This window comes from Magnolia sinica, chromosome 10, assembly GCF_029962835.1.
Source record: "Magnolia sinica isolate HGM2019 chromosome 10, MsV1, whole genome shotgun sequence".
Classification (NCBI taxonomy): Eukaryota; Viridiplantae; Streptophyta; class Magnoliopsida; order Magnoliales; family Magnoliaceae; genus Magnolia; species Magnolia sinica.
Window position 1 is genome coordinate 14022716 of NC_080582.1, and position 72089 is coordinate 14094804.

At 39.7% G+C, this 72089-nt stretch overlaps 3 protein-coding genes and 2 long non-coding RNA genes across 8 annotated transcripts; all 5 read right to left on the minus strand.

Moving 5' to 3' along the window:
• Positions 1 to 12144: 12144 nt before the first annotated feature.
• On the minus strand, positions 12145 to 26755 carry LOC131257363 (uncharacterized). 4 transcript variants are annotated; one of them, XR_009177338.1, is made up of 7 exons: positions 26606 to 26755; positions 13439 to 13585; positions 13203 to 13340; positions 13006 to 13053; positions 12721 to 12867; positions 12462 to 12622; positions 12148 to 12341 (listed from the first exon to the last, which is right to left on the minus strand). XR_009177338.1 is itself a non-coding variant. In XM_058258255.1 (6 exons), the coding sequence occupies exons 3-6, from the start codon at positions 13233 to 13235 to the stop codon at positions 12228 to 12230; spliced, it is 342 nt and encodes a 113-aa protein (XP_058114238.1). In that variant the 5' UTR covers positions 13236 to 13340; positions 13439 to 13585; positions 26613 to 26746; the 3' UTR covers positions 12145 to 12227. The 4 variants fall into 4 exon arrangements, 1 of the variants encoding a protein (XP_058114238.1); XR_009177337.1 differs by having other exon boundaries at positions 26613 to 26745; XM_058258255.1 differs by lacking the exon at positions 12462 to 12622 and having other exon boundaries at positions 12145 to 12341; positions 26613 to 26746.
• A 7846-nt stretch (positions 26756 to 34601) lies between these two features.
• On the minus strand, positions 34602 to 36070 carry LOC131257364 (uncharacterized). Its single transcript, XR_009177340.1, has 6 exons — positions 36020 to 36070; positions 35822 to 35893; positions 35656 to 35727; positions 35071 to 35142; positions 34840 to 34905; positions 34602 to 34723 (listed from the first exon to the last, which is right to left on the minus strand). It is a non-coding gene; the product is annotated as an uncharacterized LOC131257364 (long non-coding RNA).
• A 951-nt stretch (positions 36071 to 37021) lies between these two features.
• LOC131257365 (uncharacterized) lies at positions 37022 to 37564 on the minus strand. The gene is made up of 3 exons (XR_009177341.1): positions 37428 to 37564; positions 37243 to 37314; positions 37022 to 37159 (listed from the first exon to the last, which is right to left on the minus strand). It is a non-coding gene; the product is annotated as an uncharacterized LOC131257365 (long non-coding RNA).
• A 6089-nt stretch (positions 37565 to 43653) lies between these two features.
• LOC131217364 (uncharacterized) lies at positions 43654 to 44660 on the minus strand. Its single transcript, XM_058212279.1, has 3 exons — positions 44565 to 44660; positions 44036 to 44453; positions 43654 to 43901 (listed from the first exon to the last, which is right to left on the minus strand). Exons 1-3 carry the CDS (start codon positions 44658 to 44660, stop codon positions 43654 to 43656), a joined length of 762 nt encoding a protein of 253 aa, XP_058068262.1.
• A 1378-nt stretch (positions 44661 to 46038) lies between these two features.
• LOC131257367 (uncharacterized) lies at positions 46039 to 47911 on the minus strand. Its single transcript, XM_058258256.1, has 3 exons — positions 47853 to 47911; positions 47155 to 47763; positions 46039 to 47045 (listed from the first exon to the last, which is right to left on the minus strand). The coding sequence occupies exons 1-3, from the start codon at positions 47874 to 47876 to the stop codon at positions 46995 to 46997; spliced, it is 684 nt and encodes a 227-aa protein (XP_058114239.1). The 5' UTR covers positions 47877 to 47911; the 3' UTR covers positions 46039 to 46994.
• Between the last annotated feature and the right edge of the window lie 24178 nt (positions 47912 to 72089).

A 72089-nucleotide genomic window follows, 5' to 3' on the forward strand; every position in this document is an offset into this window, starting at 1 on the left:
ATGTATTCTCAAATCCCTAAACCTAAACCTACACCTAATCCTAATCTCAACTCCCTAATCTAAACCTAAAACTAAACTTAAAAAACAAAACCTAAACCTGATCCCGAACCTGAACCTGATTTCCTAAACCTAAACCTTAACCTATTCTCAATTCCCTAAACCTATAGCTTATAACCTAAACATAAACCTTAACCTAAACCTATAACCTATAGCCTTAACCTAAACCTGTAACCTATAACCTAAATATAAACCTAAAACGTAAATATATTCTCAAATCCCTAAACTTAAACCTACACCTAATCCTAATCTCAACTCCCTAACCTAAACCTAAACCTAAACTTGAAAACTAAAACCTAAACCTGATCCCGAACCCGAACCCGATTTCCTAAACGTAAACCTTATACTATTCTCAATTCTCTAAACCTATTGCTTATAACCTAAACCGAAACCTAAACCTATACCTAAACCTAAACCTATAACCTATAACCTAAACATAAACCTAAAACCTAAAAATGTATTCTCAAATCCCTAAACCTAAACCTACACCTAATCCTAATCTAAACTCCCTAACCTAAACCTAAACCTAAACTTGATAACCCAAACCTAAACCCGATCCCGAACCCGAATCCGATTTTCTAAACCTAAACCTTAACCTATTCTCAATTCCCTAAACCCATTGCTTATAACCTAAACCTATACCTTAACCTAAATCTATAACCTATAACCTAAACATAAACCTAAAACCTAAATGTATTCTCAACTCCCTAACCTAAACCTAAACCTAAACTTAAAAACTCAAACCTAAACGTGATCCCGAACCCGAAACCGATTTCCTAAACCTAAACCTTAACCTATTCTCAATTTCCTAAACCTATAGCTTATAACCTAAACCTAAACCTAAACCTAAACATAAAACCTAAATGTATTCTCGAATCCTTAAACCTAAACCTACACCTAATCCTAATCTCAACTCCCTAACCTAAACCTAAACCTAAACTTGAAAACTCAAACCTAAACCCGATCCCAAACCCGAACCCGATTTCTTAAACCTAAACCTTAACATATTCTCAATTCCTTAAACCTATAGCTTAAAACCTAAACTTAAACCTAAACCTTAACCTAAACCTTAACCTAAACCTATAACCTATAACATAAACTTAAACCTAAACCTAAACCTGTAACCTATAACATAAACCTAAACCCAAAACCTTAATGTATTCTCAAATCCTTAAACCTAAATCTAAACCTTAACCTAAACCTATAACCTATAGCCTTAACCTAAACCTGTAACCTATAACCTAAATATAAACCTAAAACCTAAATGTATTCTCAAATCCCTAAACCTAAACCTACACGTAATCCTAATCTCAATTCCCTAATCTAAACCTAAACCTAAACTTGAAAACAAAAACCTAAACCTGATCCCGAACCCGAACCTGATTTCCTAAACCTAAACCTTAACCTATTCTCAATTCCCTAAACCTATAGCTTATAACCTAAACTTAAACCTAAACATAAACCTTAACCGAAACCTATGACCTATAGCCTTAACCTAAACCTGTAACCTATAACCTAAATATAAACCTAAAACCTAAATGTATTCTTAAATCCTTAAACTTAAACCTACACCTAATCTTAATCTCAACTCCCTAACCTAAACCTAAACCTAAACTTGAAAACTAAATCCTAAAACCGATCCCGAACCCGAACCCGATTTCCTAAACCTAAACCTTAACCTAAACCTATAACCTATAGCATAAACCTAAACCTAGACCTAAACCTGTAACCTATAACCTAAACCTAAAACCTAAATGTATTCTCAAATCCTTAAACCTAAACCTAAACCTTAACCTAAACCTATAACCTATAGCCTTAACCTAAACCTATAACCTATAACCTAAACCTAAACCTAAAACCTAAATGTATTCTCAAATCCCTAAACCTAAACCTATACCTAATCCTAATCTCAACTCCCTAACCTAAACCTAAACCTAAACTTGAAAATTCAAACCTAAACCCGATCCTGAATCCGAACCCGATTTCCTAAACGTAAACCTTATACTATTCTCAATTCCCTAAACCTATTGCTTATAACCTAAACCAAAACCTAAACTTATACCTAAACCTAAACCTATAACCTATAACCTAAACATAAACCTAAAACCTAAAAATGTATTCTCAAATCCCTAAACCTAAACCTACACCTAATCCTAATCTAAACTCCCTAACCTAAACCTAAACCTAAACTTGATAACCTAAACCTAAACCCGATCCCGAACCCGAATCCGATTTTCTAAACCTAAACCTTAACCTATTCTCAATTCCCTAAACCTATTGCTTATAACCTAAATCGAAACCTAAACCTATACCTAAACCTAAACTTGAACCTATACCTATAACCTATAACCTAAACCTAAACCTAAAACCTAAATGTATTCTCAAATCCTTAAACCCAAACCTACACCTAATCCTAATCTCAACTCCCTAACCTAAACTTGAAAACTCAAACCTAAACCCGATCTCGAACCCAAAACCGATTTCCTAAACCTAAACATTAATGTATTCTCAAATCTCTAAACTTAAACCTACACCTAATCCTAATCTCAACTCACTAACCTAAATCTAAACCTAAACATGAAAACCAAAACTAAACCCTATCCTGAACCCGAACCCGATTTCCTAAACCTAAACCTTAACCTATTCTCAATTCCCTAAACCTATTACTTATAACCTAAACCTATACCTTAACCTAAACCTAAAACCTAAATGTATTCTCAAATTCCTAAACCTAAACCTACACCTAATCCTAATCTCAACTCCCTAACCTAAACCTAAACCCGATCCCGAACCTATTGGAAGGGTTGAATGTACCATGCATGTGATAGAATAGAAGATATTTGTCCGGTAAACCAAGTATTTTAGTCTAAGTCCGTCTCTGTTGAGAGACAGAGAAGCATGCCCACCTGTCCACCTTTGCACATGTGTTATGGGCCTAAACTCTAAATGGTCGATGGGATGCAACACTCCATGATAACTCTTAGGGACCAATTTTCATCTTGATCCAAAACTTTGGTGGGCCATAGCAAAGAGAAATGCAAATTAAGGGAAGAAATTATTTTCTTTGGCCATGGCCACCAAAGTTTTGGATCAAGGTAAAAGTTAGGCCGTAAGAGGTTTCATAGGGTGCTGAATTACATGGACCATTCAGATTTTGGGATGACAATCACATGTGATGAATTGGGCTATATATATAGTTTAGCTAGCAAATAACTTCTATTTTATCATGTGCATGTGATATCCAACCCTTCTAATACTTATATATGGTGTTGAATTTTTTTTTTTTCAGGTGAAAGACAAAAAGAAAATTGTTGCTGATTTTTTTTCTTTTTTAATTTATGATGTTAAACTTATATGTATTTATGTGTGGATGAATGCAATGTGGATAAGATTGCTTGTGTTTGGATGGATGTAGTTTATGTTTGGATGAATGTAGTTTATGTTGGATTTACGTAGTTTGGGTATAGATGGATGTAGTATTTGTTTGGATGAATGTAGTTTATGCTGGATTTACATAGTTTAGGTTTAGATGGATGTGAATGTGAATATGATGAAATATATTATATAACAGGTGTATATCAGGAAGAATATGATGATGTAACAGGTGTATATTGACCCTCTTATAAGGGACGGTCCATGACAGTCCTTTTTAAGGACGGTCCGTGGCCGTCCTTTAAAGGCCCATAAGAGACGGACCATGACAGTCCTTTTTAAGGATGGTCCATGACCGTCCTTTTAAAGGACGGTCTATGGCCGTCCTTTTAAAGGACGGTCTTTGAAGGCCCATAAGAGACGGACCATGACAGTCCTTTTTAAGGACGGTCCATGACCGTCCTTTTAAAGGACGGTCTATCGCTGTCCTTTGAAGGCTCATTACAGACGGTCTACGACAGTCTTTTTTAAGGATGGTCCATGACCGTCCTGTAAACAGTCTTTTTTAAGGACTGTCCATGACCGTCTTGTAAAGGCTCGTAAGAGACTGTCCAAGACCGTCCTTTTTAAGGACGGTTTACGACCGTCCTTTTTTAGGACGGTCCATGACCGTCCTTTTTTTGTCAATAAAAATGACAGTTTTCAACCGTCCTTTAAGTAATACGACACGTCAAAATTTGACGGCCCTTGCAACGGTCCATGACCGTCCTTTTTGGTCATTTGAGACGGTTTTGGACCGTCCTTTTTTCACAGTTTTGGCGTAGTGATTCTTCATGCATGTGTAACCCACCTGAAGATTGGACCGAACATGCAATTTTTAGGTTACAAAGATTAATTATCACTGACGCACACCTGATGAACGGTCCAATTTGGTTCACGCATGCCATGTCATCACGTGCAAAGCACTTGTGTTTGAACGAGACGATCTCAGATATATTTTATTGCGTTTTTTATTGAATTCTGATAGTTGGGTAGTTTTCATTTTAACCGTCCACCAAATGTCTGCCAGTGGTCCAATTAAAAAGTTGAATCAATGTAAAGAAATTTTAATTTGAATTACTTGCGTGCCATGTGAACATTAATGCGTGCGTATCAGATCTCTCACACTGCCAGAGTATCATGGTTTCTCTCTTATAATTTCCGTTCACCGAACGCTGTATGTAATTTCTACCATATGATAATTACCGCACATTAGAGCTGTGTTGAACCTGCTCCTAATTGTTATGTAGAATTCAAACGCTTCATATGTTGAAACTGTTTATGGGTACCGTACATCCGAAGAATCATAGCCATAAAAATCTTAGGTGAGACACAACGCAGGGAGCAATGTAAAACCATCACCACAGCATGCACATTCATTTTAAGCATACAAACGCACAGTCTGCCCACCGTGAGATTGTCTTATCAGCTTTTATAAGGCCTTAAAATGCAACTCGAATTACAATCTAGGCATTATCATGCTCAGGTCATAAAGGACCTCGTAAACACTTCCACTGCAAGAAATCTCACTTTTAGCGACGAAAATTTTCATCGCTAAAAGTCAAATTTTCGTAGCTAAAAACTTTTAGCGATGAAAGTTTTCGTTGCTAAATTCGTCACTAAAAGACCGAAGTCGAAGCGAAGAATTCGAATCGTCGCTAAATGCAAGCTTTTTAACGACAAAAATTTTCGTCGCTAAAAAAACTGTACAAGACTTTTAGCAGCGAAAATTTTCACTACTAAAAAAATTATTCTACTTTTAGCGACGAAAATTTTCGTCGCTAAAAAATTGTGCAAGACTTTTAGCAGCGAAAATTTTCGTAGCTAAAAATAAATTACAAAACTTTTAGCTACAAAAATTTTCGTCGCTAAAAGTCTCTTTTTAAAAAATTATTTTAGCTCAAAATTCCACACAAAATTCCTAATATACACCTGTTAACAATATATTTCATCATATTCATCCTGATATACACCTGTTATATAATATATTTCATCATATTCACATTCACATCCATCTAAACCCAAACAAGAAAATCCATCCAAACATAAAAGTACATTCATCCAAACACAAACAATCTTATCCGCATCACACTTATTCACGCATAAATACATATAAGTTTAACATAATAAACAAATATACAAAAAATCATTGTCTTCTTCCTATTTCGACAACTTCCTTACCACCTACTTTCTAGTCAAGTTCCATAGCCATGCACACTTGTTTCCTTGTCCTTGCATCTTAACATCATCGCCATCTTTCTCTTTTATCTACACCACCCAACATTTGGAAGGATCATACATGTATTCACTGAAGAAGATATGCTCAAAGATTGCAGGGTCATCCAGAGATGGAAGATCATACTTCTTTCTAGCTTCACACTTCCCTTCTATCATCTCCACTGGCACACTGAGTGTTTCTGTACTGTAATACACCCGCCAATTGAACTGAAAATCATGTGACATCATTTCTACTAGTCATTGGAAACATGCATATGATTTGTGACTCCATAACATGTCTGTGGGTTCTCTATGAACTCTAATCACAGAGTGATACCCAAAAACCTGACACACTTGGTGGTTAAACTACAACTCAATGCCAACATGGACTGGCACATCAGCCACTTTTGTTGTAACAGGAATTGTTTGATAATCATGATGAAGAAGAATACTTTCCGACAAAGAGCTACCAGTTAACAGCCAAGAAACTTACCTCCATCGTGACGTGGCAAGCCAAAAGTTGATAAGGCATGTACTTATAGCCACTGAAAAAGAAAAAATGAAAAACTGAGTTGTGGCTTTTGGGTTTTCTCAATGACATCATATCTTTTATTCAAGTCACAATACAAAATAAAATTCAAATCTTTCAAGGCCTGATTGAGTTTCATCGACTTAATGCAAAGATAATCTACAAGCTCAAAACAGAGCTAATCACAGGTTCACCAGGCTAGAAATAATCCATTGATCTAAATGCATCTTTTACGCTGCATTTTGAAACACACCTGAGTTGGATTGCAATTGTTCAGTTCAATTAGGTGGCAATGATTGAACTGTATCGACGGTTAGTGTTATTCATAATGGAGTACAAATTGCAATTACATTCCTTTCTAGTTGAACTTGGAGTAATGATCACACAATACAAATACTATGATAGTTTCAAATTGGTCATTTCAGCTTCACTGAAATGATTATTGTATTTCTAGATGATAGCTTCACTGAAAAATGGTCTTTGTGAAAGCTCAGGAGCATTGGACTATTAGATCTCCTTCAGCCTTCTGTGTCCAATGCACCTCACAACTTTCTGTAACCAGCTGTGGTCCTTCATTATGGTGTAGAGAACACACAAAATAGTCACTTAAATACATCCAAACAAATCATAGTAGCACTTATCTAACATTCAAAATTTTCAAAACTGAATTGGAAAAAAGAGAATCAAAGTAAACTAAATCAGATTTGAAAGTTGGTCAAATCATAAATAGGCGGATTATGGACGGAGACATTGTTTTCATTAATAGGCCACCTAGTACTCATAAACATTCATTACAAGCATTTTCTATCCATGTGGATGACGACCATACTGTTAAGATCAATCCCCTTATTTGTGCTCCCCTAGGTGCAGATTTTGATGGGGATTGTGTTCATATATTTTATCCAGTCTCTAGCAGCAAAGGCAGAAGTTTTGGAGCTGTTTAGTGTTGAAAAGCAAATCCGTAGTTCTCATAGTGGTAGTCTGAATTTACAACCGGTGCATGATTCTTTATTGTCACTTAAACTCATGTTTAGGACTTTTTTCTTGAACAAAGCGACTACACAACAGTTGGCTATGTGTGTTTCACCAGTTTACTGGAACCTGCTTTGCTTAAGGCTCACCATACAGGTCCTCTGTGGACTGTTTTGCAAATGGTATAGAGTGTTTTACCTGCGTTTTTTGACTGCTTTGGGGAGAGGCATTTTATCAGTAAAAGTGAAATGGTGAGGATTGATTTCAATAGAGATTTACTGCAGTCATCATTCACAGAAATTGTTACTTCTGTTCTTGACAAGAAGAGAACAGAAGAGGCTGTTAAGTTCTTTAATATGTTGCAGCCATTGCCGAAGGACATTCTCTTTTTAGAAGGATATAGTGTTGGCCTGAATGATTTTGACATTCCCAAGGCTGTTACTGAAGATATAAAGAAGAAGATTCAGGACATATCACCTTTGCTGCTTCACTTGAGATCAAATTACAATGAACTTGTAGAGTTGTTAGTGGAAAGCTACCTGAAAACTATAAAACTGCCAATCGTGACTCGTATTCTAAAGTTATCTGCTTTGGGTAATTTGATAGATTCTAAAAATGATTCAGCTATCAGTAAGGTTGTTCAACAACTTGGCTTTTTGGGGCTTCAACTTTATGACCGAGGGAAGTTTTATTCAAGGCGTTTGGTTGAGGATATGAGTTTCCACTTCCAAAATAAGTATTCTGTTAATGGTGATATGAGTTTCCACTTCCAAAATAAGTATTCTGTTAATGGTGATATGAGTTTCCACTTCCAAAATAAGTATTCTATTAATGGTGTTGACTATCCTTCTAAGGCATTTGGGTTAGTTAAGAGCTCCTTTTTTCAAGGTCCGACCCCCTATGAAGAGTTGGTCCATTCCATATCATCCAGGGAAGTGTTGATCCGTTCTTCTAGAGGACTTACTGAACCAGGAACTTTGTTTAAAAATCTAATGGCCACACTTAGAGATGTCGTTATCTGTTATGATGGGACAATGAGAAACCTCTGCAACAATTCTATAATTCAATTTGAGTATGGACAGGTGGACAAAAATAGTCCTGGCAGGTCTCTTGCTGGTGAACCAGTTGGTGTATTAGCTGCTACTGCAGTATCAAATCCTGCATATAAAGCAGTTCTTGATTCTTCTCAGAGCAACAACTCTTCTTGGGAATCGATGAAGGAAATACTTTTGTGCAAAGTTAACTTCAAGAATGATATTATAGATCGGAGATTTATTCTATATTTGAATGAGTGCTTCTATGGGAAAATGCATTGCAAGGAGAATGCAGCATATTTAGTTCAGAATCGTTTGAAAAAAGTCACTTTAAAGGATGTTGCTTTTGACTTCTCCATTGAATACCAAAGGCATTGACAAATACCTGAAAGTTCAGAAGCGGATACAGGCCTTGTTGGCCACATTCACCTTGATAAGATGCGCTTGAAAGTACTCGAGCGGAGCATGGATGAGATCCTGCACTCTTGTCAAAAGGTTATAAATTGCTTTGGGAGAAAGAAGCACGCTCTTTCACCTTTTTTAAGAAGATTTATTTGTCTTCCTGCGAATGTTGCACACTTCAGCAATCACTACCAAAAAACTAGGAAAAGGCTACGGATAAAAACCGTAGCTAAATGCCTATGGCTACGGTTATAGTCCGTAGCACGACCGTAGCCATTAGTGCCATAGCCATAGGTCATTAAGCTATGGCTACAGTTTTAATCTGTAGCCATAAATACAATAGCTACGGATTAAAGCCGTAGCAATACTTTCTGTGGCTCTAAAGTATATACCACTACGGATTATATCTGTAGCTAAACGTAGAGCAAGAACCGTAGCAATAGGCTAAAATTAGAAACAGCTACAGTTTCCAAATAAAGAGCTACGGTTAATAGCCGTAGCAACTGCCTATTTTTTAAAAAAAATAATTAAAGAAAATATAATAATGGCATCTCTTACCATTGTAGTACATAACCTGATAGATCAACTCATATAAAAGCTAATATAGATAAATACTTCATGGCTAAATCATTTATTTATTCAATCAAATACAATCATTCATTCATTCAATTAAATACAATCATTCATTTTAATCCTTTGACAAAAGTACAATACCAACATAATAGTTATATGTCTATTTAAAGTTCTCATTGATAGCAAAATCCAATGCCTTCTCACAGCCAAATAGCTTCTCAACAATCGCAAGCGACAACTCCATGGATGTGCCTCTACTGGTTATCAATTTTCCATCAACTAACACTCTATTCTCAGCTTCGCTTTGATCCGAAAACTTACTGCACATGGTTGACCACCTCACGAACTACGCATTACTTTCATACTGCAAAACCAAACTTCATCAACATACAGCAAGTGTGCAACAGTTATGCTAAAATGCAAAATGTCAAAGACAATTCATATGTCAACAATATATACCTTCAAGCTGCTCAACATTTTCACAGTAGTAGGATTAAAATATAGCTGCATAGAAGGAAATTTAGGTAATTAGATAGCAGGCAAAAAAGAAAAAGAAATAGGTAAGAAGCAGGACTAGGAGCCAGAGTCCAATGCACAGTATACTCCGGTAGGTAGCGATGTTTTTCTTTCACCCTGACTGGGAATTAGAAAGCAGGTGGTTCTAAATTTACCTGATTGGGAACTAGAGAGCTAGGTTGGACATTCCTGATCAGATGGTAATTCCCTTGCAGGGACAATCGGTAACTCACATTTCACAACCTGCAGCAGAAACTATAATTAACAAAGATAAAATTGGAGCAGTTAAAATAATTCTACAACAAGATTCATGCATTCTTGTTTCTAAATGAGACTCTGTTCCTAGATATCCAACCATCTATTAGTGGTGGATGGGAATCATGTACACAACCAAGTTTCAACTTGGGTCACATATACGATAGGTGGCTAAGATGTTCCAAACTAAGAGATTTTCATATGCCAAACATGCTGTAGTTGATGGTTTTCTGTCCATTTTCCTATGCCAAACATGCTTTAGTTAGTGGTTTTCTGTCCATTTTCCTACCACAAGCATGGCTCGCCGGATGATTGAGTCGGCTCATGTGGCATGGGTATACACATGCTGTGATTCACATTTTTTTCCCCTCACAAATTGCTTTAGCAATAATATGAAAAGTTCTAAAAAGAGCTTGAAAGGTGTTTAAATGTCAGGGTGCATTTGGAAGCTTCGCTTTTGGAATAGAGAATGGGCAATGGGCAAACCCAATTGCAATTTGGGACAGCAATAGAGCATAAAAGAAATCTGACTTAACATAGTTTGCATTTTCCTATGCCAACCCAAACCAAGTGAGATAATAATGTTTTAGAATTACAAACCCATTCTTTTCTCATTTGTGATTTGAGCCGAACCCATTTTACTGACAAAAGTGGAAACTTCCGAACACATCCTTAGTTCTTAAATTTTTGTTTCTTTTTTATTCCAGATCAAACACAAAAAGGTACCTTATAAACGAGCCCAAATCCTCCCTCTCCCAACTTATTTGCCAGACTGAAGTCCTCTGTTGCAGCCCTTAGTTCAGAATAACTGAAATTGTTTGCTTTGGCAGCCATGATTAGACACTCTGCAAATTCAAATGCAAAGGAAGATTTGGATCATATTATCTACTTAATCAATGCATGCATGCACAATCTCTATTTTTGAACATGGGCTTCACTAAAATCAAAATTGTATGGCTGTGTTTGCATGCACAACCAATTGAATTGTGAGCATTCAGTTTAGTCCTGATGAAATAACCAGACCATAACGACAATCAGTTACTCTCCTTTCAAGTCCAACCTCAAAATTAATGTATCGCAATTTCAATAATATTCCATTAATATGAATATTTTATAATTTTTCCATTTCCAGTCCACTGAACTAATTATTGCAATATGATTCAATTGTGCGTCCAAGCACATCCTAAGGGTGTGTTTGGATGTACCCTAAATCACAATCACAATGGATATTTTGGCAAACCAGATGTTCATCAATTCCGTTGAGTGTTCGAGACAATAGAGAAAATGGAAACTCCAGTATAGAGAGTAGCAATTGTCCACTTTTTCTGCCCCAAGTCAATATTTAGGATGTTTCAGGTCATGTTTGAAATGTTGCGGATATCGACCTAGGTGGAATGGAATCCTGCCCTCCTGGACATCTGAATATGGCCTAAGAAAGCCAATTAACCACAAGAAGTTTTTTTGGAACAAAATTGTAATTTCTCCTGTTTGAGACGGAAGACTATATTCCGCCAATTGAGTTACAAGTGTCTGAGTTGGAGTTTCAATGCATATCGATGAGGTTGTGTTTGGATGCTCAGTTGAATTGAAACGTAATAATCCATTTCAATAAAACAGAAAGTGACCAAGTATGGTTAGTGTCAAGATTGCAATTGCAACAATTTCAAGTTGGTATACATGGAATTGCAATTACAGCATCACCCCCAACTTTGGTCATTCCTCTGCAATGATTTGAATGAATTGCGATCCACTTCAATTGAGCATCCAAATGCACCCTAATTCAGCAATATTGGCATTACCTTCATCTTCATCAATACCCCTTCTCCTGCATCTCCAGAAAAAAATTGCGAAAATGGATATAAAGCTCAGAGCGCCAACACCAACTACAATCCCAATGATCAAATCAGTCTTGCTTTTCTTTCCCCAACCTGGCGGACTTGTAACAATCGGTATGAAATCTAAATAAAAAAAAGAAAAAAAAAAAAGAAAAGGGATATGTATATTCATCTGTTAGGGATATGAATCCTACAATTCTATGATTTGAATCCTATGATTTAGATTCAAATCCAGATTTATAATTGTTCTCTTTTGTTTTCAGAAACTAGGATTCCTAGCAGCTATACTACATGAAAAATGTTTGCTATAAAATATGCACTAATGATTTGGCAACATGCACTTACAAAATAGTATAGCTTGGTTTGTTATGTAAATATGAAAATAAGAGAATTTCTCAATGTTAGGTAGAGAAAAATAATGACAACTCAAGATAACTTGAGATACTCATCAATGTCAGCCTTAATCTGCTTTGCTTTCAGAGCACCATCAACCTCAAAGAGAATGCTCGGTGATTGGCTGATTTCAGCCAGCAAATCAATCTGCATTCAGGAGAGAAGAAAGATGCTAGCTTAATAGAGAACTATTAAATATTGATTAGGAAGTTCAAACAAAATCGTGATGCAGCCAACTTCAAGTTGGGAGTAGAAGGATTGGGCAACCTCATGTTTTATGGGAATGCACTTTGAATAACATTCCGCATTTGAATGCAACTGGGTGGAATCACATCACAGAAGCTGAAATGATAATCACAAAGGAACTCCGGAAAATCCTGAGGCAGTACCAAGAGCACCCTTAGAGTGCCTTTGTACAGAAAGTGAACCTACCCACAAGTAAAAAAAAAAAAAAAAACTGATGATACCACAGTTGTGTAAGATGAGGAGAAAGAAGATAATGATGACATTCATGAGTAACACATACCTGAAAGTTGGAACTATCAAGGATAGGGTCAGGGGAACCAAGGTCCAAAAGCCAGTTCAGAAACAATCTGAAATATGCCTTTCGGCTGAAAGCAGCTTTCTTCTCTTCTGCATCCTTTTGGATAACTCTCACAATCACTGACAAAATCTGCCACATGTCATAATGAGAACACTGTAAGTAACTATAATGGAAGCAGAAGTATAAATTTTATTTTTATTTTAAAACAAAAAAAAAAAAAAACAAAACAAAACAAAAAATTTTCCTTGTGCATGTGTTTTAATTAACCTTGGGCAAGAGAAACACTTTACTTGATCCCTGGTCCACCGTACAATACTAACAACAACAAAGATAAATGAAGTTACAAATCATCGAATTAATTAAAGCAAACACCTGCTGAGGTTAATGTAACTAGCAACATTTGTTACAACTGAAAGAAATTTCTCATAACCACAAAAAAGAAAAAAAGAAAAAAAGATCGCTACCTTAATAACTAAAACCACAAGCTTTGCATACATATCAATAACAGCAAATGAGAGATGTTGGACTTGTTGTGGCGTTTATAGGGACAATGAGCTTGGATTAATCATGTCAGTTGCCAAACAATTTGCTACAGAAATTTCCTGAAATTATAGGTAGAAAGAGAAGGAAAACTCTTAACAACTGTGAGGGTCTGGAGGATTCTCATGGAAACATAATACAAACCACGGAAAAAGTTTACCATGAGGATTCGGAAAAAGCGATCCGTGAGATCATCCCCTTTAAGCAACCCACTTTGTAGTAACTGTGAGATATAATGGGTATAAGCGACATCAGTATTGCCAGGAAGTTCACAAATCCGACACCACTCAACAAACAGACGAGAAACCTGCAGTTTATTCATAGAAAATGGAAAGCACATAGAAAAATCAAGATCAGACTCAAAGAAAAATAAAAAAGCACATAGAAAATGGAACAAGCAATGTTAAATAAGACAAACAAACAAGCACCTGCACATCAGGAAGGATTTTCATTCACGATTCAACAAACATAAAATTCATTTCATTTCCTTTTTATGACTTCATATGTTCGTTTTTGGGTTTTCTATGCTACTCTGTAACGACCTTGGATTTTCTTATGATAATCTTTCCTTAAGTAGTTGTTTTTGGGGTAATTAGCGCTTTACTCGATTGCTTGTGAAATTCGCATCAATCACTTTAAATTGTATCTGCATGGCTCTAAACGTGTAGATTAGTGAGCGCTACGTTACTCTGAAATCTGGGATCCATCGCTAAATCCAGTTGTTCTGGGGAATTTTTGGAAGATCTGGATCGGATCTGGACCGCGCGTCGAAAGTCCGATGGCGATGATCTTAGGCTGTTGCGGTCACCGAGTTGGGCTTGATCTTCACCTCGAAAATCAAGTCGATCTGATGTTCTGGGTCGATTTGATTGAGCTCGGAGTGAAGAGTGTGAGAACGGTTGGAATTTATTAAGCTTTTATTGAAATCTGAGTCGTGTCGCTTACGCGACGATTTTAAGCATTCTGACCGTTGGATTCTGACCCAATTTCACCCTCTGATCAGGATAGTTGGCCCAGGCATATCCTAGTGCTTGTGGACCTGATCGAGATTCCGTGACCGTTGAATTGAGTGTGGTCCGCCACGGCTGATCTGAAGAGCCGGTCGGTATGAAAACTCAGCTTGACCTAGATCCATGGTCAGTGAGCTTAAGTCCGACCTTTCGTGGTTATAGGCCCACCAGAAGTGCTTCGTTGGATCGAGAAAGGCGTGCTTTGGTTATAACCTAAGTATACCTTGACCCTGGGGTTATTTCCATCATTTTAAGGCCTATATATAGTCCTTAAACCCTAGCTCTCATTTCCATACGAATTTTCTCTAACCCTAGCTTGGAAAGAGAGTGGAAAAGAGAGAGTTAGTGAGAGAGATTGGTTGGTGAATCATCTTGATTTCTTCCTCGTTCTTCTTCACCTTTGAACCTTTACTTTGAATCGTTCCTCTGACGATTCTGAGTTCTTTTGGGGTAAGTTAACCTAACCCTAACCTGTGTTAGAGCTTAGATTAGACTTGGTGTTGTTGTATCTCATTTCCATCTTTGTTTTAGGGTTTTCTAGCGCCGTTGACAAAGACTACTCATCTAAATCAGTTCGGTGGTTCTTTCTTCGCTTAAGGTGCGGACTTTGAGTGTATAGGTTATGGTTTTCAAGGCTTTCAATCCCAGTCAGTGATTTATTCTTGTTATGGATGAGATTTCACATGTCAAACGTTGTGTTTACATTGCTTTCCTGATATGCATGTGCTATGTTGAGATTTGTATATTCTATGTGTATTTATAAAGTACCGTATACGTATAAAATATGCACTTATGTTTGCCATGATTAATTGTCATGTATGTATGCTAGATGCATGTATGTCAACTCCTTGATAAAAGGAAGCATGTATTTCAACATACGTCATGTATGTTGTCCCATGTATGCTAAGTGTTTGTAGAAATGCATGAATGATCTAAAGTGTAACTGATTACACTAAATGCGGGCGTTGAGAAGTGATTCTCAATACTCCTATGGATGCGCATGTTTTCCTTTATGCAGTTACCTTTCAAGTTATTTAAATTCAAGCATTTCCTATGCTTACACTTATGTTAAGTTGATATTCTTCAGATGTGTATGTACCATGATTTGAGTTGTTGATCCATTACTGTTTTACATTCCATATGAGCATCTGTTGTAGTGTAAGGTGTTTGGGACTATGCCTTAGTCCAGGAAATCGGTAATTGACCCTATGTGCGTGGTTGAGATTGCTTTCGCCACGTCGGACGTATTAGACGAACCCGAGTCGTATTAGAGTTGTCGGCAGTGGTTTGGCCACGCGGAGTGTTTGCGCACTCTATGTCGCTCAATTCGACGTGCGCTCATGCTAGTCGAGTTCGTCAAGTAACCCGATTGTCCGATGTATGTTAACCATGTATGGACGCTACTGCTTGAATCTAGGGTACCGAACTTACCAGTGAAATCCTATTAACTATGGTACTTGATCCGCTAAGACTCATGAGCCGGACATGGTGGTATGGGACACCGTGGTCGAGCTGTCGGCCTACGCTGGGGTGACGAGCCTCCCCGTAGTGACCAGTGAGCAACTTAACTCGTGAGCCGATTATGGTGGTATGGGACACTATATTCGTGCTGTCGGCCTACATTGATTGGTGACGAGCCCTTTGTAGTGACCTCGAGCATACCTGGATACCGCAAGGAGGTGACGAGCCGATCTGTGGTAGTAAGGGCATGAAAGGCGTGCATTGATTGGTGACGAGCCCTTTGCTACGACCTCAACTATATGATCGTATGAGATATCTAGGATTGACGACCCTAGTATGGATCACTGTTTGGATGGTGATATGAGGAAGGTATCTTAGCTTCCCAATCCTGTTGTGTGAAATGGACTAATAACAACTTGGTAATCATATCCATGCACCGCATTTGCATGTGCTTTGTAGATGTGGTGCACTTTGAGGCGATGTCATGCGTAACGTAAGATGAAGACGCTGAGGGTGTACGCGTGAGGGCACGCATCATATTGCATTCATGCTTGCATTAACAAGAGTACTTAGGATTTATTTACTTATCCTGCTTTATCATTACTGTTTGATTGAACTGATAACATGTTAACCGGCCTTATTGTTCCACCGAGTTGATCACTCACTCCCACGTTTCGGGCGGTGTTACACACCCACCGGACTCTCTTAGGCCCCGATGTTGCAGATGTGGATGCGACGTCGAGGCAGAGCGGGCTGGATGACGACGAGGCCGCCTTCTCCTATATGCACTGACGGGTTCTAGTGAGCCTCTGTCTGATGCGCGGGATCTTCTGGGATTATTTTTGGGAACTGAAATGATGTAATTTGATACTTATAATTTTGTTAAATAACACTTTTACACGATCTGGTTGTATATGTAATTCAGGGATTTACACTTGTACACATTTTACTATAAGTCTTCCGCTTGCTTTATTCACTTGTCCCTGAATCATATCTGTGTTTTGGCTTAATCTATTCCATGTTTTATGCACTAATACAGTCAACATACATTCATCATTAAATATGTTGCATAAGTGATGTTTTGGAACTCGGGAGCTGGGTTATGCTCGACCCCCGAATTTTAGGGCGTTACAAGTTGGTATCAGAGCATGATCTGGATTAAACCAGACCTGGGTTATGGTCACACACCACACGTTGTCGCCACTATAGTGTATTTGGGTGTGGGTCTATCATCGCTTTGTGTTTATGCTCCGTAGTTTCCACCGGCGAAAGTTTTCTGAAAACCTTCACCGAGATCGAGTCTGTACTCCTACCTGATCACACACAGCGACCCGAAACCTTTTCTAGACCCTCTATTAATGAGTGTAGACGGTCTATCTTCCCTTTTTTCATCTTTAAACCTTCCAGAAATTACTATTTGAATCAGATTTCTGTCAGAATGACCCGATAGGCTTCAATCTACGTAAGGGGCCAATCGGGGCATTTTCTATGGGGCCCAGGGGGAGAACCACACTTTTTGGGCCAAAGGGGACCAGGAGGGCCTTGCCAAATCGGCGAGGCATCGCCGATATGTCCAGAGACCGGCGATGCCATCGCCGGTCGCCGGGCCAGGCAGGCCGGACCGACGCGGGCCGATCGTTCATGGGGCTTGTGTGGCCCACCCCTCCACGATTTTCCTTTTAAAACCCTTCCTTTTACCTATTTCCTTCACAAAACCCACCCCCAAGCTTTCCTTTTCTTCCAAAACCTCTCCAAACTCTCTCAAATCTCTCCCAAATCTTCATCTTCCTCCCATTTTCGTGCAAACCCATCACCCCATTCTCAAATCTTCCATTCCATTACTGATTTCTTCTTTTTCCCTTCTCATTTGAGCCCTTTCATTCCCTATTTGGCTAATAGTTGTGTGGAAGCTTCACCATCTTCCTATTTCTCTCTTTCTCTCATTTCTCATGACCCTCTTTGAGATTGTGACGGCCATCTTTTCCATTTCTTCCCTTCTTTCCTTGATGGGGAAGAAGAGAGCGCCCGTGGATGAAGCCGGGCCGAGCCGCCCAACCCGTGCACGGAGGCCGAGAGGTGCCGCCGCTAGCACATCCGCCACGCGCGAGTTCCAGATGAAGCGGGACCTCGATCCTCGAGCTCCTGTTAGTAGGACCTTGTTGGCAGAATTGTCACATGGAGTCTATGAAGGGCGTAGAGTCCTTTTTGAGGCTCATGTTGATCCGCGGCTCTTTGGTGAGTTCTTTTTATTGGAGCGCCTTGAAGGGGCTGGTTGGGGTCTCTTGTTTGAAGGTGAGTATCGCGCGAATGCTAGCACTGTTCGGGCCTTCTATACCAACATTCTGGAGCCTTCGCTGGATCCTCTACAGTTCAAGATTCCCTATGGTAGCGGTCGAGTTGGAATTGTCAATGTTGCTTTAATATCCCGACTCTTGAAGGTGCCACTTGGAGAAGTGCATGCCAACGAGAAGAATGTGGACAGTGTGCGCGAGAAGGATCGTAGCACCCAATTCTTGTGTGGTCGTCTGGTCAAATGGTAGCCGAATAGGAGTCTTCTGGCTTCCTTCATGACGGACGACTTCCGTTTGCTTCACCACATCTTTACATTCAATTTGTATCCAAGGTGGAGCAACCGCAGCGAGTGTACGCGCCTGATGGTGGATTTTTTGTATCAGGTGGGGCAGGATGCGAAGTTGTGTGTGCCGACGTACGTCCTGCGTCAGATTATTCTCATCGCTCGTTCGAGTAGAAGGACCGAGTCGCTTCCCTTTGGCCGCCTTATTTGCAAGATCGCACATGAGTTCGGCTATAGGCTTGGATCTGAGAAGCCGGTCCCTGTTCGCCATATCAATTTGAGGACTCTTAAGCTAATGGAGGTTGGTTCTGGTCGGCTTGCCTCAGAGGGTGAGGCTGGGTCTGAGAGTGGTGATGATGAGAGTTATGCTGAAGGCGGTGCGGAGTCTGGGGAAGAAGCAGAGCAAGACGAGGAAGAGATTGAGGCACAGGATTCGAGTGATAGCTCTCCTCCTGTGGTGCCAGAGTAGGGCGCAGAGCAGACTGCCAGAGATGCCTGTCTTATACGGCTTGAAGAAGGGCAAGCTGCTTTACGCCAGGAGATGGTTGATCTTCGAGGCTTTGTTAAGCATAAGCTTAAGAAGATGTCTCGGACTCTGAAGTCTTTCCTGTGTTGCTTGCAGGATAAGGGTGCTCCGCCTCCATCTCCTAATTCTGACGAGTAGCATCTTCGTGGCCGTCTTTGCTTTGTTGTGTTTTTCTTTGTGTGTGGCCGTTGTTGGCTTGTAGTTGGAGTTGTTGTAGTTGTTGTAGTTGTTTGTGGTGGTTGTAGTTGCTGTGGTTGTTGAAGTGTTAGGTGTTGTTGTTTTCATGCTTTCCTAGTCGTGATGCATGTATTGCTGCACTACTTGTATTGCGACGATTTTGATTAATGGAATGCATGTTGTTTGCCTTTGGAGTTGTGCTGTGTTGTTGTTGTGTGGATGGATTATGTGACTTAGAATCTGACAGGTTGCATCCTTTGATTGAATGTAGGGATGCCTCCTAAGGGTTCGAAGACTTCGGCCCGTCTCTCTCTGATTGAGTCGCTTGCTGGGGTTCCTCCCTTGAGCGATAGCCAGTCAGATCCACAGGCGGGTCCATCTCGGGCCGGTGTTGGGTCGACACCGATGGCTCCTCCAGTCACACCCTCAGTTCCTGAGCCGAGCCATGCACCTTCTTCTGCTTCACCTGTTGATAGGTTTGAGCAGATGATGTTGTTGATGCAGCAGCAGCAGTTTCAGCAGCAGCAGCACTAGTAGCAGCAGGAGTTCCTCTCTTCCATGGCTGGCATCTTTGCTCAGTCAGTGGGGGCGACTCCACCTGTTTCACCTATGCCTCCATCTGGGAGCGCCAGTGCCAGTGGCACTTTTGAGCGATTCCAGTGCTTGCGACCTCCTACCTTTGCGGGTTCTCATAGACCCGAGGAGGCCAAGTATTGGATTGCCCGCATCTCTAAGATTCTGAGACCGTTGCACTGCTCTGAGGTTGAGCAGGTCGAGCTTGCCTCCTTTATGTTTGAGAAGGAGGCCAGTCTGTGGTGGGACAGTGTGCTTCGCACTCTCGAGGAAGGTTTTGAGTGGTCGTGGCAGGCATTTGAGGCACGCTTCCACGAGAAGTATTTCCCGGTTACGTACCGACATGAGAAGGAGAGTGAGTTCCTTCGCCTCCGCCAAGGAGAGCTGTCGGTGACGGAGTATGAGAACCGGTTTCGAGTTGGGGTGGTATGTTCCTTTGATCCTGGGTGATCACCGATGAGGATGCGGCGTTTATCTGAGGGTTGAGGACTGAGATCCGATCGAAGATTTACTGTGCCAGCATTTCTTCATATGCGGAGCTAGTGAGCATGTCCTTGCGAGCAGAGCAGGATGGAGATAGAGCGTCCCGCATGCGAGCACCGATGGCTCCTAGGCCGCGACCGAATTTCCAGGCTACACCTTTCCTCGGCAAGAGGCCGCGTGTTGATTCTCCTCCGAGGCGTTCAGCGCCGCCCGCTCAGCAGATGAGAGCTGATCTGAGATGTTCTTATTGTGGGAAGGTTGGGCACTTGGACCGTTTCTGCTTTTCCCGTATGCGAGCAGGTGGTTTTACTCCACCGCAGAGGGTTAGCCGTCCGATGCCTCAGGTTATTTCTCCTCCTCCTCTTCGATCAGCGCCAGCTCATCCATCCTTCGCACTGCAGCTTCTGGTTTCGAGCCACCTCAGCGGCCCATGGTTCCTCCGCCGAATCGTCAGCAGCAGGCTCGTGTTTATGCGCTTTCAACTGAAGCGCCTATGTCTGACTTGGTGCCGAGGTCCTTTGAGGTGACAGCGCATATTGAAGGTATTCCCGTTTCTGTGTTAGTGGATACAGGGTCCACTAATTCTCTTATTTCTTATGCCGCAGTTAGGTGTTTGGGTTTGAGATCTGTTCCTATGCAAGGAGTGACGCTTACTACCGCTACGGGGATGTCCTCTGCTTTGGGCAAGCGTTGTATAGATTGTTTGGTCGATCTGGGAAGTGGATCGATCCGTGTTGATTTGCTAGTCGCACCGCTTTATCACTACGATGTTATTATGGGTATGGATTGGCTCACGAGGATGCGAGCTGAGATTGATTGTGAAGCGAGATCAGTGACGATCCATGGACCTGAGGGCGAGATTGTTACTTTCCCAATTCAGGTCAGTTATCCTCTTCGTATTGATTTTTATCCTTCTCTGTTAGAGAGTTCGGCCGAATCGGCGTTGGTTAGTACGCCGGTAGTTCAGGAGTTTGAAGATGTGTTTGAGTCAATTCCTGGATTACCTCCTCAGCGTGAAATTGATTTTGCTATCGATCTTATGCCTGGTCCGGCGCCCATTTCTTTACCCACCTATCGGATGCCTCCGAGTGAAATGGAGGAGTTGAGGAAGCAGATAGATGGTTTGCTAGAATTGGGTTTTATTCGGCCTAGTGTGTCTCCTTGGGGAGCACCTGTTCTGTTTGTGAAGAAGAAGGATGGTTCCTTGCGATTGTGTATTGATTATCGCAGGTTGAATTTGGTAACTGTGAAGAATAAGTACCCTTTGCCCAGGATTGATGATCTGTTTGATCAGTTGAAGGGGGCGCGGTACTTCTCGAAGGTTGATCTGCAGTCAGGGTATCATCAGTTGCGCGTCAAGGATGGGCAGACGGAGCGCGTGAATCAAGTCCTGGAGGATATGTTGCGAGCTTGTGTTTTGGATTTCAAAGACAGTTGGGATGATTGTCTTCAGTATGCAGAGTTCGCGTATAATAATAGTTTCCAAGCGAGTATCGGCATGGCTCCCTATGAGGCGTTGTATGGTCGCCCGTGCAGAGCACCACATTGTTGGGCAGAAATTGGTGAGCGTAGTTTGCTTGGCCCGGAGTTGGTGCAGGTGACTTCAGAGAAGGTTGACATCATTCGACGTCGACTTTTGACAGCGCAGAGCAGGCAGAAGAGTTATGCTGATACGAGGCATCGACCGCTTGAGTTTGTAGTGGGAGACCATGTTTTTCTGAAGGTCTCTCCTATGAAGGGAGTTCTGCGGTTCGGTAAGAAGGGGAAGCTGACGCCGAGATTTATTGGTCCATTTCAAGTTCTGGATCGAGTGGGAGCGGTAGCTTACCGCCTTGCTTTGCCCACACCTCTTGCGGGCGTGCATAACGTATTTCATGTTTCTATGCTGAAGAAGTACGTTCCTGATCCTTCGCATATTATCAGTTGGGAGCAAGTGCAGTTGAGTGAGGATGCCACTTATGTACTGCGACCGACGCGTATTCTTGACAGGAAGGAGCAGGTATTGCGTAGCAAGGTTATCCCTCTTGTGAAGGTGCTATGGACGCATCATGGTGTGGAAGAGGCTACTTGGGAATCTGAAGCTGAGGTCAGGAAGACCTACCCTCTGATCCTCGAGGATTATATGAAGGTATGAATTTCGAGGACGAAATTTTCTTTAAGGGGGGTAGATTGTAACGACCTTGGATTTTCTTGTGCTAATCTTTCCTTAAGTAGTTGTTTTTGGGGTAATTAGCGCTTTACTCGATTGCTTGTGAAATTCGCATCAATCACTTTAAATTGTATCTGCATGGCTCTAAACGTGTAGATTAGTGAGCGCTACGTTACTCTGAAATCTGGGATCCATCGCTAAATCCAGTTGTTCTGGGGAATTTTTGGAAGATCTGGATCGGATCTGGACCGCGCGTCGAAAGTCCGATGGCGATGATCTTAGGCTGTTGCGGTCACCGAGTTGGGCTTGATCTTCACCTCGAAAATCAAGTCGATCTGATGTTCTGGGTCGATTTGATTGAGCTCGGAGTGAAGAGTGTGAGAACGGTTGGAATTTATTAAGCTTTTATTGAAATCTGAGTCGTGTCGCTTGCGCGACGATTTTAAGCATTCTCAATCCGTTGGATTTCGACCCAATTTCACCCTCCGATCAGGATAGTGGCCCATGCATATCCTAGTGCTTGTGGACTGATCGAGATTCCGTGACCGTTGAATTGAGTGTGGTCCGCCACGCCGATCTCAAGAGCCGGTCGGTATGAAAACTCGGCTTGACCTAGATCCATGGTCGGTGAGCTTAAGTCCGACCTTTCGTGGTTATATGCCCACCGAAGTGCTTCGTTGGATCGAGAAAGGCGTGCTTTGGTTATAACCTAAGTATACCTTGACCACGGGTTATTTCCATCATTTTAAGGCCTATATATAGTCCTTAAACCCTAGCTCTCATTTCCATACGAATTTTCTCTAACCCTAGCTTGGAAAGAGAGTGGAAAAGAGAGAGTTAGTGAGAGAGATTGGTTGGTGAATCATCTTGATTTCTTCCTTGTTCTTCTTCACCTTTGAACCTTTACTTTGAATCGTTCCTCTGACGATTCTGAGTTCTTTTGGGGTAAGTTAACCTAACCCTAACCTGTGTTAGAGCTTAGATTAGACTTGGTGTTGTTGTATCTCATTTCCATCTTTGTTTTAGGGTTTTCTAGCGCCGTTGACAAAGACTACTCGTCTAAATCAGTTCGGTGGTTCTTTCTTCGCTTAAGGTGCGGACTTTGAGTGTATAGGTTATGGTTTTCAAGGCTTTCAATCCCAGTCAGTGATTTATTCTTGTTATGGATGAGATTTCACATGCCAAACGTTGTGTTTACATTGCTTTCCTGATATGCATGTGCTATGTTGAGATTTGTGTATTCTATGTGTATTTATAAAGTACCGTATACGTATAAAATATGCACTTATGTTTGCCATGATTAATTGTCATGTATGTATGCTAGATGCATGTATGTCAACTCCTTGATAAAAGGAATTGTCTAAGTGCATGTATTTCAACATACGTCATGTATGTTGTCCCATGTATGCTAAGTGTTTGTAGAAATGCATGAATGATCTAAAGTGTAACTGATTACACTAAATGCGGGCGTTGAGAAGTGATTCTCAATACTCCTATGGATGCGCATGTTTTCCTTTATGCAGTTACCTTTCAAGTTATTTAAATTCAAGCATTTCCTATGCTTACACTTATGTTAAGTTGATATTCTTCAGATGTGTATGTACCATGATTTGAGTTGTTGATCCATTACTGTTTTACATTCCATATGAGCATCTGTTGTAGTGTAAGGTGTTTGGGACTATGCCTTAGTCCAGGAAATCGGTAATTGACCCTATGTGCGTGGTTGAGATTGCTTTCGCCACGTCGGACGTATTAGACGAACCCGAGTCGTATTAGAGTTGTCGGCAGTGGTTTGGCCACGCGGAGTGTTTGCGCACTCTATGTCGCTCAATTCGACGTGCGCTCGTGCTAGTCGAGTTCGTCAAGTAACCCGATTGTCCGATGTATGTTAACCATGTATGGACGCTACTGCTTGAATCTAGGGTACCGAACTTACCAGTGAAATCCTAATAACCATGGTACCTGATCCGCTAAGACTCATGAGCCGGACATGGTGGTATGGGACACCGTGGTCGAGCTGTCGGCCTACGCTGGGGTGACGAGCCTCCCCGTAGTGACCAGTGAGCAACTTAACTCGTGAGCCGATTATGGTGGTATGGGACACTATATTCGTGCTGTCGGCCTACATTGATTAATGACGAGCCCTTTGTAATGACCTCGAGCATACCTGGATACCGCAAGGAGGTGACGAGCCGATCTGTGGTAGTAAGGGCATGAAAGGCGTGCATTGATTGGTGACGAGCCCTTTGCTACGACCTCAACTATATGATCGTATGAGATATCTAGGATTGACGACCCTAGTATGGATCACTGTTTGGATGGTGATATGAGGAAGGTATCTTAGCTTCCCAATCCTGTTGTGTGAAATGGACTAATAACAACTTGGTAATCATATCCATGCACCGCATTTGCATGTGCTTTGTAGATGTGGCGCACTTTGAGGCGATGTCATGCGTAACGTAAGATGAAGACGCTGAGGGTGTACGCGTGAGGGCACGCATCATATTGCATTCATGCTTGCATTAACAAGAGTACTTAGAATTTATTTACTTATCCTGCTTTATCATTACTGTTTGATTGAACTGATAACATGTTAACCAGTGCCTTATTGTTCCACTGAGTTGATCACTCACTCCCACGTTTCTGGGGCGGTGTTACACACCCACCAGACTCTGTCTTAGGCCCTGATGTTGCAGATGTGGATGCGACGTCTGAGGCAGAGCGGGAGCTGGATGACGACGAGGCTGCCTTCTCCTATATGCAGTTTTCAGACGGGTTCTAGCGAGCCTCGGTCTGTTGCGTGGGATCTCTGGGATTATTTTTGGGAACTGAAATGATGTAATTTGATACTTATAATTTTGTTAAATAACACTTTTACACGATCTGGTTGTATATGTAATTCAGGGATTTACACTTGTACACATTTTACTATAAGTCTTCCGCTTGCTTTATTCACTTGTCCCTGAATCATATCTATGTTTTGGCTTAATCTATTCCATGTTTTATGCACTAATACAGTCAACATACATTCATCATTAAATATGTTGCATAAGTGATGTTTTGGAACTCGGGAGCTGGGTTATGCTCAACCCCCGAATTTCAGGGCGTTACATACTCCAATTTCCAATTTAATAATTTCCAAGTATCTAATCGGTCCCTAAAGTATCTGAAATTTGAAGAGCTACAACTGATTTGATAAATATTGCAACATATGTAAGCAAAGGTATTACTTGAATTCCGTGGCCAGGCACACATATTACTAGATGCAACTCATTAAAATTATTTTTACTCAAGTATATGCAACAACATATATATGCAAGCAAGGAAAACTATTACTAGATTTCTGACAGAGGACCACAGGCACATAGATTACTTCACTACATTTGCAAGAATTAATATTACTATTTTTTTTCCATAATCACCACCGCATCGTCCTAGCCATTTGAGATTGGTGTTACGAACGCTGTTTTGCTAGTCCCACTATTCTCAGAAAGTAAAAAAAAAATCCTTCATATCACTTCATAGCTGAAAAGGAGCTACTCCATTAGTCATTTCCATTTTAGTGAATTGAAATTTTGCAATTGAATTCAACTGAGCATCCAAATGCAGCCTCAATGAACTTGAAGAGATTCCTATGCCAATGAACTAAAAATGTAAATAAACACCATCCCAAAAGCTCTAAATGCCTGAAGTATATAATAAAGCCACTCCACTTTCTTCCCCAAAAGACTTTTTATCTGCAGTCATTTAGAAAGCAAACTAGGTATATATACAATATCCAATTATCCATGTTTGTCTGCATATTGCATACACATGAACATGTTACATATGCATACACAAACACATCTAAACCTACATAAATGGGCTATGCATAAATGCATGTGGACCTATATAGGTTTATACATACATACAGAGAGAGAGAGAGAGAGAGAGAGAGACTGTGCTACATTCATCACATGATTCTGTTTTGTCTTCTGAGTTTCAGCCCAATGGTTTTTTTTGGGTAGAATCAGTTTAGTTTGTATGTTCTCGCGACTGTGATACTTCTAATCTAACACGAACTGACTATTTAGGCAGCATTTGGATGCACTATCCAATAAAATTGCAATAACAAGTTCAATAAAGTGGAAATGACCAAATTGCAATTAGTTAGTATTCATATTCAATAAAGTAGAAGTCCGCTATCAAAAGCATAAATAAGTAGGCCGGATATCTACCAGGATGACTAGAAAAACATGGAACTGGAAGATGTGCAGAAATGAATCTACTTGATGTGCAGTCTCATGAACATATAAAAACTTGCCTCCATACACCTAGCCATATTACACAGACATGGAACAGGAAGATCCCCGTCGTCCATAAAATCAACTTACTTTGTACCTACCTTGGCCGAGAAAGAAGGACATAGTCTCAACTTCTAATCAGATGGGCCATGCATGTATTTTGAATGCAGGCTGTTTTTCATTTCCTTAGATGCCATTTTAATGAACCGCCTACCACACATGGACTCCATGCTTGTGAGTAAGTAGTGTGAGTAAAAATCCAAGAGTATCTTTAAAAAGCCATTGGAAAAAAAAAAACCATGAGTAAGAACAATATGACTAAGAACATGAAATAAGAACATGAAATTACCATTGAGAGCAGATCATAAGCTAATAAAAACCAAGTACAAAATGCATTAATAAAGGAAAGAACCATCAAGATGCATATAATTAGGGATTTACGTCGGTCTAAGAGACAACCGTGAGTAAGAATGTTAGCTTTGAAAACAAAATAATGAGCTAAAAACCATGGATATCTGGCTTCATGGTAAGATGATTTGGACAGTCCAGCTAATTTGCACCAACAGAGATAGCTGTCAGTCCAAAAATACTTACAGGGCCAATACATTTTTTTTTCTTTTGTCAAGCAATGGATGTCCCACTTGAAAGGAATTTGATTACATTCTATTTGCATTTGCAATGTGCAAAATGGAGATTTCTGATATGGTTAGCCATAACAAAGCATTTTCCTGTTTACCCTCAGGCCATGATGAATGTTCATTTCTCACCAATAGCTCCATATCTCTTTCTACTGAATCACTCATAGCACATATAGATAGTAAGGTTAAAACAACATTTTTATACAAGCGCTTTCTAAAATTTCTAAGTGGGATGGGAAGTTCTTAAAAGAAACCAAAAAACAAAAAACAAAAACAAAAACAAAAACAAAGCAAAACAAAACAAAAAAACAAAAAAAAAAAAAAAAAAATCATGCTACATACTGCAGAGTGCAGACATCCAAATGCTATTTTGGGCAAAGGAAAAACCAATGTATCGGACCATCAAAACACTAAATTAAAGATCATCAAATATGCTAGCAATTATGAACATTAACAAGCCTGCACATATTACAAAAATGAATAAATTGGGACTGCATCACATCAAGGAAAGCCCTTCAAAATGTACCATATATAGAACGATAACAAAAATACCGCAGTACCTTGCTACGACAAAAATATTCATGGCCAATTACAAAAGCAACGGTTCTTTCCATACACAATTATTGAATCACCTCCCTTGATCATGACACACTTTTCCCAAAACCATAGCTTAGCAAAACAATTGAATTGCATAGGCATAGGATATTCTATTGGAACCATAATTTTATTTCTCAAAGCAACTGGTTGATTTTAATAAACCTTTGTAATTAATTGCATACTCATAGCATCTGTAAGAGTTGTGTCTTCTTATTGCCAAGCCCAAGCTTACATAAAAGAGTGTTTCCTTAGCATAGCAGCCAGCATGCTAAGGCAACTCGTCCCCGCTCCCTAGGCTATATTTTCAATTCCGTAAGTCCACAAATGCATTACAACTTACTTCAGTGGTTACACTTCCACATGTTTGGAGGAGGAGGTAGGGTATACACCTGAAGGTGGTGGCTGTATAACCATATATGCATGTTTTAAGCTTGCTAGTGTTGTGCATATAAAGCATGCACCTGCCCAACAAAACCTACTTGCAATTCAAACCAATGCAACAACAAAATCAAAACCTATGATAACTATTGTAATATATATTTGAAATATTAATGGAAAGAAGTTGCGATAAATACATAAGAGGTGCATGCCTGTGTAACATGCGCTTTGGGAATTTCGTCAAACAGTTGACATCCCTTCCTCCACATGTTCTTGGTCCCTAGACACTAGATTGATGTTAGTGAAGCAACGATCAATTGGCTCGGGATCGAACCATGCCGCAACCCACAACACCACATTAAGCTTCACAATAGGGTACACCATGCATTTTCCAAGGGAAATCCCCCTCTACATCATCATACAACAAATTTACAGATAAATTTTAGAAACTCTAATCTCAACATTCGATTTCAGTAAACAAAAAAGTATAAATAAAAAAATAATAATCAGAAACCCCTAAATCTAAACATCCGAAATTTGGAAACAAGCAACAAAAAATTGATTGAAAATTGTTTCTACATAAACTAACCTTTTCTTAAAGAGCTTGTTTGGTGCTCTGCCTGTGACTTTTGTGACAAGTAGCAGAGAGAGCTCTGCTTTCAGATCTATCAACGGAAAAGGGGTTTTTGATTTTTTGTGAGTGGGAGTCAGAGAGGGGTTCCGAATCTTTCAGCAGAGAGAGGTTTTAGATCCTTCACAACCGGGAGTGCAAAAACTCGAAATCATCCATTGATGAAGAGGAGTTCGTGAGATCGAGTGGGAGGGGATGGTTAGGGAGAGAAGAGGAGTTCGTGAGAGGGGAGATCGAGAGAGAGAAAAGGAGAGCGGGAGATCGAGAGAGAGAGAGAGAGAGAGAGAGAGAGAGAGAGAGAGAAGGGGCGGGGGAGATCGAGAGAGAGAGAGAAAGGGACGTACCAGAGAGGGAATAGGGTTGAGTGGAGGGAGGGAAATGAATGTTTCGTGAGAGGGGGAAAAGAAAAAGGCAGCGCGGTTTTGTGCTTTTTGCCTACTACGGTCTTGCTACGGTTTTTAACCGTAGCTAAAATCCAATTTGACCGTAGCCATTGAACAATCCACAACAGGCCCTCCACGGCTCACATTTGACGGGATCTGGATGTATGACCTTGTCAAGGGCTTTGTGGGGTCCATCTTGATGCAATCGATATATCCACTCCGTCCATTAATTTTGTATTTTTTTATAGGGAATGAACCCAACATCTAGGCAAATCGAAGGTTTAATTGTACCACACCATCGATCAATGGATTAATCTCTACTTTTTCCTACCGTGTGGTCCACTTGTTCTTTCGATCTACTTTCTTTTTTGGGTTCTTGCCCTAAAATACTCTTAAAAAATGGACAGACGTATTAGATGGAGTACACACATTTTAATGGGCCTCGTAGAGTCCCTTATGAGGTATCCAAGGTTGCATGTATGTCTGGCGGAGTTAGCTTTTGGCTACGGTTTTGAAGCTCTAGCTACGGTTTTAAGCCGTAGCAAATGAGCTACGGTTTATAGTCGTAGCAAAAGGTAAGAATAGTCCGTAGCCTTTAGTTGTTTTTTTTGTAGTGAATAATGTGATGAGAAGTGGTCTCAGCTGCCATGCTTGCAGTTCTTCTACAAACAGAAGGAACATTCATATCAAACAGCACTGAGTAGATTGTCTCTTTCAGTTGTCTTCTAGATGCCTTAGCAGATTCAGTATCTGAAGAAAATGAAAAAATAATAATAATAATAAATTGATGGACTGTCTTCTAGATGCCTTAGCAGATTCAGTTGTCTTCAGTCCATTACTATTGCCCCTATCAAGGAGAGATGATACCATTACCAGTTAAACTTCTGATTCCCACTGGGACACTATGCTAACTACACTTTGGGCATAACTTCCTCAATTGGGTCGGGACCACATTCTCCTTTTTTTTTCCTTTTTTTTTCTTTTTTTTGCACATAAATAACTAACTTTGCATATGCATTCCATGTTAGCACTAATGCCATTAAGATCTTTTTCAATCAAGTGCAGATTTGAGAACTTGATTATGCTCTCGTACCAATAGAAGACTTTATTTATGTCAGATCTCTCCAAATTAGTAGCACTCCACACTTGCTTTGAAACAACATTTATAATTATAGAGATGATATCCTGTCAGCTGAACGAAGCAAATGGAGCACAACAACAATAGCAGCAAAAAAAAAAAAAGGTCCATGTACCCTGAGAGTGTCCAATTCAGGCCCTCCTAAGGCATCATAGTAGTGATCTATTGGTAAAACATCAATTTCAGCAGTCTGTGTACTGTTAACCTCTGCTTCTCATTTTTTTGGAATTGTATAATCATAAAGCAATGGAAATAATGTGAAATTAGATGATATTTTTTTTTGGAATTGTACCTTCTGATCACGCATAGGCTGCAGATGAAACACAGTCCAGAACTTCTTACCTGCATCAGTTCAAACAACTTAGAAGCACTTTACAGAAGAAATGGTAAAGAAAAAAAAAAATCAAAGAAGACCAATGATTTCAATGTCCATCTTATGCATTTGAACCAAAATCCCATTCTTTCAAGCATAGAGAGGGAGAGAAGAAATCTAAAATTGACATCTTATTATATTAGAGCAAACACAAAACGTAAGTTCATAATATAATGGATATAGACTAGAAACAGTGCACTAAAATGTTTTTGGGATCAATATCCATAAAGGTCATTGAACAAGAATTTGTTCAACCTAGCAATCATTGGTAAACGCAAAAAATTGTCCTACTGTTCAGCCTACCCTCAATAGAACATTTCACGGATATGGGCACTATCTCATTTTTCACAACAGAGGAATCCTGATCATCAGATATGGGCACTATCTCATTTTTCATTTCAGCATAAGCTACCATGCGATACTTGGAATTTCTCCATCATTACAATTTTCACTGCCCATAAATTTAAAAAGAAAAAAAAAAGTCATCTGTCAGGTCTTGAGTAAGGGGAGTCAAGTGTTAGTTTTGCACCATTTATAAAATGGTGGTGAGACTTTAGACATACACATGGCATGCTTGTATGGCAATCCAGACCATCCAAATCTATGGATGGAGCACAAGTGCATAATAAAAAATCTTCACTGAGAAGATAACATTAACCATCAGATTTGTCCTTCCAAATTTGGACCATTTACTTTTATTTTTAACCATCTATCCATATGATATCCTTTAATTGGATGGTTAGGATTGCTTGATCAGTGTGATTTAGAAATGTCTGATTTTAGAAATGCTCCATCAACAATGAGATCCACAATCTGGATGGTGTGTATAGCTGTAAATCAATCTGATATGTAAGGTGGATGAGTCACTGCCAATTTTTAAATGGTGCCAAAATAATTTAAAAAAAAAAAAAAAACAAATAGCTGCAATAGCTCTATTGAATTTACCATTTTATCCTAGAAAGTGAATTGTCTATCAGTGGAAGGAGAGTAATAAATATGAATTCCCTTTCTATTTTCAAATCAGGTGGAGAAGGAAAATGAAAAAAAAAAGTTGGGAGAGAAAAGTACAGAAAGAGAAGAGGGGAGTCTAACAACATAGAAAATCTGCTACACAAGAAAGAAATGCATCCACAACAGTCCTTGAAAATTCTGATTCAAGCTAAATTGTTGGATGTAGCTCGATGAGGCTGTTACCTGGCTCTGGTTTCTGAACTCCTCTGTTTCTCATTGCCTCTCTCACCCTTGTCACTTTGTTCCATTGGCTAGCACTTGCAAACATGTTCGCTAGAAGAACATAATCCCCACTTTGAAAGAAGCGAATCCAACCATCTGCAGATCAAACTATGTATGAAAAAGTTGGACATAGCAAAAACTTTCGAGGAAAGAAATCAGAAAAGAAAACAAATAGAAGAGAACTGATGTAGTGTACAAACCTCAACTGTTTGAGAGCTAATGTTGACTTTTCACATCTATATAAAGGGTGGGAAAATTTTCAAGGAAATTGTTGATGATGGTGCTTAGAAATTTCTCATGTAGGTGTTCTATTAGGCGTTAATTGTTTGACTTCTTTGGTTAGTCAGAAAGAACCCAGGCAGGTTCATTGCAACTCTCCACCATACAGTCGATTGCAACCTGTAAGATGATATAAGTTCATATCCACCTCAATACAACAAAAATGGCCTTGTGGCTAGACATGAACAATCAACCAAACCATATACAAGAATTCTAGGACATAACAGTGCATTCATATATATTTACAGATTTTAATGCATGGATTGTGACATCTTTGGAAGAATAATAGATAATGAAGCTGTTAAAGCTGAGGTCTTTGCATGGAGAAAGCACAATGATAGATAATGAACCTGTAACAGAAATGGTTTTTGTGGCACATTTTGCAGATGAGCATTAGCACATCCAACTATTAATATTTTTCTAGATGCACCAAACAGCTCAAATCCAGTGAATGTGCACCAGCTGATGCATACTCAATTTCATTCTCATTCTGGAATACATCTAAACATGCGTTAAAATACAATACATAAATGCAGGGGAGAGTAATGGGATATTAACATACAATACACAAATGCAAGTGAGTAATGGTGCATTTTACTAGATTACAAGCAAAATGTCAAAATCTGCTTATAGTACTTATAGCTAGTTCAGATCCAAAATCTTCTTTTGTGGAAACAAATTCTATCCATGATACAAGACCACAACAATTTGCAGATGATTTCAGCAAAGATTGAAATTCCTCTAGAATAAACAGATATCATGGAACCATGATAAAATCTCAACAGCAAAAAAAAAGAGGGGCAGTTTCAGTACTAACAATGACCTTTGTTCTGTCAACATTGGATCCCATGCCCCTTTGACCACACACAGGGACACGTAAGCTCATGTATATTATTTCTTTTGATCAATAGTAAGCTCACATAAATCAATTCAACCAAATTGGCTAAGAAGGAAACAACAATAAGCCTTCCAATGCGCAAAATTACCCAACGCCAAATGGCATGAAAATACTCCTAGAGAGTAGAAAAATATTTTTTTTTCATTTTCAGCAACATTAAGCCTTCCAAAAAACCACTCAATACTAAATGGCAAGTAACCATCAAACATCCAAATTTACAGAAACTAGTGGATACAGAGCTGGTTCAGCCCCTTATGCAATTAGAGAAGGTTCAAAATGGCCAGATTTCCACATCAAGCATCAGTTGCATACATATGATACAGAAGGACAAAAGCATCACCTTCAACATGACTGTCAAACAAGTTTCCTCACCAAAAATTCAAATCACAAACCATCATGGCATGTGTCCAATTTTGGTTTAATTTTCATTTTTCTCTTTAATTTTGGTTCTTTCTGTTTTCTGGTTTTAGTGTTTTGATTGTTGGATAAGGAGGTGTGGGTCATAAATCCTTTCACAATTGAATGCATCAATTACATGTGCAAGAATGCACCAATTACAATAAGAAGTGTGTGAGTAGGATTCTAATTACTACCATCCCTACATGTATGCAAGATCCAATTTATCTAGTGGTTGCCACCGTGTATGTGCTGCGGCTAGAAAAATCAGGTTGGTTCTTTTTTTGAGATGAGCCACGTATGTATGGTAAGAATGGAAACCAAGTCAACTGGCAATCCAAATTTGATGCCCATGCATGGCCCAACTGGGAACCAGACATACCTGATGAAAGGCCTGGATTTACATTGAATATAAATGCTGCCAGACATAAGAAGAGATCTCTGCAAAGACATGTACATAAGATAGATGGTCACCAAGGATATCTAATAGGCCTGTTGAACATATATAACAAGCATTTTATTTTGGTTACATCTCACCTTGGGTGTGGGCAACACTGTCATACCAATGTAAGAAGCATTAATTAGATTCAACTTTTCATGTAGAAATAAGCTTTCTTACTTGTTCATAGATGCTTCTATCCTTAGTGTTGGCATTCACCAGCTATCGTTGCTTCTCATTTAAGGCATTCTAAGTGTCCGGTTCCTGTATGATGATGATATATCAACACTTGAACAACTTGGTGAGTTAGTTCAATATTAGATACATATTAGAGAAACAGGAACAGATACTGATTGTAACTTTGCAACAGAAAATGATGGTTAACATTAAGTAGATAAACCAGATGCAATTGATAACTATTATAGTTTCATTCATACAACCTAGATCACACATTGTTCCTAATATCCAAGCTCCATTCGAAATAAAATCTTTGAAACAATCAGTGTAATGACAGAAAGAATAAACAGAATTTATAATAGAAGCAAAGGAAATAAGAACTACCAAAGGATAGAGCAAAATTCCTGCATATGAATAGAGAGGAACATCCATGAAAGAGAAAAACTAAGGACATAGCACTCCAGGAAAAGGAAAACAAACAAAGTGTGGAAAATTATTGTTCTTACAAGTTTCCTACTGAGCATTGGGTTATATCAGGCCTGGTAAAATTGTTGTAAGATAAGTCCGTGCAAGACAGCATCATGAAATGCTATGTTTATGCCTTTTCAGGAGTGGAAAAAATAATAACCCAGTAGGAATCTGAAAGGCCTAAAGTAATCTCACAAGAGAGTTTAACAAAACATTAATATGCATGGAAAAAGAAGCCATCAAATATACAGATCCTGTTGCCAGTGAAATGTAATTTGAGATTTACTGAGTAATACAAGTAATGGTTGCTACCTCGGACCCAAGAGGGTATGACCCCAGTCAGCATGTTGCTAGTAAGATACCTACATTAAAAACAATATATATCATGAGACGGATTTCTAATTTGCGACAAAAATATCACTAAAGCATTATTGAGGGTCCAAAAATTACAGAAGGATTGTCCATTTTCCTGAAGTATCTAGCAAGAGAATCAGTGAAATTTTGGTAATGAATGTCTATTTTCTTACATATAATCTAGCGCTGAGAGTCTTGAAAAGCTGCTTGGAATTTCTCCTGTCAAATTGTTAAAGGTAAGTTATCTACAAGAGAAAATTATCATTAGAAAAAAACTGGGGAAGATTCTCTCTCAAATGAATTTGTAAGTTACATGTATTCAATGCGTGTTCTCATCCATAGCAGGCCATGAGATTGAAGACTGTAGTATATTGTAAAGAACATGGAATGCACAAAAGGATTTTCCTTGTCCAGTAGCATGATGGATTAGCCAGTACACAGCAAAATAAACATAGAAATGAAAGTGAAAGGCCAAATCACCATGAATTTGTCGTTGAATCACTTCAGTTTTGCACTTCCCTTCCTAATTTAACTTCTTTCAAACCATGAAACAGTTGGCTGGACAGTGGTCGTGATTTGCATGTCAACTCATGGAGCTGAATCTTCAACTTTCATTTTATGTTTTCATCACTTAATTTAGAGTTGACCATCCAAACTTAAGAATATTGTGCATCTAACAATGCCTAGTCAGCACTCAATGGCATAAGAAAAGAAATATATAAAGGCCATGTATAAAAGATTTGTCCAAAGTAACTTACAAGGATTTCAGATTTGTCATTGTCCCAATATATTGTGGGATTATGTCAGAAATCAAGCAATTTCTTAGTACCCTGCAGTATATGAGCAAGACAGACACTTCATGAACAAAAGAAGTAATGAACAATGATATATTTATGCCATCAGGGGTATATCCATTCAACTCACAATTTCTGCATTTTGGTCATATCCCCCAATGCAGGGACAGGCATGCTTGATCCATTCAAATCAGATATCCTCCTGAAAATCAAAATATATTGTATTCAATAAAGTAATTCATTTCATACCACTTCCAAGGCTGGGTATGAATCCAAGAAAATTCCAAGTAATAAAGCAGCAAGAAAAGAACATGGAATGTGCCCTCACAGTTCAGTTAGATTCACCAAGAAAGAGATGTTGGAAGGAATAGGTCCCGTCATAGATGTGCCTTGCATATGCCTGCAGTGGTTTAGAATCACGGTTCATATAGATGTTCTCATATAGAAGCAAGAAGCAATTTACATTGAAAACATATCAAATAAAGTTCTTACAGCCTCTTGAGTCGTGTCCAGTTCCCGATGAAATCAGGGATCTTACAGAAATAATATGAATGGAGTTTTATAATTTATAATTTCTAAATGGAAAAGACAACCCCAATGACTAGTGAAGAATTGATATACAAGTCCGTCAAGTTTCTCAAGTTGCCGAAGGTAATAGGTATTTCTCCTATCAAGTTATTCGAACAAGTAAGGGTGCACCAGTAATATATTGGATTATGTTAGGAAAAAAGTTTTTTTTTTTTTTTAAAAACACCTATTGTTTATTATCACCATAGGCTGTATGCCAATCACTACCAACTAATCATGATCAGATGGTGGTGATAAGTGAGGCCCACACCTGCTACGCGGTGTGGACCCAGCGGGGCATTCCACTCCTTAAAATGGTCGTGGAGTCCTCTCAACACCACATATTGACCGTCAACTGATAGTGTTGAATAGCATAAACACTTCGCAATTGGTTGACCCTCAGCCATTCTGTTCACCAATGTAACCTAACAATGGCCAACGTATATTTAAACATTAATCACATTTTCTGTTTAATTAGGACATAGGAGGCAACCAGAACTAATAAATAAATAAATAACATTTAAATTTTAGAGATTCTCAATTCAGGTCACAAATCTTAGCAGCTGCTCAAATGTAATAAAGATAAGGGTGACACTATTTGCACCTGCCCTGATTGATAATGGCAACCTTCTTTCAACATTGGTGATACAACAGCACAAATTTGTACTCCTGAATTACCAAAAGTAGAAAGAAAAGATGCTAATGGAAAATATCAATCAAGATGAGTAAAGATATGAATTCCCTGAAAGATAACTATGAAATGAGAATTATGTCACTATTTGAAAAATAAAAAAAATAAAAATTGCAGTGGCAAAACAGAGAATCTTACAATCTCTCCAAGCTACGCAAATTACCAAGCTCTGGAGGAAGAGGTCCTTCGACCTCGTTAACTTCAATGACTCTGCAAACTCACAAATTGCATGAATAATAGTAGCTAAACGCAATTTCATCTGCCTAATCAAATGAAAGTTGTGAATCACATACAGTGACTTGAGTGTCATGATGTTTCCTAGCTCCTTTGGAATTGTTCCAGAAATGTGATTTCCCAAAAGCGACCTGCAATGTTCAAACAATTTTTCGGGTATGTCCCTCAGAGGGTGAGAGAGGAAGAGAGGGTTTTGTAGATTAGTTATAGAAGATTCCAGATGCAATTATGGAAGAGGACTTACAAATCGGTGAGAGGAAGGGAAGCCCATGCTGCAGGGATCGATCCATTGAGATAGTTGCGAGAAAGATCGCTGTTGGACAAAAGCAGAAATTATGATCTAAGACCCCGATATTTGCTACGAGGCAAAATAAAAGTGAGAGAGAGAGAGAGAGAGAGAGAGAGAGAGAGAGAGAGTGAAATACCTCTCTTTGGGCGCGGCTCTGTTTTGAGCGCGCGCCCAAATTTGGGAGACGGATTGGCTACTGGTGGTGGGTGCTCTGTGGGCCCCACCATGATGTATGTGTGTCATCCATTCTGTTCATCTATTTTTAGAGATCATTTTAGGGCTTCATAAAAAAATTGATAGGTATATAAGTCTCAGGTGGACCACACCACAGGAAATCAATAATGATTGGATATCCACTATTAAAATCCTCCTAAGGCCCACTGTATTGTTTATTTGAAATCTAATATGTTGATTAGGTCATAAAGACCCGGATGAAGGCAAACAATAAATATCAGCTTGATCTAAAACTTTTATGGCCCCTATAACGTTTTTAATGGTCAACGTTCATCCAACACTTTTTCTTGTAATGTGGTCCACTTGAGATTTAGATATACCTCATTTTTTCTCTTATATCATAAAATGATCTATAAAAATAGATGGACGGCATGGATTAAATACATACATCATGGTGGGGCCCACAGAGTACCAACCACAAGCCAATAGATAATGTCAGGGGGGAGTGGCCAATTTGTTCCCTTATTTGTGGTGTTGTTCATTTAATTAATATTTGGATATGAATCATTTTTTAAATAGTTCTCTAAAATGATCTTGAAAAATGGAGGAACAGTGTAGGTTAATCCCAAATTTTCGATAAATCTAAAACTCAAGTGGACCATGCGACACAAAATAGTGTGGAATAATGATTTCCACTGTTGATACCTTCCTTGGGCGCATAATAATATTTATTTGACATCCCTCATGTTTATAATATCAAAAAGATATGAATGAAGAGAAAACACAATAAGATATGAATTGTTGTGCGCTAACTACGATAACAGTGTAAAATCTACTTCGTCCATCATTTTCTCCGAACCATGATAGAATGAGATTTAAAAAATGAGATAGATCCATTGTCCAAGTGGGCCATACTATGGGGAAACAGTGAGAACAAATACATTAACCATTGCAATCTTCCCGAGGATCACCATGATGTTTTATTATAAAATATTTTAAAATTTTTATACATATAGATGAGCATGTTAGAGAAAGTATGTTTTTTTAGGATTTCCTAAAGGTTTTTAATCATTGGCTGTAGATGAGCATGTTAAGAGATAAAAGCTTTTCACCAATAGGTTTTATGCCAAATCTCTACTATGTAAAACTAGAGAGAAGACCTGATCTTGTCAGGTCCAAGTCCTTTTAGATCCGGATCTTATTTTTGAAGACCTGGACCTAAATCCAATTGGCTTTGTGCACTTATCGAATCATTGGATCTAAGCTTTTAAGTCGGGTTTGAGATGGATAAGATTATTCTGTATACGAAACTCAAGTGGGTCATACCATCTAAAACCATAACTATGTGAAGACATTCTAAAAAATATAAAAGCACTTGGTGGGGCCCACATGAGTTTTGGATGCAGGTGAAACTTGGTCTAACCCCTCATCCAAGTGGGACACACATAATGCATGGGTTAGATATGTGAATCACATTTAGGCAGGCCCAATATATGATTATGAATGTTTTAAGGAAACTCTTCTCCACTACATTTAGGTGAGTTACTCGTTACCCTTATCAGAGTAAACTCTGTGGGGTCCACCATTATTTATTTATTTTATCCACTCCGTTCATCCATGTTAACCGATAATGAAGTAGATCCAGATCTCAAATAAGAAACATTATTTGATTGAACGCCGGGATTAAAAATTTCTCATGGCCCATAAAAGTTTTGGATCAAGCTGATATTTGTTTTCCCCTTTGTACAGGTCTGTATGATCGTGATCAACGTGTTTGATTTCAAATAAACATTACAGTTAGCACATGAGGTTTTTAATGGTACTCTATGTGCACTACAGGTGCTAACCTAACTAAAGCTCATTATCAATACTCCTATTAGATAATCTGAACCAATAAGTATGATGAATACATTACCATTGGGCTAGGGACCAATTTTCAGCCCAATCTGATCTTTGATTAATGAGATCCATCCTAAACAAATCCAAACGGCCTCAAACTAATCTTGGGCAGATCAGATGATCAACGGCAAGATTTTTTATTTTTTTTTCATCTAGTAATTGCATCACTTGGAATACCACTTCTCTGTGAAATTTCAGGTTGATCGGACCCATAACAAGTAGGATCCGGTCTAAAAAAGGCCGACGGTGAGGTCACTAAACAAACCGTGTAATGTTCATAGATTGGGCATCCAACCCCCACAGTGTCCAATGTTACCCCAATATTGTTCTATCAACTCACATGGCTTGGCCAATCCTATGACTACACAATTAATCAAATAATTTACCTCAATAATTGTCACACCCCGAAAATCAACACCGATTAAAGAGAATCCGTTCCCGAGTTCCCGGGTGTGAACCAAATGAAAATACATGTGTGACCTCATTCAGATTCATATTCACTCTATACATGAATAATCAGAGTGACGCATTTTAACTTAACATATTTAAAGCAAGGTAAAGATAATTAAAATTTATAAATAAATAGCTAATAGTCAAAGTACAATTCCAATAGTAGTGATTGCCCAAAATAGGGATTATACAAGCCACAAAGATAATATAACAAAATTAACATATATAACACGCCCAATCAAAGAATCTAACATATACATGCATAAAATTTAAATAAAAATAAGGTCTTCCAGTTTCGTCCAACACTCCCAATTCATCACAATGTAAATGCAAGCCTATCCAAGTCTATCCATCGGAAACCTCGATAGAACCTACATCAACAACGTCGCCTAGTTAGTATTTTAAATTAAACACTATCCTAGGTGGGAGTGAGTAGCCAACTCAGTGGTTCCATTAGTTCTAAGTTACACATGTTATCGACACAATTAATGCATATAATGATAAACAGGTAAACAATCACTTATAATTAATACTCTTGTTAAATGCATGTATGACATTATGACATGATGCATGCCCTTATAATCTAGAACTCTCACAAGAAACTTCAATTCCTATTTCGTAAATACCAACATTCCTTCACAAGCGACGTCATCGCCCAATCACAACATCTTATCTAATGCAATGCAATTAATGCGTATGTTAGCCGAGTAGTTATTAAATTACATTCATCTAGCATATTGGAGAAGTTAGAGTACCACCATTTTATTATGGTCTCAACCGGATCACAAGGCTTGGGGAGGTCGTAGCGACTCCTCACTTATGTCCCTTGATCCGTGGGTTCATAAACCAAAAGACGATTCCCCAACTAATGTGGGACTAATACTGGCCCGACTAACTAGCTCGACTAATCTCAAAGGACCTAGATGACACAGCTTGGATGACAAAGGGTTAGTCATCTCATCGATATGGTGGACCATTTTATTATAGTCTTAACCGGATCACAAGGCTCGGGGCGGTCATAGCGGCTCCTCACCTGTGTCCCTTGATCCTTGAGTTCCTAACCCAAGAGACAATTCCCCAACTAATGTGGGACTAACACTGGCCCAACTAACTAGCCCGACCGATCTCAAAGGACCTAGATGACACAACTTGGATGATAAAGGGTTAGTCATCTCATCGACATGGTGGAGGACGACCGCAAGCAATGCAAGAGTTCTCACTCAAATGTAATTATGATACGGTTGCAACATCCATTCCATTTTATATAGTAAGCTCGTAGCCTTCATGATTTGTCATTGGTCACTACGGGGAGGCTCGTCACCCTAGCATAGGCTGACTGCTTGGATATAGTGTCACACACCATCATGCCTGGTTCGGTCGAGGAGGAACTCTCCACAAGACAAATGGGGGAGGTCGGTAGCCCAAAAAAATTCCTCGTCCCGTTGCTCATCGCTGCCCATTCAAGTTAAACCATCGGCTACTTTATTCGCCTCCCTGAAGGCATGGGTGAAAGTAATCAAGACGCTTCCCTGAACGTATTCTATCCTCTTCTTCATCCAATAGAAAACGCTCCACGGGACATTATTGGACTTGGATAAGAGGCCCACAATCGCTTTCGAGTCACTTTCCACTTCAATTCTGTTTAGGCCTTAGGCCACACAAAGGTTCAATCCGTCGACCACCGCCTTAGCTAGCCTCTGCCTGAAAGTTGGATAGGACGCCATAGCCTCTAGAGAAAGTGAAGATTAGATTACCTTTCTGGTCACGACAAATACCCCCGTCACCAGATGGACTTGGGTTCCCTCGAGAGGATCCGTCGACGTTAACTTTCGCATAACCCTCCTTCGGCCTTTTCCATTTGATAATTAAAAAGGGGGAAGAGATGGAATGGGGAAGTTAGATCTCTAGGTCTCTGAATGCTTCAACTAAGAGGGTGTCCCTGGGAGTGTGGGAGGAGGTCGAGATTGTGAACATCCATCTTTGAGTCGTTTCAATCGTTTGGCCTGCTTTGATATGAGATTCTTCAAATCTCTTACCATTCCTGGATGACCAGATTTCCCAGATGATAAGCGTCGGGGCCAACCCCCTGAGGAGCCCAATACTTGTACTTGCACTAGCTAGGTTCCACTATTGCACAGCTCGACCTACTATTGATTGACCAGCTAAGAAGGAGACAGAGAGGATGGAGGAGAAGTAGGACCAGACGTTGTTTGGTAACTCGCCTCAAGCAAAAAGGTTATCATGCGACTCCTCATTGTGATTGCCCTCCATCACACAACAGGAGTAGCAGGAAGCAATGATCGCTGCTCTTTTCTTGACATTAGTATCTACTGGGATAGCCCCATCGAGAATTTTCCAAACAAAGATTGCATTTTTTAGGGCAAGCTGGCATGCCACACCCATTTAGCCCAATGCCTACAGCAGCCTGGAGTGCGCACTTCTTTCCAGGCAGATCTGACCGTAAACTTTCCAGATGATTCTTTGGTCCAGATGAAGAGGTCTTCACCTAGCTGGGTTGAAATATTCCCCCCTTTGGATGTGTTGAATGATGTGGGCGGAAGGAGAGGGGAAATAGAAACATTTGGCAGGGGACTAAGGGGACCGATCACGTTTTGTACCCTTAGCTGCTGAAGATCCAACAAGATTTCCCCCTGAATGATATTGCACAGGACTCCAAGCCCGAACCAATTAGACATCCAGAAATTGCAGTCACCTTCCCCCAACAGTAGCCGCATGTTGCTCTCAACCAGATTCGAGAGTCGCTTGATTTCTTTCCAGCAGGAGGAGCCTGCTTGGCTGACAGGGAGGTGGGGGAGATTGTTATGTAGGTTGTACTTAGCGCGCATGAAGTTGGCCTACGAGCTGTTTTTATAACCGAAGAGGGTCGTCCATGTCATCTTCATTTTGAAGGCCTTCATGACATCTCATAGAAGTTTGATTCCCAAATTGCCTTATTGTTTTCGGGTAACAATCCTTTTCCAGCTAACCCATGGCAGTTTTTCTTTCCTTTTGTCCATCCCCAAAAAAAGTTTAAGAATCTCTTTTCAATGGTATCTAACGTGTCTTTTGACACTACCGTCGCCGCTAGAGAGTGGATTGAGACGCTGCAGAGAACATGCTTGATGAGGATTAATTTTCCTACTTGGTTAAGGAATTGCCTCTTCCAACCAGAAATTTGGTTTAGAATTTTCTCATGTAAAGGTTGATAGAGTGCTCACCTTTGTCTGTCTCTAGATAGGGGAGAGGAATTTGCTCTAGAAATCCATGTTCGCCTCTCAACTGCTCTTGTACGTGATTCCGTCATATTAGATGGAAGAAGTAATCTGGTTTTTCTTTTGTTGATCTTCAAGCTTGAAAAAGCTAGGAACTTGTTCAGGAAGCTGAACATCACATTGAGGGAGCTACTTCCTCCATTTGTGAAGATGATAGTGTCGTCCCCGAAGAGGAGGTGGGGTATTCGAATACCTCTTGTGGTCTTGTAGGGAGTGCAGTCGCCCCTCTCTACCATTTTGAAAATGCCTATGCTAAGAGCTTCCATCAAGATGATGACAAGGCTTGGGGAAATTAGATCTCCCTGACGCAGTCCCCGCTCAAATTTGAAGAACCCACAGGCCTCTCCGTTGAAAAGAACGGAGAACCAAACCCCCAACCAGCATTTCTAAACCAAATTGATCCATTGGTAACTGAATCCAAACTGTTGTAACACTGATTTCAGAAAAGCCCAGTCCACCCTGTCGTACGCCTTCTCAAAGTCGATTTTCATGATGTTGTTACTCTCCCGAACCTTTTTGTTAATTTCATGAAGAAGTTCCTGAGCCAATGCGATGCTTTCCGAAATAGACCTGCCTTGGACAAAGGTCAATTGCTCCCTAGAAATTAGCTTAGGCAACAAGAGGTTGAGCCTAACTGCAATCAATTTAGAGAAGAGTTTGTATATGCATTATAGAGACTTATAAGATGAAACTCAAAAATCTTTTTTAGAGTAGAGTTTTTCGGGATTAGGCAAATAAGGGAAGCAGAGAAGGCTCAAGCGATCGTACCACCATTGAAGAGAAACATGACTGCGTTCAGCAAGTCTTGGCCCACTATCTCCCAACTGGAGGAAAAGAATGTCCCTGAGAATTCATCTGGACTTAGGGCGCCATCTACCAGAATGTCTGCCACTGCTCTTTTGACTTCTTCAATCGTAGTCTCTACTAGAAGAGCAGAGTTGTCTTCTGGTGACACTGCTTCAGGAATGGGGCTGATGAAGTCTCCAAGAGGGTCAATGGTTTCAGTTGAGAAGAGTTTAGAGAAGAATAGGATCACCTCTTCTTTCATTTCTGCTTGATCTGTTATGCGATCTCCATTTTGGGACTCTATTTCGCTGATGAAGGCTTTCCTTCTCTTTTCATTTGCTATGGAGTGAAAGTATTTTGTATTTTTGTCGCCTTCTTGAATCCACTTGTTCCTAGCCCTCTGCTTCCAAAAAATTTCCTCCATAATTTCGAGACACCTCAATAACTCTTTAGCTTCAGATAGCCTTTCCAAGGTCTAGCCTTGAGGATGAGAAATTGATTCTTCTTCTACTAGGTTCATGGATTCTTCTACTTGTTTGATGTTGCTGAAGATGTTGCCAAATACATCCTTGTTCCAGGCCTTCAGAACTGCATTAGTTTTCTTCATCTTATAAAGTAAGGAAATCATGGGGTTCCTATCGAGGTCTATTATCTAAGCTGATGAGACCACTCGGTTGAATTCCTCTTGAAGCGTCCACATCCATTGGAAGCGGAAGGGGTGAGGGGTTGATGGAGTAGGATTTGGAAATGTTAAAAGGAGGGGAGAGTGGTCTGAATGAATCCTGGGGAGGTGACGCACCTGGAACTTGGGGAAGGTCTTCATCCATTCCACTAAAAACAAAAAGGGCCCTATCAAGTCTGGCCCACTTTTGGTTCCTTCTTGCTTGATTGTTGCACCAGGTGAAGGAACTCCTAATGAATCCTACATCAATCAGGCTAGCTTGGTTGATTGCTTCTACGAAATCATAGGAGCTTTGATTGGTAAGGAAACTCCCCTCAATTCTTTCATTCTGGCTGACCACTATGTTGAAACCTCTGCATGCAATCCAAGGCTCAGTCCCTGTGTTAGCTATCCCTACAAGATCAGCCCATAATTCTCTCCTACGCACCAAGGAGCATTTTGCGTATATAATAGAGAAAATCAGCTTTGGACCACTTCCTTGCATATCTACTCTGAAGGTAAGCATCTGGTCTGACGTTTGAGGTCAACAGGCGTGGATTGGTTGTTGAAAACCCATATTTTCCCTCCTGAAGCTGCATTCGAGAAGGATGAACATAATCCTAGTTTGAGCCCTGTTTGGATTCTTTTCGAGTTTGGTAGCATTAGTTCCAGGATCGCCACCAATGCAATCCTATTCTTATTGATTTGTCTCTTGATAGACATAATGGTGGGAGCATTACCCACACCTCGAGCATTCCAAATTAGGATGCTATCCATCGGACAGATTTCTGGAGTATACAGCCCTTTTGTTTGATATTTTCTTCCTAGCTATCTGCCGGTTTGGTTGGCTGAGGGGCCACCATGCATGCTGCCATGTGGGTTTTACCTGTGGTATCTGTGACCTGCTTTTGAGTTGTTGGAGGAGGGGGGTACTGTTCTGGAGGAGCTTCATTGTTCCCGTTCATGTCCAAGGCCTTATAGTGGTCCGCAGTTGGTGCTTTGAATATGTGGGTAATACATTGATCTGAATTTGCTGCTCTGAATCTAAGGGGACATAACCAATCTCTTCTTCCTGCCTATCTTCTGCTGTTTGCAGGTCTGCCTCCTTTTCCTCAGCTGCTTCCTTTTCCTTGTCTGAGAAAAAGGAAGTCAGGTCTACTAGGAGATGGACTGCTTCCATGGGAGATCCTCCTCTGTCCATGTGGGAGGATTTTAGGGGGTCATTAACTTCTTTCACTTGAGGGAAGTAGGTGATTCTATGTAATTCTCTTTCCTTCCTTGGCCTAGCTCCCTCTAAAAGGGACTGGAATCTCTTGTTGGAAAATCTTGCTGGAGAGGTGTCGCGCCCAGTTTGTCTGTCAATCTTGATTCTTTGTGTGACTGCTGGAGAGGAGTTGGATGGTTCTCTTGAGATGAAGGCTTTGTTGAATGGGATGTGGATGCTTCCAAAACAGGTGGAGAAGGGACCGACGATCTGAATTCTTGATCATCTATGTGTTTATGATGGATGTTGTTTGAGGCTTTTCCACATACATGTGACATAACTGCTATAGGTTCCCTTGTTCTTTTGTCTCCCAAGTCGACATTCTGTTGGACATTTTTTCGAACAGTTATGGGGTCGATTCTAGGTGGACCCTTAGCTTTGAGAGAAGGGGGTCTGCCCATTTCTTATATGGAATTTCTCCCTTTCCCATGTATGGAAGTTCAATGGTCCCGAGCTAGCCACTCATTCTTTGAACATCTTGTATTTTCTTTTATATCTATTCATACAGAAGGCATAGGGTGTAACCCATCATTAGAGGAGGAGCTCTACTCTCTGAATATCACCTGATATTATTTACATACTAAGCGAGTGACTGAATAGGCAATCGATCTCATTCAATCTTGGTCATATAATATGTACCTGCCTATCTCGGTACTTGGGGTCATAGTTGTTCGGTTTGAATTGAATGGCAAATTCAATTATGTTATGCCCGCACTTGTTACATGACAAAAACTACAAATCGATCCACAACAGGTTTTTGGCACCCATGATAAGACAAAAAAAATTTACTTAGCCATAAAAAAATATTCAGTTTGCAATGACCGTGCATAACCAAAACAGGTTTTTCAACAGAGAGATCGTAACCGAGTAAAACATTTCTCCACATTTTAGAAACAAAATCCGTCCATCCAGTACCTCCCATTCATGATTATATTAGATTTCTCAACAAATCTAAAGTTGAATGGTTTATATCATACCCGTATATATAGTATAGACGATCCAACGATATAGAAATCTCATATGAATATGATGATGAGGATCACTGCCACTGTCTGGGTCGTTCTACACTACAAAAAGCAACCATCATAAGTTAGCAATCTAGACACAGTTAAAAACTGGGGGAGAGAAATTCCAGTAATTCAACAGATATTAAGGCGAGATATTGCGCACACTCACGCTGGGACTGCGAATAGGTAAACAACAGAAACGATCACCATAGAGGCTACGAATCTTGTCCGTCGTCCATTGAGTGGCCCACTTACACCCTTCCTCAACCGGCTTCCCAATCTTGACCGTCAATTGGGTGGCCCACTCACACCCTTGCATATCCAACATGACCCAGATGATCGGTGCGAAGAAGATCCATACGATCCAGCTGAACTTGGGGATCAGAGCATTCAATGACACTGTAATGGCCAGTACTCCAAGAACCAAAACAACGAGGATGAGAATTCTGGCCATCGGAGGCTGGAATCTACCAGCTATCATCATCATCCACATCCACGATGTGAAGTAGAAGGCTACCACGCCGATCATGACAATAAAGTAGAAAGACATGGGATGGTGATGGAATAAAATGGTCAGGACATTGTTTCCATCATCACCGTTGATTGGAATGTTGATGCTCAAGAGAAACGCGATGATCATCCATTCCATAGCGATGATAGCAATGATCATTTCCGACGAAGGTTGTGGAATGTTCAGATGTGTGGGGTTTCCTTGGATTCCTGATGGCCATGGATCATGGACGCCACCATTTTCAATATCTTGACGAGAGTTTCCTTGCTGCAAACATCAAACTTTCAATTATTGGTTTGCGATGAAACATCAATAACACTAAGTTAGGTAAAAGAATTGAGTGGACAAGATTTGACCTCATGAGGGAGAAATTGGGCCATGAATTAGAGAGATTTGATAATAATAATAAAAATAATAATAATAAATTAATTAATTAATTAAAGAACGAACGATAGCAGATAGGATTTTTTTATAGAGGAGACTAGATTTTGACACGGTTGATGAGATTGTTTCTTGCTCTCGAAGTTTACTCTCTCTCTCTCTGGACTTTGTTGAAGGAATCTTCCTTTTTTGTGCAGTGTTACTACGAAACCACTAGCAAAAGTATTCAGCATCTCAAAAAGGTCATTTCGCGGTAGCCGATTGGCTTGTGTACTTTAGACCAGCAATATAGCTGCTATATTTAAGTCAGTAAGTTCTGTAGGTCTGATCACGAGGTATGCATTATATCCAAGCCTTTCATTCATTTGGCGAGCTAGTCTTAAGGCTTGAGACGAAAAATAAGATAGATTTAACTATCAATTGGACCACACTGCAAAAAGCTGTGGGGGATTGAATGTCTACCATTGAAACCCTTTTTGGGTTACAGACGTTTTGGATCAATATGGAATTTGTGTTTCCTTGTCATTCAGGTCTTTTTGACCTTGACCTTATGAACAGATTCGATGGAAAATAAACATTATAATGGGCCCTGTGAATTTTTTAACAGTGAAAATCATTATCTGTGCTACTATTTGTGGTGTAGTGTATATGATCTTTGGATTTGATTCATTTTTTTGATAATGTTCTAAAATAATCTTTAGAAATAGATGAACGGTGTAAATATAATAAATACATCACTTTGGGGCCATATAAGTTTGATCTCCTTTGAACCGTTCGTACAACTCGGAGCTCGGGGAGTGTCAGTGGTCGTCTTCCCACGGCACGTACCTACAGCAGCAATATAGCTGGTCTGTGGTACACCAGCCAATCCGCTTCCATTTTACGCCATTTTTGCTTTTGCTCTGTTGATTCCCTCTCCTTTGCTTTTGCCCTTGCTCTGTCGCAACGTCACAGTTTGACGACAGCGAAGTGACTGTGTTACGCTTGTAATGCTGTAAACCCCCTGGAGTCCACCGTAATGTACGTATCTTATCGATGCAGTCAATCCATTTTACCAGCTCATTTCAGGACGGGCTCAAATGTACGGCACTACGTAAGGATTAGCTACTCCCCTTGTGGTTGGAGCTCTATGGGCCCACCATGATGTATGTATTTCATTCATGCCGTCTATCTATTTTTCTAGATTATTTTATAGTACAAGCTTTAAAATGAGGTATATCCCAATCTCAAGTGAATCACATTGCAAGAAAGAGTGTTGATTGAACATCAACCATTAAAAAAATTTTGGGAGCCAAAAAAGTTTTGGATCAAGCTGATCTTTGTTTTTTTTCCCTTCATCTAGGTCTGCATGACCTAATCAATAGATTGGATGTCAAATAAACAGTTCAGTAGGCCTTAGGAGGATTTTAATTGTGGATAATCACCGTTGTTTTCTTGTGGTGTGGTCCACTTGAGATTTATATCCCTCTCATTTTTGGGATCAAGCCCTAAAATGATCGGTAAAAATGGATGAATGGCATGGATAAAAGACATACTTCATAATGGAGCCTGCAGAGCACCGACCACTATCCATTGGAGGCCAGGAGTAGCCAATTGTTTTGGATCAAGCTAATATTTATATTCTTCCTTCATCCCCATCTAGAGCTAGGCATCGAGTTGAGTCTAAGTGAGTTAGGGTTGACCCGACTCGATCTGGTTTTAAAATCGGCCTGACCCGACTTAGTACTGAGTCCAGCATGCTTGACCCGATCCGAGTCTGAGTCTGACCCAAACTAATCCAGACCGAGTCTGACCCAGTCACAAGTACCGAGTCAGGTCAATTTGGCACCGAGTTGGGTCAAGTGTAATGGGAATCCACGAGCTGAAATCACAACCCAAAACCTAGGTGCACTTGCCAGAATTGCAGCCTCTCTATCAGTTACACGACATCTCAGATTTGAAACCTCATATTTGAGTTTTTTTGCTTCTTCTTTTTTTAAAAATTTTTAAATATATATGTACAAGCTGAGTTTTGGATTGAATTGAGTCAGTATCAAGTTGGATTTTGGGTCGAGTGGAGTTACTGGGTGACCCGGATTCAACTTGGTTTGAGTTTAGATTAGATGAAGTTGGTTTAGACTAACTCACGCACATGGTTCGGATTGAGCCAAATGAGTCAACTTTGTTGAGTCGAGTCATCTCATGCCCAACTCTATCCCTGTCTTGACCTTAGGAACAAGTTCGATGATAAGTAAACATCACTGTGGGCCTTAAGAAGTTTCAATGGTGGACGGCAGACGTCATTATTCCCACTACCATCACCAATTGTAGATAGTGAATATGCATATTTCTTAAAGTTAAACTAGTGTCACGAAGCACCAAAGGATATTGGGTTATAACTATTCTAAATTTTGATTAGGTCTCTGAACTCAAGGATATAATGGATTAGAAAATTGAGATTCTAACTAACTTCAAACTTAGAGTAAGTATTATTTTGTTTTGAAATTCATATGATGAATGGAGGCATAATTGTATAAATTTTTTGAGTGTTGAACTGTTTTTCATGTTTTCAATGTTTGTGGGTAACATTTCTGAAAACCCTCACGAGATTATAACTCGTCCACTAGAAGAAACCTAGGGATTTAAAGGCTTGTTGCATATGCTAAATGCAATTGAGATTACCTGCGAAAGTGGTGTAGTTAGAATTTTTTTCATTTTAATTTTATTTTTAAAATTAATTTTTATTCTTATTTTTATTTTTCTTCGCTTATTTTGCTCGGGACTAGCAAAATACTGGTTGGGGGGTGTGTTGAGACTCAAATATTGCATAATTTTGCCCATTTATATCTTGGTTTTATGAACATAAATTATCTTAATATTTTATTTTACTCATGTGTGTGTTGCAACGGTTTCCTCCTGTCGTGTGTTCAGCTTTGGATGTGCTTTAATAATTTGGATGTCATTATTCCCATTGTTTCTTGTGGTGTGGTCCACCAAAGCTTTAGATATATATGCTTCAATTCTCATGTACTAAAATAATCTGATCAGATGGATGGACGACATGGACAAGACAGGCCTACCGACTTTACTCAATAGATTACAGTATACTGAGTTAATATGCGCGATTTGTGTCCAATCATGTGCATGTTCTGCTACATGGGCCCACATGAAAAAAACAATGATTGGATAATTGGAAGCATTCATCCCATGGGTACCATATGAATTGACTTATGGTACAAAAACAATAGTGAAAAATGGTAGTGAATGTCGATTTTTTATTTGAAAATATGATCTCTCATTTCAGCAGTCCAAATTCCTAAGTCGCAGTGTATATCAGAAAGAATTAAGCCATTGAGACCAAGTAATAAAGCCCACTATGTGCCCACACGGTCCCTATACGCGTGAAAAGTATTATAAAAAGAATGCTAGGGTAAGGGTTTCCAAACCCAATTCCTTACCTCAAGTTCCGTTAACACCCTCTCTACCATCTCTCTCCTCCTCTCTTCTCGTTCATTTTTCTCTCCCATTTCTTCTCCTCTCATCTACTATTGCTGCACCTCAGCATATACGATGTACGAGATGTAGTCATCCACCAACGAACATGATAGTTCTCTTTTTTTACCGATCTGATTTTTTAGCGGTAACTTAATTAACTACAACTTTTTCAGAATCTCAGTCCGTTTCGCATATGAACGCTGATAGCTTATTCTTCAATAAAGCATGAATGTTATACTTTTTCGCTGGCCTCGTGATAAATGTTTAGTACAAAATCGGACGTGAATTAGCTACTGAAAGCTTCAGTAGATATCTTTATTCTTAAGTTACAATCGACAAGTTTCTAGCCGACCACGGTGTATATATTGTATCCACAATGTTCGTTGATTTGGTAAGATCATTTTAGAACATTAGCTAAAAAATGAAGTAAATCCAAAGCTCAAGTGGACCCATTACAGAAAATAGTGGGGACAGTGACGCCCACTGCTGAAACCTTTCTAAGGCCCACCATAATGTTTATCGAGATCCGACCTGTTCATGAGTTCAAAAAGACATGGAAGATCAGATAACATTGAAACTTTTGTGGCCCTCAAGAAGTTTCTAACTGTAGGTGTTCAATCTCCACTATTTTCTGCGGTTGAGTCTACTTTAGCTTTTGATTTGACTCAAGTCTTTGGCTCATGTCCTAAAATGGTCTCTCCAAATGTACGGACGGTCTGAATACAACACACATCATGGTGGGTCCACAGAACTTGGTGACTTTTGAGATAGCTACCCAAGCAGTACTGAGACAGGAACAACGGTATGTTAAGGTCTTTGTGGGTCCACCATAATCTATATGTTTTATCCGGAAACGGACTGGCTGTTGTACCGCACATCAGCTAGTGTATTGATGTCGGCAAGTTTTGTGGGTCCCATCATGCTGTATGTGTTATATCCAAATCGTCCATCCATTTGGCAAGCTCGACTTAAGGCTTGAGCCTAAAAATAAGACAGATCTAAATATCAAGTGAACCACACTTCAAAAGGCGGTGGGGGATTGAATGTCTACCATTGAAATCCCTTTTGGGAGTCACAAAATTTTTAGATCTTATGATATGTGTTTTTCCTCTTCATCCAGGTCTTTATGACCTTACGAACAGATTGGATGGAAAATAAACATTATGGTGGTCCCAATAAATGCTTTAATAGTGAAAATTACTATCCAGTCTGCTATTTTTGGTGTGGTCCCGTTGACCTTTGGATATGTTTTATATTTTGGCTCATGCTCTAAAATGAACTCGAAAAATGGATTAAGGGTGTAGATATGATAAATACATCATTGTGGATCCCACGTAACATTGATCTCCTTTGAACCGTTCGTATAACTCGGAGCTCGAGTAACGCCAGCGCTCGTCTTCGCACGATAAAATATCCTTCAAAATAGATGGGACGCATGGATAAAATAGATAAGCGACGGTGGGCCCCATATTGCGTCTGTCTCCAGCTATGTCGTGGTGGGGGTAGTACCCAGTATCTAGCTACGTCCCGGTGGCGGTAGCAACCAATCGTGGAAACGAATGGGCTGCTCCCGATGCCACCGGCCAATGGCTGGTGGTCGGTGCTATGTGGGCCCTACCATGATGTATGTGTTTCATCCATGTCGTCCATCTATTTTTCAAGATCATTTTAGGGTATGAGATGGAAATGAAGTATACCCCAATCTCATGTGGACCACATTACCAGAAAGAGTGTTGAATGAATGCCAACCACATTACCGGAAGGAGTTTTTGGGGGCTATAAAAGTTTTGGATCAAGCTGATCTTGTTTTTTCCCTTCACCTGGGTCTATATGACCTAATCAACAGATTGAATGTCAAATAAACCTTGCAGTGGGCCTTAGGAGGATTTTAATGGTGGATATCCAATCAATATTGTTTTCCTATGGTGTGGTCCACCTGAGATTTATATCCCTCTAATTTTTGCATTCAAGACCTAAAATGATCGGTAAAAATGGATGAATGGAATAGATGAAACACATACATCATGGTGGGCCCACAGATCACCAATCACCAGCCACTGGGCTGGTGGTTGGGATGTAGCCAATCCGTTTCCAGACAGGGATTTCCTGTTAGAAAAGTTTCTTTTGGATACACCGAAAATAAAAAATAAAAAAATAAAAATTATCACTAAGCTGAATCACGTATAAAATACGATGTCCTTAAAGCATGATTCGCCCCCATATCAACTGCTGATGGGTTACAAGCGAATTGCTTCCAGGATAAGATAAGCCTTATCTGGATCCAGCGTGCAGCAATCTCGATAGGTCCACTATGGAACAATTTAACGTAGTAGATTTATTCTGGCAGACTTAGACGATGGAGATGATAATAGTATTCTAAAATGAAGTTATGGACTGTATCTGATTTGATGGGAGAGATGGAGATGATAATGTATTCTAAAATGAAGCTATGGACTGGAGAGGTCTTGGTTTTCTTAGATGGAATTAGGTTTAAAACATGACATGCAGCTAACAGTGCTTCTCCCCATATGTTTAATGGCAACTGTGCTTGTATTAGCATTGAGTTGACCATTTCTACAAACGTCCTATTTTTTTTCTCTGCTACACCATTTTGTTGTAGTGTATAAGGTATTGTACACTGATGTATTATGCCGTGTTCTTCACTATAGTTCAAAAATTCATTAGAGAAATATTCTCCTCTTCGGTCACTATGAAGGATTTTAATATTTTTATCTAATTGATTTTCTACTTCAACTTTATAGATCTTGAATGCATTAAATGCTTCATCTTTCGATTTTAACAGATATATATATACATATCTCGAACAATCATCTATAAATGTTATAAAGTACCTTTTAACTCCACGGGTATGAACACCATTTAGTTCACATATGTCAGTATGTACTAGGTCTAATATTTGAGACGATCTTTCAACGCTAGGGAATGGTTTCTTTATTATTTTAGACCGTATGCATACTTCACATTTATCTTTGTCACTATCATTGTATGATATTAGGCCGTTCTTAGCCATGAGTTTTATGGTACTGTAGCCAATATGGGCTAATCTACCATGCCATAGCGTTACAGACTCAATCATGTAAGCAGAAAAATTCTTTTCATTTAAAGAGAGTTTGATCATCCCATTACAAGCGTATCCCTTACCCACAAAGTTTTCATTCTTAGACAAGATCAGCTTGCCCGATTCAAGCACAACCCTAATCCCAGGCTTGCTTAAGAGATCCCCTGAGACAAGATTCCTTCTTATGTCTGGGACATGCAGTACGTTGGTTAGGATTACCTTCTTTCCAGAGGTAAAGAGTAATTCCACGGTTCCTTTGCCTACAACTTTTGATCGTCCTTCATTTTCCATTTGAACCTCTTGACCATTGGTCTCATTTTCATAGGTTTTGAAAGCAGATCGATCATTGCATACATGGACTGTGGCACCTGTATCATACCACCAACCAGGAATTTTCTCTTGAACTAGGTTCACTTCTGTGACTATGGCTACGATTTCATTGTCTACTGCATTAGCCTCTTTCTTTGGCTTTTTTCGGTCCCTACAGACTCGGGCGAAATGCCCGGTCTTGCCGCAGACATAGCAAGCTCCCTTAGGTTAGTCGTTTTTCTTCTTTTGGGTTTTCTTGAATTTCCCTTGATCTTTGTTAGGTTTAAGGGAATCAGATTTCTCATGGGTATTATTTTGGGATGTCTTTTCTACTGCGTTCACCTTAGATTAGGATGCACCATTAGCGTCATCCTTTTTGTCTTGGTTACGAGATTCTTCTTCAATACGAAGATGCTTCTGGATTTGTTCTAGGGTAAACTTTTCGGATTTATGCAGTAGTTTCTTCCTGTACTCTTTCCAGCTCGGAGACAACTTTGCAATTATAGTTCCGACTTAAAAGGATTCAGGAAGATCGATTTTTATGGCTTTTATTTTATTTACAATAAGCTGCAATTCTTGGATTTGGGCAAGCAGTGGTAGATTGTCTACCATTGTGAAGTCGAAATACCTGGCAATTAGAAATTTCTGTGTACCTTCCTCTTCAGCCTTATATTTGTATTCCAGTGTGCTCCAAATTTCTTTCGCTGATGTGGTCCCCGTGTACAAATCGTACAATCGATCAGAGAGAGCATTAAGGATGTGGCCGCGACACAGCAGTTCATCTTCTTGTCGCTTGATCCTAGCAGCGATCTGTTCTGGAGTGTCAGTGTCCTTTGCTTCAGGCAGAGGCTGGAGAGTCGGGTTCAAGATGTAGAAGATCTTCAGCGCGGTCAGCAGGAATTTCAGCTTGTCCTGCCATCTAGTGAAATTTGAACCATCGAATCGGTCCAATCGGATCAGATCCCGGTTCATCGGTTTGATTGATGCAACACTTTCGGTGTCCAAAATTTCGCTTTAAGATTGTTAGAAAAGTTTCTTTTGAATACACCGAAAATAAAAAATAAAAAAATAAAAAATATCACTAGGCTGAATCACGTATAAAATACGCTGTCCTTAAAGCGTGATTCGCCTCCTTATCAACTGCTGATGGGTTACAAACGAATTGCTTCCAGGATAAGACAAGCCTTATCTGGATCCAGCGTGCAACAATCTCGATAGGTCCACTATGGAACAATTTAATACAGCAGATTTATTCTGGCAGACTTAGACGATAGAGATGATAACAGTATTCTAAAATGAAGCTATGGACTGTATCTGATTTGATGGGAGAGATGATGTGTAGAGATGATTAAATTGGACTGGAATGGTCCAGTTTATATAGGCCTCAAGTTTAGACCCATTGCTGTGTGGTATTCAATGGTCCAGAACGTTTGAAAAATGTTTCTGGCCATTGTCCATTAATCTTAGACGTTTCTGGTCATTAGATCTGTAAATCTGACCGTTGGATCATCCTGACCCGTCCGTTTTCGGACCGTTGTGGCTTTTAAGGTAGCCATCCATTTAAGAAACGGCTGGACGTTTCGGATTTACGATCCGACCGTTCTTAGTCACCTATAAAACCCAGGCTCATTTCTAACATTTCAGATCCACACCGCCCTAAGGCTCTGACCAGACCCATCGCACCGTCTCGCACCGGTTCGCGTAAGGTCGCGAGGGAGCGACCACTCTGCGACACGATGCGCACGTGCGAAGTATAAAGTGCGTCATCTAGCGCCACTACAGCCACACAACCACACAGCCCACCCCCACGCCCTCGTTGTGCGTGCGTGTGTGTTGGAACACACAACCCGTCTTTCATCTCCTCCAAAAAGCTTCAAGTAAGAATACCCTTCTCAACATCTCATATAAACCACGAAACTATTCTTTGCATTTTCGACGTGGGACAAAGCATATACAACGCACTTTTTAATTCAAAAGTTCAAAAAAGTATTTTGGCGGGAAAATCTTAAAATTTTGAAAATTTTGAATTTTTATTTTTTATTATTTTTTAAACCACTGATTTTTCAACATTTCCTGTGAAAGGCTTTCCCAAGAAGATCCCGTGCTGGGATGCTGTGTGGGGCTCACCGTGATGATCGTGAGCAATTCATCCCGTCTATCCATTTAGATAGTTCATGTAAGGAGGCATCCCAAAGCCATGTGAGCCACGTAAGAGGAAAAATTAAGGAAAGACATGCCTCAGTCATGGGTTCGCTTTGGATAGTTTTACGGATCTACCCCACAAAGGCATTACTCGTGAGTACAGATAAAAGGCGTCCTGCGACTCTGTCCCGTCAAGAGAGAGTTACGTACTCTTATAGATCGAGATAGTTGATAAACAGGCATAGTGAAAATGTGTATTCGGAAGCACTAACATCAAATTCAACCGTTTAAATGGTGAAAATAAGTATCGATGGATTGAATATCAAAAAATGACATGATTTATTTCCTCATTTAGCCGATTGGTGGATAACTAATGAACGGTTAGAAATGAAATTGAGTGCACGGTCGGAATTCAATGAACATATATGGAGTAATCAGTGGCTGGAATAATTCAATCAGTATGATTTTGAGATGATGGAGTACCAAAACTAGGTCAGGTAATTTGGATGGCTTTTTGGAGTTAATAAGAGCCACGTGTACAATTTCTAAGCAGCTGGGGTTGAATGTTTATATGCAATCCAACTGTTTATCTAGTCGTTCCCACTGGGATGAAGTGAAAATACGGGAAACTTAGCTTGATTCAAAACTTTTATGACCATACTAACATTTCAATGATAGTCATTTAATCTCCACCGTTTCCTCTTATGTGGCCCACTGGAGTTTTGGATCCACCTCATATTTGGTCAGAGGTTCTAAAATGAGTTCGCAAGATGGATGGATAGAGTAGATTTCACAAAAACATCATGGTGGGCCTCACCCAGTATTTTGATAGGAGAACTTTCCGGCAAGGATGGAGATTTCCTACAAAGCCTCGTAGGGAGAATTCTTGCGCTGGATGCCGGGTGGGGCACCGCGATGTTAGTGAGAAATTTACTCCGTCCATCTATTTTGCAGGCTATCTAACTAAAATGAGGCACGTCCAAAACTATGGAGGAAAATTTGGAGAAAGATGCCAACCGTTGAATCCATGTACATTATTGTAAATGATCCAATGGCTAGTGGTGTGCTCTGTGGGCCCCACCATGATGCATATGTTTCATCCATATCATCCATCCATTTTGAATGATCATTTTATATATAAAAGCTAAAAAATGAGGTATATCCAAATCTCAAGTGGACCACACTCCCACCTGCCAAACTTTTGGAAGCCACAAAAGTTTTAGATAAAGCTGATATTTGCTTCTTCCCTACATCCACGTCTACATGACTTAATTAATAGATTGGAAGTCAAATAAATATTACAGTGGACCCTAGAATGTTTTTAACATGGTACATTCAATCACCACTATTTTTCTGTGGTGTGTTCTAACCAAGATTTAGATCTGCTTCATTTTTGGAATCAAACACTAAAATGATATGTAAAAATGAATGAATGGCATGGATAGGGCATATAATATACATCATGGTGGGGCCACACTGCACCGACCGCTAGCACCTGGCTAGTGCCAGCGTCACTGGCCAAACTGCGTCCCTCGGAACCTATACGTTACACACAGTAATTTTCAACCGTCCAAATTATTGGCCCACTTCAGATAAGTTATTAATTTAGGACGCAGATTGGTCTCTGTGGGGCCATCACGATACATAGGTTCTATCCACACCGTGAATTCATTTTGCCGTATCATTTTAGGGTACAACACCAAAATATAGGCACATCCAAAGCTCAAATGTACCACACACCACAGGCTTTAATAATAATGCCCATTGAAGCCTTCATAGGGCCATGGTAATGTTTAATTGCCATCCAACCCTTTCATAAGGCCGTACGGACCTGGACGAAGGTAAAACACCACTATCAAGTTTGATATTTAATCCTTGGAAAGTTTTTAAACGGAGGAGCCTTGGAAGTTTTTAACGGTGGGCGTTCAATCACCACTGTTTCCTCTGTTGTGGTCCACCTGAGATTTGGTTATGCTTATTTTTTATATCATGCCATCAAATCAACTGTAAAATCGGGACAGTATGGATGTAAAGAACATACATCAAGGTGGGCTCCACAGTCAGGGATCCACCGAAGCCAGGCCCCCTATTTTGCTTCCCATACATTCCGCAGCCATGAAGGAAGATGCATGAAAAGAAGAGAGCATCACACAATCCTTCTTGTCCACGTGATCCGGAACGTTGATGTTATGGTCTCTTCTATCTATCTATCGAACTATTAGAAATGAGTAGCTACCGTTCATCATGTTAGCAACACAAGTGAGTTGAACTTTGGCCGTTCATTATCATTTTTAATGATCCCATTCTTCATGCATGTGTAACCCACCTGATGATTGGACCGAACATGCAATTTTTAGGTTACAAAGATTAATTATCACTGACGCACACCTGATGAACGGTCCAATTTGGTACACGCATGCCATGTCATCACGTGCAAAGCACTTGTGTTTGAACGAGACGATCTCAGATATATTTTATTGCGTTTTATTTATTGAATTCTGATAGTTGGGTAGTTTTCATTTTAACCGTCTACCAAATGTCTGCCAGTGGTCCAATTAAAAGGTTGAATCAATGTAAAGAAATTTTATTTTGAATTACTTGCGTGCCATGTGTACATTAATGCGTGCGTATCAGATCTCTTACACTGCCAGAGTATCATAGTTTCTCTTATAATTTCCGTTCACCGAACGCTGTATGTAATTTCTACCATATGATAATTACCGTACATTAGAGCTGTGTTGAACCTGCTCCTAATTGTTACGTAGAATTTAAACGCTTCATATGTTGAAACTGTTTATGGGTACCGTGCATCCGAAGAATCAAAGAATCATAGCCATAAAAATCTCAGGTGGGACACAACACGGAGCAATGTAAAACCATCACCACAATATGCAGATTCATTTTAAGCATACAAACGCACAGTCTGCCCACCGTGAGATACCACATAACTGTGTAATATAGTCAAATGTCTGACCTAATGCCCTGTTGATTGGACTGTTTCGTCCGCTCTCATGCATTGGATGGGCATCCACGGAATACAACTAAGACACCTGTCGGCATTTTTAAGGCCTTAAAATGCAACTCGAATTACAATCTTGGCATTATCATGCTCAGGTCATAAAGGACCTCGCAAACACCTCTATGTGCACTACATGTGCTAACCTAACTAAAGCTCATGATCAATGCTCCTACTAGATAATCTGAACCAATAAGTATGATGAATACATTACCATTGGGCTAGGGACCAATTTTCAGCCCAATTTGATCTTTGATGAATGAGATCCATCCAAAACAAATCCAAACGGCCTCAAACTAATCTCGGGCAGATCAGACGATCAACGGTAAGATATTTTTTCATCCAATAATAACATCACATGAAATAACACTTCTTTGTGAAATTTTACGTTGATCAGACCCATAACAAGTAGGATCCGGTCGAAAAAAAGGTCGTAGGTGAGGTCACTAATCAAACCGTGCAATGTTCATAGATTGGGCATCCACCCCTACAATGTCCAATTTTAAAACATCATTCTATCAAGTCACATAGCTTGGCCAATCCTATAACTACACAATCAATAAAATAATTTACCTCAATAATTGTCACACCTCGAAAATTAGCATCCGAGTAAAGAGACTCCGGTCTAAAGTTTCCGGGTGTGAACCAAATGAAAATATATGTGTGACCTCATTCAAATTCACATTCATTCTACACATCAATAATTAGAGTAGCGCAATTCAACTTAATAGATTCAAAGCGAGGTAAAAATAACTAAAATCTATAAATATATGACTAATGGTTAAAGTACAATTCCGATAGAATAATCACCCAAAATGGGGATTATACAAGCCACAAAGATAATATAACAAAATTAACACATATAGCATGTCCAGTCAAAGACTCCAACATATACTTAGATAAGATTTAAATAAAAATAAGGTCTTCTAGTTTCACCCGACACTCCCAATACATCACGATGAAAGTGCAAGCCTATCCAAGCCTACCCGCTGGAAACTTCAATAGCACCTGCATTAATAACATTACCTGGTTAGTATTTTAAATTAAATACTATCCCAGGTGGGAGTGAGTAGCCAACTCAGTGGTTCCATTAGTTCTAAGTTACATATGTTATCGACACAATCAACGCATGTAATGATAAACAGGTAAACAATCACTTCTAAATACTCTTATTAAATGTATGTATGAAATCATAACATGATGCATACCCTTATAATCCAACACTCCCTTACAAGAAACTTCAATCCATATTTCGCAAATGCCAACACTCCCTCACAAGCGACTCCACCGCCCAATCACAACATTTTATTTAATAAAATACAATTGATGCATATGTTAACTGAGTAGTTATTAAATTCTAATTCATCTAGCATATTGGGAAAGTTAGGGTACCACCATTTTATTATGGTCTCAACCGGATCACAATGGTAGGGGCGGTCGTAGCTGCTCCTCACCTGTGTCCCTTGATCCGTGGGTTCAACACCCAAGAGACGATTCCCCAACTAATGTGGGACTAAACCTGGCCCGACCGATCTCCAAGGACCCAGATGATACAGCTTGGATGACACAGGGTTAGTCATCTCATCGACATGGTGGAGGAAGACCACAAGTAATGCAAGAGTTGTCACTCAAATGCAATTGTGGTACGGTTGCAACATTCATTCATTTTTTATTTAGTAGGCTCGTAGCCTTCATGATTTCTCATTGGTCACTACGAGGAGGCTCGTCACCCTAGTATAGGCGGACTGCTCAGAGACAGTGTCTCAAACCACCATGCCGGCTCATAAGTCTTGTGGATCGTACCGTTAATGGTTATAAGTAGATTTGTTCAATGGAAATGGGGTATCCTAGATTTCATTTGATCGTGTCATACATTATGAACATACTTGATCAATTGACTATTAGACTAATTTGATTGACCTGTGATAATCTCGGCCCAACCGACATTGGGTACAAGCATCTTTCACAATCCAACTACTGTCAGTCATCCGTGTTCGACGTAGGTCGATTGAACAAGCCTAAGGTGGCCGACCCAACTCGGGTCACCCCTTATTTCATGTAGTTAGCCAACTGTCCTAACATTGTAAGCAATTCTAATCATCACCACGAACTAACCATTCATCGTGTAGTCATAACAAGGTTTTATAAGAAGCATAAATTCAATGACATTACTACTTAGGCATTTTATCAAATATGTGAGTATTAATTGAAAGAACACATTTACTTGAACATTTCATCAAGCACGTGAGCATCAATAAAACAACACATTCACTTAGGCCTTCCATTAAACATGTGACCATTAATAGAACGACACATTCAATCACTTATGCATTTTATCAAACATGCGAGCATTCATAAATAAGCAATAACACATATTGTGATCAAATCGAAAAGTGAATATATTAGCATACACCAAGCTATTTACAAACAAAAAATCATTAACTGAGACCATCAAGGGTTGATAAATGACAACCTAGGAATAATGGTTTGCACTTTAAAAATAATTTTTTATTATTTTTGAGCTCTTAGGGTTAGGATTTTGGAAAAAACGATTCCTACACCAAATTCAAAGGAATTAGGTAAGATTTATGCAATTCCTCCTAGAAAAACCTAAGTTGAAAAGTAGGGTTCATTTCTTACCTCTCAATTACGAGTGAGGTGGACTTGGCAGAGGAAAACAGTCAAGGCTAGGGTTTTGATTGAAGGATTCGGTGAAGGATACTAATCTCTCCCTTAGTTGCTCTTTTTCTTCTCATTTCTCTCTTTCTCTTTTTCTCTTGGACAAAAATCGAATGAGAGCAAGGGTTGCCCTAAAATGTCCTATTTATAGCATCAGAAATGGTGTAATAGCCCTAAGGGCTAAGTTTTCATTATACTAATATTATGAAAGGGTGTTTCTAATATTTAGGGTCCATTATGGGGTGTAAGAGTCGATATACACTATAGGATAGTTGTCTCTAATGATGATTTATGTATGGATATGATCAACCAACCATTTGAATGCGTGAATCGATTGATATGATCAGAAGTCAGTTCGACGATCACTAATGGTTGATTGGGGATGTGGCTATATGGATACGTGTAGGATGTTAACTTAAGTCGATGCCCTAAATTTAGTCATGATCTAACGATTCAAAAGCCACAACTTTTACAAAGACCAGATACAAATAATTAACTCAAATTCTTGATTAATTTTACGAATATTCACACATCTCATGCACTGACCTTGCGAGTCCAAGTTAAGCGATTTGAGACACGATTTCGGCTCGATGACGTGCGAAAGCCCACTAAGACGAACATTTTCTATAGTCTCGGGTTTAGTGGCCTACTAACAAGTAGTGTAAAGCCTGTTCGAAAAATCAAAGTATTTCTGAAATGAATTGGATAACGAGATTTTTTGTGGCTGATGATTAAGGTTTGAATTAACTAAGTTCATAGTGTGGTCTATTCGCAATTAGCAGAAACGGCGATTCAATCATAATCACCCTAAAACGTTAGTTCTTTGGCTAAAAGAGTAGCTAGGTCAATTTGATTTGTTAATTAAGATATAACCCTTAGTTGTCTCGACTTTAAGTAGGTCTTCATTTAGTTACAACTGTCTTGATTATTCAGTGATAGGTCGGCTTGATTTGGAGCCTCATATGAATAAATCACGAGACTAAACTCGTTGTTTAAGTGACCGGTCGGATTCGTTAGCTTCCTATGGTTAATTAACCCGATTTGTGTGGTTCTTTAATGGTACCGCCTACGTATATAAATTATGACAACATCAGCTAATTATAGCGAAAATTTTCAAAGTTTTTGAAAAATTCAAAATAGCAAAAATTTAAGAAGTTACGACAATCTAAATAAGTGCACGTACATGCACACTCACACAATAAAGACCATACAGAACACATGGTGCCACCATTCACTAACAGGGGATGTGCCCTAACGCATCCTACACTTGTGGACATCCAATTAAGAATAACCGTGACGGATTTAAAGTAGACAATAAACATAATCAAAGCCATCTCGAAAAACTAATCAAACCTCAAAAACAAGCCACTAGGATCTCGTCGCGTGATGGGCCTAGACATTCACAATACAGATCTCCGTATCGGGCCATCATCTGGTCATTTTGAACCGTCTGATGTGTTTAATGGGGTCCATTGGTCTGGGAAGAAAACTTCAATCCAATCTGATATGAATTAAATTGACTCTGTCAAAATAAAGATCAAATGGCTACAATCTCATCTGATTAGATCTGAATATTCATTATCCAATCCGATCAGAACATCTCGAAGAGAAGAGTGCATGAAGAAACCTATTCAAACCAAGTTTTGTCCAAATCCGTCTAACAGATTAAGAGATATATATGACCCACTCAAGAAATGGTTAATAATGAGATGTTGTCCATGTCAAGATCCATGCTACGATCTGGAGGTGCAACCCCAAGTTTCAAAGGCATGGAAGTGTTGGACATTATGGAAGGTCCAGATCTCCCAAAAGAGACCCATGACACTCCCAAAACTAGGTCACGTAAGGCAGACAATATTTCTGGAAGTGAGAACGCGTATGTACCAATATATGATATTGATCATCCGAGATCTCAGTGCTATCCGTTCTAGATACATGACTAATAGTATCAAAGGTCTCAATGGGACACACCAAATGGACGGTTCAAATTTCTAAGAAATGCATTTTATAGGTCAAAAACTGCCCACAAGTTGCTGACTCAACATAGACTGTACTGGGCACAAAGTCCATACGATTTGTGGGTCCTACGAGCTGGTCTGGTAGTCAGCGGTGGAGGTACTCCATGTAATTCAAGCATGGTTGCGTCCCAGAATACGCGAGAGGTCGTACGGTCGGATGGGGCCTGCTCAGGTGCATTGGACATAGGTCCAATAAGACCATCCATTTCTACATAAGGTCCGGTTACCCTACCGGCATATGATGGATGGTCTTATTGGGCCCACTGTGATGTATATATTTTATCCAGGCCGTCCATTCATTTTGAAAGATCAATTCAAAGAATGAGCCCAAAAATGAGGCATATCAAAGGCTCATGTGGACCATATCATAGAAAGCAGTGAAATTGAAAACCTTTCGAGGACCATAAATTTTTTTGGATATAACTCATTTTTTGGCTCATGGCATTAAATTAAATTCTAAATCCAATGGATGGATTAGATTCGACACATAAATCACGACAGGACTCACTACCCTTATAACATGACAATCTCAACGATTATTATATTATAACCACGACTCTACACGTCACATGACAACCTCGACCACTATTACATTATAACCACGAACTCCACATGTCACATGATAACCACGACCCATATAACATGACAACCATGACCCATACCCATATAATATGTTAAGGGTTATGGTTGTAATGTGGTAAGGGTCATGTTTGTAATATGGTAAGGGTCGTGGACCCGTGGTTGCCAGGTTGATGTAATTAATAACTTGATTATTTTTAAATAATAGGAGTCGAGGCCCACAATAGGATGATCCGTTCCATCCACCTTGTCGGCTAGCTCATCGTGGGCCCAAAAAGTCCAGTTCTAACAAATATCATAGTAAGCTTGAAAAGTTTCAATAATGTGTATCATTGTTGCCATTATTTTCTATTTTGTGGCCCACACGAGTTCTGGATCAGGTTGATATTTGAGCCCTAGCCTTAAAATGACACAACAAAAAGGATGGGTGACATGGATTATACACATACATCAATGTGGGTCCCACGAGTTTGGCATTGCCCACTCCCAAAAAGGCTTCTTTTCACATCACTGTCTCCAACGTAACTTCTTATTCACTAAAAAACCGTATAACTACTGAACGAAGAACAAGAGAAATTTGGTGAAAAAAAACTTCTCAAGACGTGTCATAAGTCTAACATCGAAATATTTGGAAGGTCGAACATGGAGAATTTGATTGGACAATGATGTCAGTACAGTGAAAATCCCTTTCACATATCCAATCATACCGCTAGCAATTTCTAAAGATGGAAAAAGATGAAAGAGAGAAAAGGTCGCAATGGAGAGAACTTTCCACTCGGAGTGGAAAAGAGAGAGAGGTGGTGTAACACGGGACCTCTCATCTTTGTAAATAATGACGGTACGGTTGGTCCACCACAATCACATGATACAGGATCCACTCAGTTCAACAGTTCCACTCGTTTGGAAGGCTTAAAGCCCTGTTGCTAATTTATCCTTCAATCATGGGCCTTCATGGATCCATCTTAGATATCATATTTTGATATTCATCCCGGTGAATCTGATCCTTTCAAGACGGTCATCACGAGATTTAGAATATATGTGATAATTTCTAAATCAAAACATCGACGATCAATGGTCTATCTCATCTGATCAATCAAAACCATCAATGTGCAATCCTCATTTAGAGGGCTACCATCAATCTAATTCTCATCACGAAAGAACATGAATGGATTAGCTAGAAAAATCCAAAACGCTATGATATGAAGAGTGAGTTTTCGTGGTAAGATCGCAACTGACTAAAACATTTCTCCACATTCTAGAAACAAAACTCCTAATATCAAATTTATAAATATATACATGAATGGTTTAGATCAAACTTGATGGACAATCCAACGGTGTAAAAATCTCTGATGGTCCTTGTAGGCCCCATAAAAAAATTAAAATAATAATAATAATAATAAATCAAAAATGTTGTTTTGGCAGAACGAGTGTTTCCTATTCAATAGCATATACATAACTAATCAATCAAAGATCCTATCCTGTCCGTGCAAGTACTGTAAAATAAGATAAACAAAATAATAATAATAATAATAATAAAAAATCCTTACTTACATGAACCATCATAAGGTTGCAATCTATACGCGGTCACACAGGGATTGCGAATAGGTAGACATGCAACAGGAACAATCACTGTAAAGGGAGTGAAACTTGTTTCTCCATCGGGTGGCCCACTCATATCCCTGAGTGCAAATCTTGTCCGTCCATCGTGTGTCCCACTCATAGTCTTGCACAACTAACGCAGCCCAGATGGTCGATGCGAAGAAGATCCATACAACCCAGCTGAACTTCTTGGGGAGCAGCGTACAGAATAACACTGTGACGGAAAGCACGGCAAGAACCAAGGCAAAGAGGTTGAGATGTTTGGCAATGGCGGGCTGGACTCCAGACAGTATTGTCCCGATAGTCATGAAGTAGAAGGTTGCTACGCTGCTCATGAGAATAAAGAGGAAAGACGTAGGATGCTGATGGAATATAGCAGTCGGTATATGGTTGTTGATCGGACAGTTAATGCCTAAGATGCCCACCATGATCGTCGATACAATACTGATGATGGCAATGATCGTTTGCAATGGCGGTTGTGCAGCGTTCAGATGCATAGGTGATGAAGGGGTAGATTGAGCCAGTTGTGTAAAGTTCAGATGCGCAGGTGATCTAGGGGGAGATTGAGCCAGTCGTACAACGTTTAGATGTATAGGTGATCGAGGGGGAGGTTGAGCCAGTTGTGCAACGTTCTGATGCATGGGTGATCGAGGTGGAGATTGAGCCAGTTGTACAACGTTCGGGTGATCGAGGGAGAGATTTAGCCAGTTGTACGTGCAACGGTCAGATGTACGGATGATAGAGGGGGAGTTGGGGATGAAAACAATGATGTACGTGGTATTTATAGATTGGGCTCGGTGTATTCTCTAGAAAAACTTAATATGAGATATATGTGTAAAAGTCTTGAAAGAGAAGATCAAACTAGTCTTTTTGGCTCTGGATATATACAGCGGGACACGGATTAGCTACCACGACACGGATTAGCCACTTAACCGCCGTTTGGCTAATGGTATTAAGTTGTATTAAATGAGATTGCATTGCTAATCGAGATTGGGAATGGCATGTTTGGAAGGAGTGTGGGATGGGATTATAATTAATTTTATTGGCTTTGGAAAATAAGCGTTGTTTTGGAAAGTGTGAGATGGGATTTTCAAATCCCATGGATGATGAATTTTTACTTTACCCAAGTGTAATTTGAAAGGAAATCCTGTATTTACTTTTAATTGCACACATTCCAAACATGGTATTGAAAAACATGGGATATACCCAATCTAGGGACAATACCTTACACATATATTTATTGTTACTTTTACAAATCCATCCACCTTAATCCCACCTAATGCAGTTGGCCAAATAAGTGACGTCACCAGATTTTGTGGACCCCACCATGATGTATGTGTTATTTCCACACCGTCCATCCAGTTGACTAGTACTTTAAAATGTTAATTTTACACCAGCCCCCACCCCAATTAATGGGTTGGGCATGTGGAAAATTTCATCAGCTCCACTATATGGAGTGACTCCAATACCTTTAGATTTCACGATTCTGCCCCAATTAAAGGGGGGAGGAGTGGGCGTGTGGAAGATTTTGTTGGGAGACAGCTAAAGCACACGTAAATGAATTAAGCAAAGTATTCCAATCGCACAATCAATTTCAATTACAAATGCTCAGAATTTAATATGAAAAAATCATTGTAGGAAAAACCCACAGCACAAAGCAACAGTAATACACTATGAAAGCAAAAAATTACAAGAGAAAGAGATTACCCAAATTTGAACAAGCAATGAATCTTCTCAATCTATACCTTTGAAACCCTAGAACGAATTAGAAAGACCTCTACATTTTTCGAATCCCGATTACACACACACACACACACACATTTGGTCCGACCAAAATCGGGCAACTGCTGAAACAGAATCCTTTTCAAATTTAGACTCGATTTTAGAATTGACTTCAGTCTGACTGAATCGTAACGCGGAAAAGCTGTGGACTGCATAATTCAAGTTGGTTTGCGAAAATTCCAAGTCAGTGCATAAGGTAGAGCTTCACAACTATAAATACGAGTCCCTAGGTATCTTCTAGGGTTTAAGGAGTGAAGCACAAGGGTAGAGAGCCACCGCCAAGAGCTTTCTTTTTCTTCCTTAGTTTGTTTTTATGCTTTTCTTAAGAGTTCTTAGTTCAATCATGTCTATGGCTAGCTAAATCTCTTAGCTAAGGCTAAGAGGTGAATCTTGTAACGTGATTGAGATATTTACTTTACTTTGATTCATATTTATATTGAACTTCATTAATTTCTAGTTGATTTTAAAGAATATTTTCAATTTTTAATGATTTGTTGTTACTAAAATTATAATAGGCACTGCGATAACTTTGAATATCTTCTTTTCTATTTGAGATTATGGGATTGGTAAATCCTGTTATTTGCCATTATCTCCTAGACATGGTTGAGTGATGGAATCCCTTCCAAATCTTCACAATTCTCCTTCCTTGAGACTAGATCAATGAGAAGTTCAGAGACTTGACCATCTCTTTCTCCAATTGGATAAGATATGACTCTGATTCCAATTGGATTTCTTGAATCAAGTAAGGTAGCATCTTAATAGCTACAAGTGGATCCTTGGCACCCTAGTTCCCACCTTTAAATTCACAAGTTTCAATCTACAATATCACAATTACTCCAATTATTCAAGATTTCTAATTTAGTTCTTCTTCTTGTTTTAGTTCTCGTTCTTTTCAAAATATGTACGAGTTTAGTCCCTGTGGATTCGACCTTGGTCTTACTGAGATTATTACTACATCGTGACCCTACACTTGGGGTTGTGAACAATAAATTCACAAATGTGGAGGTTAAGATCGGAAATGAAGATCAAGCCTTAATTCTGATGAATTTGCTTGCACCATCTTATAAGAATATCGTAGACACTCTGATCCACAGTAGGGATGCTATCGATGTGAAAATTGTCATCTCAACCCTTTATAAGAAGCAGTTGAGAATGAAACAGGACCCAAGTATATGACCCGTTTCCCAAAAACCCGAGTGTTAACTTCGAGAATTCAGTGTAAATTTGAACCGCTTATCATTAATCAGAGTTAACAGCAACAAAGCTAGAATAAGCCATGCATTGACTAAAAACATTCCAACCATAATGAAAATTTAAATGTAGCACCTATACAGGACTTATACAATTCCAAATGCAAAGTTCATTATTAAACAGAAACAAAAAGTATTATCTAATGATGGAGCTCTACATGGGCCGCATGTACCCCGCCTAGCTCCTCAGCTACCCAATAGGCTCTAGCAACCCGGTGCACATCATCGGCTCGCCCTACACTTGCATCAACTGTTACGATTTGATAGTGTCAATGACTATCGCAATGAGGAGCACCCTCTAAGATTGCACACTCGTCATTCATAATCCACTATAAATCACAAGTCATGAGAATAGAAATGTTAAACAGGCAATTCATAATCCTGAGCATACATTCAAGAATTAAGTCAATCAATAGAATTTCATCATGAGCAAAACATAATAGCAATCTCAATATAAGGAAACATGTCCAGATACCCAACCAATCCACCATACGACTTTCTATTACATCTGAAAGCCACATTATACATGAACTCCACAAGATAGCTAGAAAATCAATAAGCGAACTTCAGCTCCACCCAAAAATCATTATACAAGTGAAATCCATGAGGTGAATAAAAAATCAACCTTCGAACCTCTTCTTCATCCGAAAATCATGTCATACGTGAACTCTGCAAGATAGCTAGAAAATCGATAAGGGAACTTCAGCTCCACCCGAAAATCATGGTACGACCGAACACCGCGAGATGAAGAGACAAACAACATACAAATCCTAGACCACACGAAAATCATGCCGTACGTGAACACCGCAAGATGGCTAAAAAATTGATAAACAAACTTCAGCTCCACTCAGAAATCATGGTACGACTGAACACCGCGAGATGGCTAGGAAGCAACAGGATATATGAATGTAACCATCAAGGCACAAGAGAGCACCAATAATCCATCAACGCCACGAAGGGAACTAGATGGTCCAAGCCACGTATGCAACATGCGGTCTAAACCATGTAAGGAAAAGTGTGATCCAAGCCACGTAAGGCAACCATGGACTACAAGATGTCCAAATTGTTGAATTTAAGTGGGATCACCCTTTAAGCTTCCCACTTAAATTCACCAATCTAGACATAAATGATACTTTAATTCTATGAAGTCAGTAGCTCTAAATTCTCTCATAGTTTACTTGTATTATATAATTTTGCCAATATATTATGTGACTGAGCCATGTAATGAACAACTGCTATGTCTCTTTAATGATTAACAAATATGAATGAACTGGTTGCCACATGTTATCTCAAGTTGTAGGGTTTGTTAATTAATTAAATGTGGTTGTTTGTGATTACCTTATGGACTAAATGGAACCTGTTAAGGTCATACCATCTTGCAGTCTATGGTTGTCGTACGTGGCTTGAATCACACTTTTCCTTACATGGCTTGGACCGCATGTTGCCTACATGGCTTGGACCGTCTAGTTGCCTTCGTGGCATTAATGGATTATTGGTGCCCTCTTGTGGCTTGATGGTTACATTCATATATCTTGTTGCTTCCTAGTCATCTCGTGGTGTTTAGTCGTACCATGATTTTTCGGTAGAGCTGAAGTTCATTTATCGATTTTCTAGCCATCTTGCGGTGTTCACGTACGACATGATTTTCGGGTGGTATAGGGTTTGTATGTTGTTTGTCTCTTCATCTTGCGGTGTTCAGTCGTACCATGATTTCCGGGTGGAGCTGAAGTTCGCTTATCAATTTTCTAGCCATCTTACGGAGTTCACGTACAACATGATTTCCGGATGAAAAAGATGTTTGAAGGTTGATTTTCTATTCACCTCATGGATTTCAGTTGTACAATGATTTTCGGGTGGAGCTGAAGTTCCCTTATGAATTTTCTAGCCATCTTGCGGAGTTCACGTACAATGTGACTTTCGAGTGCAATAGAGAGTTGTATGGTGGATTGGTTGGGTATCTAGACATGTTTCCTTATACTGCGATTGCTATTATGTTTTGCTTATGATGAGATTCTATTGATTGGCTTAATTCTTGAATGTATGCTGAGGATTATGAATTGCCCTGTTTAACATTTCTATTCTCATGACTTGCGATTTATAGTGGATTATGAATGATGAGTGTGCAAACTTAAAGGGTGCTCCTCACTGTGATAGCCATTGACACTATCAAACTATAATGGTTGATGTAGGTGTGGGACGAGCTTATGATGTGCACTGGGTTGCTAGAGCCTATTGGGTAGCTGAGGAGCTAGGCGGAGTCCATGCGGCTTATGTAGAGCTCCATC

Bases quoted from the DNA above. Each gene is read 5' to 3' on its own strand.
- LOC131217364 (XM_058212279.1), bottom strand. From the start codon at position 44,660: ATGAAGAAAACTAATGCAGTTCTGAAGGCCTGGAACAAGGATGTATTT. The intron at 44,454-44,564 runs GTAGAAGAAGAA...TTTTGGAAGCAG, and splicing joins TAGAAGAATCCATGAACCTA to AGGGCTAGGAACAAGTGGAT. The intron at 43,902-44,035 runs GTACGATCGCTT...AATTGATTGCAG, and splicing joins CATGTTTCTCTTCAATGGTG to TTAGGCTCAACCTCTTGTTG.
- LOC131257367 (XM_058258256.1), bottom strand. From the start codon at position 47,876: ATGGCCCAATTTCTCCCTCATGAG. The intron at 47,764-47,852 runs GTCAAATCTTGT...TGATGTTTGCAG, and splicing joins CCCAATTTCTCCCTCATGAG to CAAGGAAACTCTCGTCAAGA. The intron at 47,046-47,154 runs GTGAGTGTGCGC...TGCTTTTTGTAG, and splicing joins TACCTATTCGCAGTCCCAGC to TGTAGAACGACCCAGACAGT.
- LOC131257363 (XM_058258255.1), bottom strand. From the start codon at position 13,235: ATGTATGCAAAGCTTGTGGTTTTAGTTATTAAG. The intron at 12,868-13,005 runs GTTAATTAAAAC...GACATGTGGCAG, and splicing joins AAGTGTTTCTCTTGCCCAAG to ATTTTGTCAGTGATTGTGAG. The intron at 12,342-12,720 runs GTATGTGTTACT...TCCTGAATGCAG, and splicing joins TTGATAGTTCCAACTTTCAG to ATTGATTTGCTGGCTGAAAT.